Below are 72,089 nucleotides of genomic sequence, written 5' to 3'. Positions count from 1 at the left end.
TACGGAAAGCTCCCTCGATGTCGGAGATTCAACATGTACTTTTTAAAGGATCTCGTACCCCATTAAACATCGGGGGTTGAGCGTCCTTGAAATTCTTGTAGTGGAAGTCCCGCCTTCCTTCACCTCCTTCACCACGAGGATAAATGTTTCTAGCATCAAGGGCCTCTTCGATAGTGGCCTTCATTCGTTCATTTATCAAATCGGTCACTTGCCCATCGACCGAATCTTGGAAGACTTTTCGGACGTCCGTAAGAAAATCTGCTTTTAACTTTTTAAAGACGGCCTTAACCTTGGCCGAAAACTCGGCGTCCTCACTTGTACTTCCGTTATCATGATCGGGTCTGTTTCTCGTCTTCATTCTATAAAACGAAGTAGGTTAAGCGGCAAAACAAAAAGACATAACACGTATGTATATACATATACACCACACTACCCCATCTTGCTCAACAATCGTCGTACATTGCTTGTTCGACACGATTTGCGCCCGTAACAATGGTAGCTAATCATTGTTACGCGAGCACGTCGCATTAACTTGCTAGTACAACGTCCATCTCGCTCGATGCTCGCTAAACATACATACAAATAGCGCATGATTAGTTTACATAAACCTATGCACAAACCAATCCCGGTCCGACCCAAAGTCCTACAAGTCCCGCATAGCGCACACACAAAAAGTCTAAGTCTAGGCGCCTATCTCAAGTTACCTAAATCCCTTAGACCATGCTCTGATACCACTTGTAACAACCCAAACCAACCCTCGACCAAACCACGCGAAAATACAAAATAAAAAAAAATTTCCTGTGCAGCATACCCGCGCGGCGCGGCAGGTAGGGGCGCGGCGCGCCAAAGTGGACTGTCCGGAAAGTCTCAAAATGCAAAAAAGATTGACTAGTTCCCGACACTTTTAGACGAAACGCTTTTTACCATACATCCAAATATGTAAAACTAACTTGTTTCAAATATAAAATCAATGTTTTACATGCGGGGCCCACATCGGCCGTTTTACGAGTTTAATACAATTTACGAGTTTCGATCACCAAAAAGTTTAAGTTCCAAACTACACAATGAGCATGGCGTTTGGGATTAAACTACCCAACTATCGGTCAAACTCTAAGAGCTACTAAAGCCAAAAGCGTCCCCTAGCATCAAGCGGGATCTCTAGTCCAAAACGATGCCCTTACCCTTGTCCAAAACCGAACCTATAAAATGGTAAACAACGAGAGGGTAAGCAAAGCTTAGTGAATACAATAATTATTCGAATACATATATAATTATACCTACTTGCATACACTTACACAACCGCAAACATGCTAGCAAACAACATTAGCTTATCGTCGCAATAACAAGCTATAATTCACCAATACCCCCAAGCTAGCATAACATCCGCATATAAATATAACTCGAATAATATAATATGCTTACAACAAAAATAACCATGGTTAACCAATAGTACAAGGGAACGGCGCTCGCGAAAACGCCATCGGTGTTCATAACATCCGTTAGGGCACTTAACACCTCGCACCACTAACCCCTAGGGTGGCACCTTAACACCTCGGCACATCACCCCGAGTGGCATCTTAACACCTCGATGCATCACTCATTATTTTTACGGAGTGGTGTCTTAACACCTCGACACTACACTCCTAGGTGGCATCTTAACACCTCGATGCTACACCCGAGTGGCATCTTAACACCTCGATGCTACACTCTTCACGTGAAACGTGGTGTCTTAACACCTCGACACTACACCTTTCACGCTACAACAAATAGATACATTATATACATACGCATATAATTATTCCACTCACCTCAAAGTCTTGTGAAAAGATACCCGAGCTTGCGAAACCTCAAAGTAACGTACCTATCACATTATAAATATTATCAAACGCAAACTCAAGTCGGTCAACCAATTCTTTCACCATTCCTAAGTCATTTTGACCCAAAGTGCAATCCCGACCCATTTTGCACCATTAACCCTAATAATGGGTCAACTTCACCAAAAACCCTAACTCTAGTCAAATATGGTCTTATTACATTTTTAAATCACCAATTTAACTCATTTTCACACATGCAAGACCACTTAGGTCATTAAAGACCCATTTGACCCATTTCAAGGTCAACACACCCATTTGGGTCATCCATGCCCAATTAACACCCATTTACATATCATTGAAGTGTTCTAGTACTTTAACTAACTAATTAGGTTCATAAACATAAATTAACACTTTGAAAACCCTAATTAGTTACCTTTGAGTCTACATGACCCAAAATCACCCAAAACCCCCAAATTACTAGCAAGTGGCTTTTGTGTGCATCACTAACCCAAACCCTAACCCTTAATGCAATTAAAGTAAGAATCTAGGTTTTAGAACTTACCAACACAATCACTACGTAGCTAGCGACTAGACGAACGACTTTAGAACTCGCACTAAGACCCGATTCAACCTCCTTTACCCTTTAATGAAGCTTTCTCACTCAAGAAATGCGCTCTCTCACTAGAATTGAATTGGAGAGGATAAGGTGGTTGTGAATGGAGTTAATGAGCTCCCAAAACTGATCTAAGGCATTAAATTCGGACCCCAAGGTGATTTTACCAAAATTCCCTCAAAATATCTAATTAAAAAGAAAAGGGAAATCTGTCGCAGACAGATGGCGCGGCGCGCCACCTAGCCGCGCGGCGCGCGACTTCCCAGTTCAGCATCTTTTGTCTTTTTAATTATGTGCAACAAAAACCCCAAACTTGAGTAACTCATATACACATATGTACACTACGAATATTCGGGTCTTACATAACCGTACACATATCTCGTGCACAAAAACTAATACACATAACCTGTGTATAAAAATCATTCTCTCGATACATAACATTCATATTAATTAGTGGCAATTATCATGTCCACATAATTCAATGGTGGCAATTATCATGTCCACATAATTCAACGGTGGCAATTATCATGTCCACATAATTCAACGGTGGTAATTATCATGTCCACATAATTCAATAATAATCCGCAGAACTTCTGTCTGCATAATAATTCATTCGAGGAATGTTTTGCTTGTTTCTATCTCGTCAAACATTTATAAAAGCATTTCATGTATTCGCAGTTCAAAACATATTTCAAAAACATTTAATAAAGCAGTTGTAAAAATAGCGCATGTATTCTCAGTCCCAAAAATGTAAAGAGTAAAAGGGAACAAATGAAACTCACAATACTGTATTTTGTAGTAAAAATACATATGACGTCATTGAACAACTGAACAATGTACGGTTGGCCTCGGATTCACGAACCTATATTAATTATATATATTAAAGCACATAATAACAATTAACAAGTTTATATTAATATTATTAATATACTTTTTATATTCATATTTTATAGGTTATTTTGGTAAATAAATTAATAATTAATATTTTTATATAACAATTTCCTATTAAAGTATTTTAATTAAAATATAATATATGTTATTATATATAAATGCTTAAAATGTATTAGAATTAATATTTATAAATATGATTTAACTTAAAAATAAAATTATATATTATTTGTAACATAGTTATAATAACATTTTATTATAACAAAATAGTACCTAATATTAATATAGACGTAAAAATATATTTTTATATATAATTTTTTTTTTAGTTTGTAAAAATTATAATAATTATGATAATGATGTTAATAATAATACCAAAACCTATTTTAATAATAATAATAATAATAATAATAATAATAATAATAATAATAATAATAATAATAATAATAATAATAATAATAAATATCAAATTATACCTTAGAAAGATTAAAAAGAGATTAACCGCGTGGGACGGGACTCGAACCCGCGACCTCTCGCTCACCAACAACACTCCCTACCATTCCTCTAGTTTCTGTTTTTCTGATATAAACGGATTCCATTTATATATATCCCGTATCATTATATTTTTCTCCCCAATCACTTTGTTTAATGGATTCAAGTATCACGGCCCATTCATAGTAACATAGAAGCCCATAAATTAGTCCACTTAATCATGTTTTAATTTAGAAAGATAGTTGGGTTCTGTCGATTGAAACAAAAAAGATAGGAAAGGAAAGGGACACAAATAGCTGTCACTTCTTTTACGGCTCATCCCTTTATTCATTTTATAAACATCATCTTTCTTTATACTGTTCGAATCAGATAATAACGAGGCAACGGGAATTGAAATACACAAAAAAATAAATGAAACAGAAGGTGGTTTACGTTGGTGTTGGGCTGTTTGGTTCAGGAGAAAACAAAAAATAATTGTAGTAGCAGCAGTTAGCAAGAAGGAGTAGTCATGGTCATTTTAATTTGTGAGGATGGTGACGTCTGGAGATTGTACTATCAATAGAAGTATCAAATAACGATGGCACGGTGGTGGTACAATATTGGGGCTATGGTGGTACTTGGTGGTAGTCGAAAATAAAACAGAAAAACAAATAGCAACGACAAACAAGTGGGTTTGATGGTGGTGATTATGGGGTGTGATTGAAACAACAAAAAAGCATAAGCCGCAGAAAATAATGGTTACCCAGCTACAATCGTGTGTTCATCTTCCTTCATTTTCTCTTTTTAGAATTTCAATAGAATAGAAGAAGTTACAGGTGGTGGGTGTGTTTACAATTGTATTCGAACAGAAAGAAGACAGAAGATTGTAACAGTTTTGATGATGGTTGTTGAAAGATGGTTAATAGTGGTGGTGACTCCAGGGTGTTAAGGTGACCGGTGGTTTATGTTGTTTGTCCCAAAACAGAAACGAACACAGTGATGTTAATAAGTGGTGATAGTCAAGGGTGGAAGAAGTGAAGTGGTAGCCGTGGTGTTGGTAGTCGAGAAACAATAACATGTAAATGGGTGTGGTGATGGTTCTCGGTTTTGAAATGGATTACATGGAGTTCCAAGGTGGAGATTATGGTTTGGTAATGATGATTAAAGAAACAGAAATAGAAAATGAAAAGGAAAACGAACGAAAATAGTGTTTGTATATATGATTTAACAGTTACACAGGTCCTAATTGGTCATGAAAACGACTGGTAACAAGCATTAGACAATTTAGACACCCTTTTCTCTAATCAGACAAAAATAAGAAAAAGAATCAAGGAAAAATTGGGATTCGATTCTTGTTTGCTTTAGAAATATGATTTCGACTATTATACAGATTAGAGACATGAAACAAATTTTTGTACAACCTGATAGGTACTTGTAATTGAATCGTACAAAATTTGTTAAATTTTAAAGTTTTATAATAATATTTACTAATAATTAATAATTATATTATTATTAATAATAATTATATTAATAATAATAAATAATAAAGATATTAATAATCATAAATATTATATTATTACTGATAATAATAATAGTTTGTATTAATCTCTAATAATAATCACTATAATGACAATAATGATATTAATAATAATATTATTGATAAAGATAATAATAAATAATTATTAATAATAAATATGATATTAATTATGATAATAACATTAATGATAATAAATTACAGTATCTATAACAACCTTTATTAATTTCTGTAACGGTAGTAATGACATTAATAACATAATGATATTAATATGACAAAATTATGTATATCCAATTTATTTTAGTTATAATAATATTAATAATACCAATATTAATATTAACGTTAATAATAATAATGAAAGTAATATAATAACTATATATTAACTTGTGATTTATTATTATAATATTACATATTATTAATTATGTAATACATATATTATATAGTAACATGTTTGTATATTATATATATTACAACATACCTATTAATTGTGTGCAGAATAACATTTATTTATTTATATATATATATATATATATATTTAATTCAAATGATTTAATAGTATTAACTCAAATTAATATATACACCTTTAGTTATATTTACTTATATATATATATATATATATATATATATATATATATATATATATATATATATATATATATATATTATTTACATATTTATTTACACACAATCGCTCGTGAATCGTCGGGAATAGTCAAGGGTCAAATGTATACATGAACACAGTTCAATGTTTTTGAGACTTCACAGTACAGACTTTGCATATCGTGTCAAAAATATAATATCGTATCGAGAGTTTGGTTTAAAATTAGTCGAAAATTTCTGGGTCATTACAGGTATTCAGTTAACTAAACTGATAACAAGGGATAGGATTAGAGCTTAACTTACTAATAAACCTAGTACTTTACTTAGGATAACCTCCAAGGTATAGCTACCTTTCAATTATACAACCAAGTGACATACTTTTCACTGCTCAAAGAGAACTCTGAGAGTTTAGAGATAAGTAGGTCTGTGTAATTGGTTCATCCAACCAGATCTACATCATTCCAAACATAGCCTTAGACATAAGCATAAGTACTTTTCCCTAACCCAAAACTAATATCTTGGTCAACATTTCCCTGATCTGCATACTCCGGATATCCTTCCACTTTATTTACTTCTTCCGCACTTAGGACCATTAGCTTGAACCAAGTACTATCCTTTATCTAGGTAATTTAAATAAAAGACAATTATCCACTTGATTTTCAATTCGTTAATCTATTGAAAAAATACGACACTAGGTTAACTTACACCTTCTACACCTTAGAAAGTAAAAGTAAATTTAGGCCCCACACAATATAAATAAACAAAACCACTGTTTGCCACCTTGATCAACTGAATCTGACGTCCTGCGACCTAATGATACCGCACGAATAAAACCGTCTGTTTCGGTCATATCACTATACGCAGGTCTTTATGCTAGTATTCAGGTGCTCATGGATTATGTAACATTTTGCAACTTTGGGTTGTGCATATTGAAATCTCGTGGTCAAATGCAAATGAACTATTTCAGATACTATTTTTCGCTACTTAAAACCATGGTTTATAGACAAGAGGAATAAAACTTGACATGATATTGTCCAAAAACATTTGAAACCGGACACAGTGTTGTCTACAAACTTTAAACATGAAACCATTGTGGTCTTATAGTTGTAATTGGTCACTTAAACTTGTGTTTTGCAAACAGGAGAAACAAAATATTTTTGAATAACTGGACATTGATGTACACAAACAGACTAAAACTTGACAAATGTTGTCTACAAACTTTTAATATTAAACCTTGGTGGCCTTTCACCAATAAACGTTTTCTGAAAATAGTTTCTTAAATTTACTGTATTGTTTACCTAACACCTGTAGATTCACTCAACATTATTGTTGACCCGTTTTGTGTGTTATTTCTCAGGTATTAATTGCTTCTGCTGTAAAACATTGCTGAAGTCACGCCAAGCACTGGGACCAGAGTTAACATTTTGTTATTGGATTTTGACGGAGTGTTAAATCTAGAAATATCAACGAATCGACAATCTCAAGCCTTAAATATCTTCCTCTCTTAGGACGAATCTCACTTGCCAACTCCTTAGGTACATTTTAGTGCAGTCAGTGATTTCAGATTTTATATATTTAAAGGTTTATGTTGGTAAAACGACAACAACTTTTTGGCACCGCTGCAAGGGAGGCGGTAATTTGAGGTTACTTATTTTGATAGATAGACATTTCTTCTTTCTAATTTATTTATTATTTGAACAGTGTCTAGAAAAGTCTAACCTTGGGCTGGGTTGCTAGATTTTTCAATTTAAAGTATCCTGCCCCTCCACCAAACCGACCTGGATGTTTCATGGTCAATAAGTCAGGGAAGATTTAGTTTGTTTGTTGATTAGCGCCGAGGAGTGTTGAGTTATTTTTATTTCTCTTACGTAAAACGTGATCGTTTCCTTGGAATTTATTTCCCAGGAAGTTACTTTTCTTTTATTTTCTTTTCTTTCATTTTGTTTTATGTGTTGTGATCGCAACTAGGTTCCGACCATATTTATATAATGTCGAATTTTGACGATGAGTTTGAAGAGCTCATCTCAAGTCAGTATTCATTTCTTAAGGAGTCTAGTGGGTATAGAAACATGCTTGAAGTCATGAAATCCAAATTAAGACCAATGTGGGAACGAATGCAACAAGTAGAGGAAACTAATGACGAGTTAGTAGAAACCAATAATAATGTGGAGGAACTCAAGGACAAGTTAGAACCTACTGGGCTAAACTACCTATCTTTACTGGACTTATTAAAAGTCGGTGAGGAAACTCGACTATTTCTTTCTTGTTACGGAAAATAAACAAAAGCCGCCAAGCAAAGCTTAGCAACCACAACCCTTGCACTCTGCCGATTCGTCATAAGAACCAAAATATCCCTATATTCCTTCCATTCATTACTTCCCACGTGTATACAAATCGTATCTTATCTTTTGTCCAAACCTAAAATGAATAATTGCATTAAATGAAAAGATGAGCGTGTGAGTATATAGAATTTTTGCAAAACAAGCACTTCAACACTAGGTCATCTTTCAACTCCCAAGGCTTCAACCTATCTTGCGTCTTAAGGCGTTCGCCCATTAACAACCACATAACATATGCATGTTTCGGAACACAATGTGAAACCAAATTAATTGAAACTTAAGTGACCGTTATACCGTGAGGCCGAATCATATCCCATATTCTCGACAAGTAGAATTTATAGAGGATGTTGTTCGAATCCTTCCAATATAGAGTATATCCTGCATCTGATAACATTGGCAGCGAAATAGAGCTAAGAATGGGGTATTTATAAACCCATCCATTCGACCACAATACACCTGATCACACCTATTACTAACTGTAGCATGACCCAAATTTGCTGCATTAACATCTTCCTCGGAAACAATATTAGCCATTGGCCCTAAGAGGCACTATGCATTGTAGCATAATAAAGCCTTTTGACCATTACCAATTTGATATATAAAAATTGTCGAATCATTGGTCTAATATGCAATATTTTTCCCCAACTCGATGAAGACCCCGCAACAATTGGGACCATCCATATATTTTGTTCGACAACTTATATTCATGAATCCATACCCATAGAGACTGTTTAAACGTCATCAACCTCCATGGGTGTGAGGCCATAAGAGCAACATTTCAAGATTTAAGTTGTTTAATACCAAGGCCACCTTCACTCTTCGGCATACAAACATCATCCCACTGGACCTTCGCTTTGCCTCATTTTAACTCCCCGTGGCACCATAAAAAACCACGCAACAATTTCTCAAAGTCTTTTATTATTGCGTCAGGAATATAAAGACTAAACACCAATATACTTGCATAGCTGTAAGGATAAGAAAAATTAGCTAAACTCTTCCCACAAAGGACAAGAATTTATTTTTCCCATCATTTATTTTATTCCTCGCACAATCAACTAGAATCTGACAGTTCAAATATAAAAGGCGAGATGATACTAAGGGGACACTAAGATATCTAACCGGAAGTGTACCTTCTTTTAAGCGCAAAACAGATAAAATATTGTTTTTAACACTCGGCTTCATATTAGCGAAAAATGTTGTGCTTTTTAGCAAAATAAGAGTTAATCCAGAGCATCGCTTAAACTCCTCAATTGACTCTTTTTTTTATCTTAGCCGAATCAGATGTAACACCCTGTTTTTTAAATTACCGGGTGGTGTGCGACGCGCACTTTTATTCGCGGCGCGCATATGAAGCTGGCAGCAACAAGTCGTTATTTTAGTGTTTTAAAGAGGGTACTTTGGTTTTTTTGCTAGAATGGCGGCTTTGAGGCCACAAAACTGATCTAACTTTATCCTTATATCATTTCATCCTCTTTTCACTCAAATACATTTACTTAGAAAGAGAGAGAGAGAGAGAGAGAGAGAGAGAGAGAGAGAGAGAGAGAGAGAGAGAGAGAGAGAGAGAGAGAGAGAGAGAGAGAGAGAGAGAAACTCTAGAGAGATAAAGCTTAAATCAAAGAGGAAGAAGCTAAATCTAGTCATTTGGAGCTTGGATCTTGTTACATCCACTAGCAAACTACGTTTTGGTGTTGTGGTAAGTTCCAATTTCAAGTTCTAGTGTTTAAATTGGGTTATGGCTAAGGTTTTGTGCATGGGTTAGGTTTAAGACACATTTCCATGTTAATTTGGGGATTTTTGGTAAGATTTGTGTACTTAGACTAAAAGACTCATGAATTAGGGCTTGGTGTTGTAAAATGGGGTTTGTGAGTCTTGAATGGGTGCTAAATCACTAGTACACTTTTATGTTAGTGAAATGGGTGTCATTAGGGTTCATGGTTGACCCAAATGCAAGTATTGACTTTCAAATGGGTATAGTGTGACCCAACTAGCAAGATGAGAGTTTAATCACTCAAAACTTGTGTTAGTTAATGCGTTTGGACAATAATAACTAGTTATTGGTGATTTGTGACAGTTTTGGCCTAGTATGGGTGTTAGTAGTGCGAATGGGTCATAATTGCACTATGGGTCATTAATGCACTAGGAGTTATGAGTTGGTAAATAGTCCAACTCGTTTATGTGTTAATTGTATAATTAATGTGATATGTCAGATCATAGTGAGATTAGAAGATGTGATGAGTTAGAGTAAGACTCGGTAAGTGAAGAACAGATTCGGTATTAGAGAGAATCGGGAAAATTACATTCCACAGCTTCTTAAACTCAGTTACAATGCAATGGCTATCTAATTAGGACTACTTTGGTTCCTTATATAGCTCTCTGCTAAGGAACCTTCATTTAGGCATGTTTCACATTAACACTATACATACTTCGGGGTTCTAACAATCTCCCCTTAGTGTTAAATGTGAAAATTATAATGTAATCCTATTGAGTAATCTTTAGAGGTCCAAAAGTAGCTTTCCATCTTTTACCGGTGGAGTTAGAAAATTCAACTTGATTATCTGAAATCTTCTTTGAAGGTTTCCAGACTCCCCATACCTTTCTTGGATCTCCTTCATGTAATGGATATTCATCCATTTCTTTGAAATACTGTCTTTTTCTTTGACCACGAAGAATCTCAATTTGTCTAGTTCGGATCCAGAGTTTGAGATGATCTCTGATGTGTTTAATGAACTCTCCAAGACCCATTTTCATGTCAATGTCATCAAACTTGCTTTGACAGAAATTAAGATACTTTAATGCAGCTTTTAGTCTACCATCTAAATATTTGTGTAGCTCATCAATTCGAATGAACACCTTTTCTTTTTGTGAATTTACAAATACAAACCCTTCGGGTTCGAATTGCATTTAAAACATTTTCATATCCTCCAGTCCCTTTGTGAATTGATTCGGACATATGATTCGAATCTTTTTCCTTTTTGCTTCGAGACCAATCTGAAAGTCCTCACGTCTCATCAGTTCTATTGTCTCCATCATGTATCTCTTCACAGCTTTCAAAGCTTGAGATTTAGCATACGGTCGAATTACGAGAATACTAAGGTAGTTGTAGATGTAAATGATGTCAAGCATGTCTAGATTCTGAAAATCAGCCTCTGTGAACTTGTACTCTTTCTCATCTTCTCTTACAACATGGAACTGACTGATGACATCTTTTTTTACACTAATTTCAACTCCGACTCAAGTAATATCCAGTACTTCTGTCAACCGATACTTTCTCTGAAGCCACAAATCATCTTCATTTTGATTGATATGTTTCCTCCACATAAAATCATACCAGTTTTGTTCATTAGCTGGAAGCAATCGTGAACCAATATAGGTAAACCTTTTACTTCTTGGTGTATCGTTCATGCGGAAGATCTTATAAGCATTTTCTTCGATGAATGTGTTCCTTAACGTCATGAAATCATGTTCAAATCCCAGTTGCAGTTGATGTTCCTGATTTTTGAAAAATAAACCGTTGTTGTATTTAAACCAGGAATTCACAGTAGCACTTGATGTTGTTGCACCTGAAGTCGAACTCTCACTTTCATTCGTGATATTAGTTGTTTCATTTGTTGGAGCATTATCATCTTCAATATGATCAAAGATATCACCTACGTTTGGAGTTTCATATTGACCACCTCCATCTTCATCAGTAGAATCCTCTTCATCATCACTTTGTACTTCTGGTTCAGGATTGCCTTCATCAACTATCTCTACATTATCAGGAATAGCAGATAAAGAAGATAGTGTACTCAAGATAATAAATCCATCATCATCTGTCTCCTCAAGATAGAAATCATTTAAATCCAAATCCTCATCTACTTGTCCACCTTCAACCTCAGCTTGTGTTGATTGTAAGATTGGAATGATTACTTGCTCAGGTTCCATATTTTCAACATCATCATCATGAGAATAAACCATTTCAGATTCAGTATAAACCTATTGAGCTTGTGAAGTTGAAGCAGACCTCGTACCACCACCCCTTGTTGAAATATCCAACGTTAGAAATTATCCATCTACTCCTATCTCCCCCTCATGAATATTCTAAGGATCAGAATCGGCATGTTCATCATCATGGTGAGGACTTAGTGGAGAAGAGCAGGAAGTAAGTGGATGTCGTACTCTAGCACGAAACATAGCTTGGAGCGAAGTACGTCGAAGAATATCAAGATTAACACGCGAAAACATACGGCTAAAATATTCTTGCTCCAAAGTATCATAATAATTTGTTGAACGTTGGGGTGATGGTGGAAAAGTAACAATAGGAACAGCGTCAGCAGCAACTGTTAAAGGTGATGTCGGTGAAAGTGTTTGAGTTGCCGTGAGGGCAGGTAAGGATAATCGTGCGGTATTATTCTTATATGTAGTGTTGTACATACTACTAGTTAGATTCGTGATATCCCCTTCTGATGGAGGTTGGGCAAAAATCGGAGTTGTCACCGGCGAAGATTCTTTCGAATCACCCGCCTCCATGAATTTAGTCTCATTGGACTCTGACAAAGTAGCAGAACTACCCGTCGGTTTAGCTCTCACAGAGATATTACTATCTCCGACTCCTGAAGTCATTAATGTACCATGAGGTAGCACATCTCTTTCAGTTAATGACTCATCCCCCAGACCCTGAGATTCAGAATTTGGAAGAGAAGTGGTTTGAACCAATGGATGAATTTCTTGAACCAAAGGAACAGTCTGCTGGAAGTCTGATAATTATTTCGAAGGATTGTCATGTTGATTCGTTTCCATGGGACGTGGCAGATCTCCCTCATCAAGATAAGCCGAACCTCCATGCCCTATTTTACGTTGAGGTAATACGTCATCACGAGGATGAAGTACATCAAAAGGATTTCCAGCCGATACGCAGGGTGCCTTTTCAAGATTTTTCGGCTCCCCTTCAGCCGTTCTGGACTTCAATGATTGAGTTTCCTCAATCGATTAAGTCAACGCAGACTTTACTGCAGAGGAAGACTTTACTTCCTTAGATGCCAAAGCATCTTGCTGGGTAGGATTTATTGTTAAAACCTGCTTAAATTGGATGGGCTGATTGTTATTTTACCATCCATGCTTTCAGCTCTCTTGCCTACCGAAGCTTGCGCTTCATTTAATGTAGGGCTTACTGTTATTATTGGATGTGATACAGAGATGGGTGAAGGTGACCTAACAGGTTCTAGGTCTTGGTTGGTATCACCAATGGTTAGAGTAACTGTTTGGCGTATGATTGGAGTCGTAGTCCAAGGTCTAGATACGCGTTGAGTTGGCGGAGTCTGAATCATCTCATCTAGTATATAACGTGTCCTCTTCTTCGATAATTCGGGAGATGATTCAGTTGCTGATAAATCGGTGTCACTACTACCCTCAGGTGTAGTGGAAAGGGTTGGTTCAATCCTAGGTGAACTAGGTTCCCTGATTCTCACGGGAACGTAAAAATCAAACTCTATTGTTAAAGTCCGTTGGGATTCGCGTAGAAGCCCCTAACATACATGGGAACGCGAAGACTAAACGATACGGAAATACCCCCATCTCTTCTCAACTGCTGATGCAAACGAGAAATCTACTTAAAACTTCGGGACGAAGTTTCTAATAACGGGGAGGTATTATAACGACCCTCATTTTTTTCATTCTATATTTTTTAAATATTAAATGCCCAAACAATATAATTAAAACTTAATGATTAAACTTTAATCAACAATTGTTAAGTGTTAAGAGTTATAAAACATATTAATTAACTTTGTGCAATAATTGACAAGTTAATAAAAGATGAAAATAATAAACTGTTAGTCGACACTCACTGCTAATTAAAATTTATGCATTTATGTAATATTATAACTAATAACCTATAAGTAATAAATAAAAAGTGACATTTATATAAATAATAAAACAATTGGGAACTAAATAAAAAAATATATACAAGCCATGAATTAGTAAAAAGAAAATAATACTTATCATGTAGTAAATGTAATAATAATAATAATAATAATAATAATAATAATAATAATAATAATAATAATAATAATAATAATAATAATAATAATAATAATAATAATAATACTAATAATAATAATAATAATGAGACTAAAGAATCTTAAACAATTACATCCTTATGTTGACTAAAAAAATAAAATAATATATATATATATATATATATATATATATATATATATATATATATATATATATATATATATATATATATATATATATATATATATATATATATATATATATATATATATATATATATATATATATATATAAACTAGTACCACCTATTGTTGACTAAAATTTATAAAATAAAATAAAATCATTAATTAGAACATCCTTATGTTGACTAACACTCTAATACTTGCACTATATAAACACCCCTAGACTCCTAGTTTCTCATTCACAAATTACACCAAAATCCTCTCTCAAAAACAATCTCTCCCTCTCCCTCTCTTGTGGTATTCAGATCTTCAAGCTTGTTCTTCGTGTTCATCAAGATTTTCAAGCGTTTTCTTCATTATTTGGGTTATTTGATCTTCATCACCAAGTTTTCTTCTTGTTTCTTGTTAATCTTCATCATCATTAACAAGGTATGATCTAAAATCTTAAAACTTTTAAATCTTTCTTTCAATTCATGTTTATATTCATAATCATATTCGTGCATGATCTTAACATTCATATTATTTAGATCCTCAAACCCTAAACCCTAATCATTAAAATACTACTTTAATTAACTAACCCTAATTAATGAAACCATAATACTACCTATACTATTAATTAACATGTATACACTATTACTATTATTAACACCTATAACCTACTACTTATATTATAACACATAAAAACATTTTGGGATATGTATTAGAGATGTATAGATCTTCGAACTTTCTTGACGAATGGTTTCTACGAAACACTAGCCGGAAGGGTTTGGATTTCTGATTTAAAGGATCCTATAGCTCAAGCCCCTAGACCTGAAATGGCCATTCGAAGGGAAAGGGGTGATTGGAAGCTTATCTAATACGGCAAGTATCCTAAAATGGAAAACACTCTTAAAGTAGAAACTTTCTAGTTATAGAAACTTACTAAGATAAGAAATCTACTAAAAGTGAAAACTTTCTAAAAATAGAACTTACTAGGAAAGGAAACTTAGTAAAACAAACTATACTTACAACACTATCATACTTAAACATCTATTTAAACTTGGGCAAAAACACTTACTACTCTTAAATGTCAATAGGTTGACTTTTCTGCTCACTCATCCAACTTTCTATTTCGAGAAATAACTCTCTCTCTCTCTCTCTCTCTCTCTCTCTACTTACTAAGGTGAATTCATAGCCCCACTCTTTATTGCTAGCAAACTTACTTACTTTTATTGTGGTGAGACACGTGCTGTTTTTATATTTTACAACTTAGACACAAGTACCAAACTACTAAACTATGCTATACCCGACTATGTCCGACTAAGTCCCTACAGTGATATTTTTAATTGCTCCTTGAATGCATGCTTAATTATTGGGGGTAGGCCTATCGGGAGTAACGTCCCCGATACATTTGACTAAGTCATTGTATTACTTAATAATGAAATTAAATCGACAAGTATAAACTACAACTTGTCTTTGGGGCAAACTTGAACGTTTAGTCTAAATATCACGCATTGGCATAACTTTTTGATCCTGCGGGAGATCAACTTTACAAACTAAATCTTGTGGTATAAAAACAACGATAACTACTTTTGTTAAACCTATAATTTCACTCAACCTTTTTGGTTGACACTTTAGCATGTTTGTCTCAGGTGCTGATTGATTCAAGCTTACTTACTTACTGCTTATGTGATACTACTTGGACTTAGGAACAAGAGATATCGCATTTACTATTCTTGCATTTGAAACATTTACTTTATTGTAATTTCAATTCTTGTAACGACATTTCATTTTCCGCTGCGTACTCTCAATAAAGTTTGATTTTATCATGCAATATTGTTCTCGTATATTATAATATGTTGGTTTATATGATATTAGTGACGTTTCTTCCAGACCCTATCTGGAGGACGTTATAGAGTGGTATCAGAGCAAACCAGGCTGTTATAGAGAACCAGGATTGCATCTTTATGTGTGCCTTACTTGCTAGCTAGGGTGCCTTAGCAATCTAGGAAACTATAACCTTTCCTGCCTTAGACTTTAAAGCACTTAGGATTGCTTTATAATCTTAACAACCTTGCCTTGATAATCTTAGCTTAAAATACTAATCAAAGTCTCTTTCCTAATGATAGGATGTCAAGCATTAATAAAAACGACAAGACAATTCTTTTCAAACCATCTGAAGTAATGACTCACTTCAAACCTGCTATCGAAGAAGATACTGGATATCCTTCAACTGCAAGACCAGTCCAAAGTCCACCTTATGGCTTTGGTGGTCCTCCCTCACCAAACTATAGTCCGAATACTTTACCTAATTCTCCCGAATACTACCCAATTCCAAGAACAGAAAGTAAAGGGAAACGCCCTGCTGATTTTAAAGAAGATGGCCCGTCAAAGAAAAGATCCCGATCTCCTTCTTACGAAGAAGTTGATGCAAAGTACGAGATCATGAATCTGCGAAAAACTACCAATGACCTAATTCGCCATATTGCAAGGATCGATGTTCAAATAAAGGAAAAAGACCTAGCGATCAGGAAGCTCATGGAGGAAAACGCTGAGCTAAAGAATGAGATAAAGTTGGTGAAGTATGAAGGTGATAGAAATGCCCGATGGGGGAAGCAATCTCTTGCCTACCTAAGAGAAGATGTTAACTTTAAATTGAAGATGGAGGAAAACTGCCTCGATTTCCTGCATGAGAAATAAAAGGCCGAGAATGAGAAAGTTGAGAAGTTTATGAAGAAGGTTGAGGACGAGAAAAAGAAATATGAAGACTAGTGCAATCTTAATATTTCCTAGTTTATCCTATTCCAATTTCCCATCTATGTAAAGGCTATGCCTTAAACCATTTCTATTTCCGAATCGTGTATTAAAAAAAAGGCTTATTTAATGCCTCATTCTTAATAATATAAAGTGTTTCGTTTATATCATATTCATCTTTATCCCGCTTAAAAATTTTTAAACTTATGACCTATCAGATTTATCAAACTTCTATACACCCTTATGTAGTGAAAAATCATGGTTCGTCCAACTACACCAACTCTTACCACGATGTTTCATAATTTCCTCGTCTGACTACGTCTTCCACAACTTCCATAACTATCAAAGATATGAAGGTTAACCAAGTCTATAAAGACTGCAACTTAAAACTAGCCAATCATAAGTTAGTAACTGTTTTCACGGATGACATTTCGAACTTCCCCAAGAGTGAGAAAGGACGTGAGCAACATTTGCAAATTCATTCTTGAACTCTTAAGAAGAACAACTCTACGCAAACTTTTCCAAGTGCAAGTTTTGGCTTAAAACCGACATGTTGTCGATCCAGCTAAGATTACTGTTATCCTTAACATACTATATTGGAAATCATCATTGATCACATGTCCTGACCTTATGGAGTGACCTTGAAATGGAAATATGAATTAGTGAAATATAATGACGGTGGCCAACGTTATTATATTACAGTAATTCATAGGAATATTCCAATATCATGACATATGGAATAGAAGGTGAATCAAAGAAAACTCTCAAACCCAAATGCAAGGGCATGAAATGAGAAAAATGATCATCTTGATATTAGTAGATACGAAGAACTCATTCTAATCAAACTATATATCAATCTCATACTCATTTAACAAACTTTCATGTACCATAAAGGTTGTAAACAATCGAATCTTGAAGTTTTACATTCCTTTATCCTAAATGGATATCTCTTGAGCATTGATACTTAATCATCACTTGTTATATCCAAATTCTCTCTGTTATTACACTTTCGGTGTAAATTTTCATATGGTTTCATAAACCCATGTCATTTGAACCCTCAAACGTCACCATGTTCGCTATTACATTTTCTATGTCGAGATGATAAATATCTCATATGCATAATCTTTTGAAGAATGGAACCTCCATACGTGTATCGTTTTGACTATCTGATGTGAAGCGAGGTGTATATAAAATAGTTATTATTTTACTAGGAAATACTATTAAATACGATACAATTTTACACAAGATATTTATTTATTTATAGAATGGAGATACTTAAACCTTGCTACAACACTTATAGGCAGTGTACCTAATCGTACAGTAGTGTAGTTTTTAGTAAGTCCGGTTCGTTCCACAGGGAAATCTTTAAACAAAGCTCAACGCTATATTAGTTTACTTTTATAAAAATACAAATATATATATATATATAAGTAATATTATTATTATAAAGGAGGGTTTTTACCGTTTAATGACCGGTTTGTCGATTTTAAGATTTTAGTCGCAGTTAAAACCTAATGTAAAATATAAAATAAATACAAGACTTAAATTAAAGCGTAAAGTAAATAACGATAATGAAATTGCGAATAATAAAAGTGCGATAAAATAAAATTGCGATAATTAAAAAGTACGATAATTAAAAGTGCGAATAAATAAAAATAAATAAAAGTGCGATAATTAGAAGTGCAATTAAATATAAAATAAAGGAAATTAAATATGAAATAAAAGAATTATGCTTATTTAAACTTCCGTAATCATGATGTTTGACGTGTTGATTTTAGTTTTATGCCCATGGGTTAATTGTCCTTTGTCCTGGATTATTTAATATGTCCGTCTGGTTTTTGTCCATAACAGTCCATCAGTCATAAATATAAATTGCAAGTGTCCTTGTCAAATTATTATTATACCCGAAGATAAATATTCCAACTAATTGGGGATTCGAATTGTAACAAGGTTTTAATACTTTGTTTAATGAATACACCAGGTTATCGACTGCGTGTAAACCAAGGTTTTACTACTTTGTTAACAATTACACCAATTACCCTTGAATGTAATTTCACCCCTGTTTTAATTATTCTAGTGGCTATTAATCCATTCCCGTGTCCGGTTAAATGAACGATTATTCGTACATATAAATACCCCGCCCATCGTGTCCGATCGAGTGTATATGGTAATTTATAGGGACGCCCAATTGTAAATCTTTATATTAACATTAACAAACTTTCATTTAGTTAAACAAATATAAAGCCCATTAATAGCCCATAGTCTAATTTCCACAAGTGTCGTTCTTTTGTCCAAACCCCAATTATGGTACAAAGCCCAATTACCCAATTTTAGTAATTAGCCCAACATCATGATTACTTCGTTTTAAATAAGCATAATAATAACTTAGCTACGAGACATTAATATAAAAAGGTTGAACATAACTTACAATGATTAAATATAGCGTAGCGTTACACGGACAGAATTTCGACTTACACCCTTACAACATTCGCTAACATACCCTTATTATTAGAATTATAATTAAAATTAAAATTAAAATATAAATTATATATATATATTACGTATATATTGAGAGAGAGATGAAATAAGATATGAAATTTGATCAGAATTCGGTTGGCTTTATAGCCAGAGTTGAAAATTGGGGCTCCGCGACTCGCGGCAAAATGCCCTTAAAACTCCGCGAGTCGCGGAGATGTATTTACAGCTCACACCCTTGGAGTTTCTTGCTGCCGACGGTTTCTAATATATATATATAATATATATATAATTAATATAATTAATTATATATTATATTATATTTATATACATAGTTAACTTGTAATTTTTAGTCCGTTGCGTCGAGCGTTAAGAGTTGACTCTGGTCCCGGTTCCGGATTTTCGAACGTCCTCGCGTACAATTTAATATCTTGTACTTTGCGTTTTGAATCTTGTACTTTTGTAATTTCGAGACGTTTCTTATCAATAATTGGAACCTTTTTGATTGTCTTTTGTTCTTTTGAGCTTTTTGGTCGTTTGCGTCTTCAATTCGTCGAATCTGTCTTTTGTCTTCACCTTTTATTATTTAAACGAATATCACTTGTAAATAGAACAATTGCAACTAAAAGCTTGTCTTTCTTGAGGAATAATGCTATGAAATATATGTTCGTTTTTAGCATTATCAAATATTCCCACACTTGAGCGTTGCTTGTCCTCAAGCAATATTGTCTTGAAATACTAGAATCACTTCTTTATTCTTCACACTTTGTACATCAGTGATTTCTATACGGCGGTATAAACAATGGTAGTAACGATATGGTTTACAGTCCCACATGACTATAAAAATTTAGATCCATTAAGGAAATTGGATCTTTATGAAAACATTTGATCTTTTGAAAATTAAATCTAGTTTTTTTTTTTACCCTAGATAAGTTTTCCGGAATAACCCTTTACCGGTGTTTGCAAAAATATTTTTGTGGGTTTGGTGGGTTTCAGATTTGCTAACCTTGTATTTGGAAAGCAACACGTCCAGCTCAAAACTTGCGGTTTTGTGTCACCCACTTGCTAACCTTGTATTTGGAAAGCAACACGTCCAGTTTACTTGTTCCGTATATTACCTTTCGGCAAACTACCGTCCGGTTGTAAAGGAAAGCGTTGAACAAGCAACTGTTAAGGCAATGTCCCGTGACATGCTTTTGATTATGGTCTATAACGTGTCGGATGCAATTACTATCCTTGGTAGGAGCAATAGTAACGCTCACCCTTATAATTTTTCGGTCTGGCACAAGGTCCTGTCTTTGACCATGCTATGCAACCACCGTTCTTACGGTTGACACCCGATTTAGTTCAGGTGACCTAATGAATTCCAGGTGAATTCCTAGGATTTTACGTTCAATGGTAATGAACGTATTGAAAATAGGGTTTTCAGAAAACAAATTGGTTTGTAATTTTGATCAAAATATTTTCTCGTTTAAGCTCGAGTTTAGATATCATTGAATTCCATGAGTTTGAATTCTCAATCTTTAAGGTCAATCTCTAGGATTGAGTAATATCAGTCTTAAAAGCTGATTTTAAATCTTTAAGGAGATTATCCTTTCTGGGGATCTGATTCATTAGTCTTATCCAGCTAATTTGCATGGTGCCCCCCCATTGTACGAGATAAATCCTTCTCATGGTTAGGATAAATCTGACCACTTGGCGACCCTGTTTAATGCTGAGGTCCGTGGATTTCCAGCCGATTTTAGAGATGACTTTTCTAGATTTTTTGTCTTCCTACAGCTGGTCTGGACGACAACTTCATGACCTAAATCAAGAAGCGCGTGTCTTTTTCGGAAGACTTTACTTCCTTTTAATGATGGAATTGATTCATCGTGTAGATCCATCTCTTCTTTTCTTTCATCGGGTAAAACAGTTTAGTTTAGTTCAAAGCAAAAGTATTTTCAGTTATTTGTTACAGATATATGTGACATATGTTTAAAATAACTTGGTAAATTTTCCCACACTTGGCTTTTTATTTTTCTTTTTATCGTCCTCTATTCCATTTTAAATGAATTTTAACATTTTAATTTGTTTCTCAATTTATATCCTTTCCGAGGTAACAATAATTTCGGTGTTAAAACCTAGTTTTATCGTTCATAAATATGTATAAACATGATTTTGAATTCATTTAATTGAAAATTTTGAAAAATTTTACTAGAATTGGGTAGTCAGTATATAAGACTAGGGCTGTTCTTTTTTATCAGAGAGCACTAGATTCTAATACAACTACTGCTTTACTAGTATTTTTAATGGTAACCAAGTGTTTAATATAAAAATTTTAAAATCCGAAAGAATTTAATCCCTTCCCACACTTAAGATCTTGCAATACCCTCATTTGCAAGAAATCAGTAACAATTTAAATTATTGAGGGTGATTTGTGTGAAAATGATTAAATTTTTACCAAAGATTCCAAATATATTGGCGTTTGTTTGCTGAATGATAAATGGTGCACATCATTTGTTCATTCCGTCTTGTTGTTATTTCACATATATTTTGCATCTTGTCGTCAAAATTACTTGCTTTTGCTGAACTTAATGCCAGTCTTTGAAAATGCGTTGTTTTACCCTGTTGTGTACATAAGATAAACTGCAAACATATATACATATTTTTGAAGTTTGGTTTATTACCCCACATTCAAAAATTATTAAAATCTAAGAATAAAAGTTAGATAAATATAAAAATGATTACAATATTAACAAAAATATTAAATGTATCAATAATTACAAATTACAAAATAAAAAAAAAATAAGTAAACTAAGGATGATATTGGTACCAATAGGGGTTCCAGGCATAACCATAAGTGCTATAGAATGCTTCGGCAGGATCATACGTAGGATATGGTGGCTGCATCTCTATCGACCAAGGAGGGAAGACGGGTTTCGGTGTAGGAATATAGTTTCTACCTATATGTTGGCAATGCGCTATGATCTGGTTCTGATGAACTTGCCAATCTTCAAATGCTCTCTGTCTAGCATTTTCGTATTCCTGAGAAGCTATAAACCTATGCATTTCTTGCATCTCATTCCCCCCTCCTACATTACCTTGTTCCTGGTTTCTCTCTACCTGTGGATGTCTACCATTGTATCGTACTGCGGCGTTATTTCGCCGCTTCAAAACTTTCGCACCATGGTATACATTTAAACCTATAGTGTCGCAGGGTTCCGGCTCTTCTACTAATAATCCCCCCCGACTTATATCCACACCGAGATATTCACCAATCAAAGTAATAAAAATACCACCTCCTATTATGCTATGTGGTCGCATCCCCCGAACCATAGCTGATAAATAATAACCCACACAATATGGTATACTTACAGCGCTCTGTGGGTCTCGAATACACATATGGTAAAACAAATCTTGTTCATTTACCTTTTCTTTGTTTTTACCCCTTTGTGTAATCGAATTAGCTAAAAACCTATGTATTACTCTTAATTCGGCTCTATCTATATCCAAATAAGAGTAGTTTCCCCCTTTGAAACGGTGATGGCTTGTCATTTGACTCCACACACCGTGTGTATCAAAATTCTCATCTATCTTTCTACCGTTTAGTATCAATCCTCTACAATCGGCAGACGCTAACTCCTCAGGCGTATATATACGTAAAGCCTGAGCCATGTCCAGTAAAGACATGTGGCGCATCGAACCGCCTAATAAAAATCTAATAAAAGAACGATCGGTTAAACTAGCTACCCGATCATTCAACTCTATACTACATAACAACTCTTCACACCATACTTTATATACAGGTCTGCGTATGGTGAATAAACATATCCAGTCATTAAAAGAAGAATTACTATACCTCTGTACAAGTAATTCCCTAATTGGCCCGGCCAATTCTACAGCTTCTAAGGGTCCCCATTCTATGACCCTCGGTACCTCAACAACCTTAGAGTGAAGAGTATGCAAACCCCGTTGATATTTTGGATAATCTATCCAAAGTCTGTCAAATCTCAGGTTCGGGTGCAATTCTTCCAAATGCATATCGGAAAAGGTCATGACTGGATGAGGTACATCCTGCTTGTAGTAGTTATCTACCTCCTGTTGTTCTAAATTCTCAGCAGGAGCATGGCGGGCTTGGGATGAAGATTCACCCCTTTCATTCTGCAAAACACATCAAACACAAATTTTGTGCATCCAAATATGCATTAGTGTCAGCAAAATCATCAATCAAAATAATTACAATGACATTATCAATTTATATCAAACTTAAGCTTATTTTCACATTTTTATCAAATCTATACTTTTTCAAATAAGCATATACGAAAATGTTCGCCAAGTTCATAAGCATTCAACTCAAATAACATGTCAAAATAATCATTACTAGCAATTAAACAAGTCTCAAATGGCATTATCTTTCAAAAATCAAGTTCATGAATTTTGGACTTGAAAAAGTCCACTTTAATTCTCAAAATCATGTTTAGGCTCAAAGTTTGGATCATTTAACTACCTAGACATGTTACACTACTCAATTTAGCAACAATTCATGACAAAAATCGGCCATAACCTGTTTATATCAAAAAGCCCCAAATTGCTCAAGAACACAAACCCTAGATTATTCAAAATTTGAAGTTTAAGGCTTCTAATCATGTTAAACAGCATCAATCTAGGTTATACAAGCATAATACATAAACAATTTAAGTCTAATTACACTAAAAAGCATCAAAATCAAATTGGGGAAAAATAGCTCAAGAACACAAAATTTCGAATTAAATGGTGTTTAGGTGTAGAAATTTACCGTTTTTCTTGAGTAGTTCTTAGATATCATCCTTCTCAACATAATTTTAGCAAAAAATTTGGTGATTAACGGTTAAAAATTGGGATTTTTTGGGGTGTTTTTGGGTGGTTTTTCGGGGTTTTTTCGCAGCTATTTCGCTGTGTTTTTGTGTGTTTTTGTGTGGGTTGAGTGAACTGATCGTGCAGCTCTTTTATTTTTTTTTTTGTAATTTGGTCCCTCCGCGAGTCGCGGAGGTTTTGCACTGCAAACTCCGCGAGACGCGGAGTTTACTCTTTTTTTTTTTTTTTTTTTTTTTTTTTTTATAATCATTAACTTTTAAAAACAATTAAGAAATTAATTTTAAAATTTTGTTTCCCTTGTTATCTAGGACGAGGTCGTTTCGGATCGATGTCCTAGTCCGTCCTTCGACAAAATTTTAAAATTTGTCTTTTTGTAGCGATTGTTTTAAAAGCTAAGATTTTTTTGGGTTTTTTCAATGTTTTTGGCATACTTTAATTCAATAAGATTAAAAATAATGATAATAAAAGTTCTCGTCCCTCCCTCGGGTAAAGCAATTTCGGTGCAAAGACCTAGTCTTCAACTTACGACGAATTTTTAAAAATCATATTTTTAACTTAATGAGATAAAGTAAATTTTTTTTTTTTTTTTTTTTAAATTCACACAACTTAAATATAAAATTCAAAATTAAAAATTAAAAATTAAAAATTCACACCAAACTTAAAATTTGAATTGCATAAAATTAAAATTTCATATTTTAAAAATTCATATTATAAATTCATACCAAACTTATATTAATTTTTCAAATATTTACAATTTTAAATATATTGTTTTTACAAAGTTTACAATATTAATTTAAGATTTAAATATTAATTTTAAAAACATGGTAAAAATAAAATTAAAAATCTTTTTGTCTTTTTATCCCACTTTAATCAATCAAATATTATCAAAAATATGCGCCCCTCTTTTCGGTAAAGTAATTTCGGTTCCAAGACCTAATTTAACTCATGACGAATTTTTGAAATATTTTGGGTTGATTGATTAAAGATATTTATACCTTAAGAATAAACGTTAAATTTCGCAGTGATGTAATAAATTTTTGAATGATATCAATAATTTCGGTCGCCAAACCTAATTTTATTCAATACCAATTTAATACTTTTTAGCGAACAAATTAGCGTTTATTATCAAAAGGTTAAAAATAAAAATAAAAATAAAAACTGTACAGACATACCTGTGAAATAGATTTCTTAGTTATATGATCTATTATATTCATAAGATAGTCGGTTTAATTGGTTTTCCATGGCTGCATAGGCGTAACCTCGAGCATTCATTGTCTTTTCTTCTAAACATATGAACGGTCCGTCTCTGCATAAAGTAACAAATTCGGTATTTGAATAGGTTTGATTATTTGAACATTTACCTCCATGTGACCATTTTCCACATTTGTGACATCGTTCTAGGTGTCGTGCTCTTCTTTTCGCTGCGGATTTTGATTTTCCTTTACCAAATTGTAACTTATTATCTTCGCATCTGGATCCTTTTCTAACTCCGTCCATTCTTTCTCTGATTACTGATACTAATTCACTCGGTAGTATGTCATTATTTCTTTTAGTGATCAAAGCGTGTAGCATTAGACCATGGTTTAGTTCACAGGCAGTCTTCATTTCGTAAAAACCTAAAAAAAATAAAAATTCAGAATGGGGGGAGAAGACTAGTTCTTTAGGGTCTGCTAGGGAAAGACCATACGTGTTCCATTTTCGAGAACTACACGAAAACAGACAATCTAACTCTAACAGAAATATATATTATCCTTTAAAGACTTGATTCTCCCCACACTTAGTTAGCTGTGGTATTGAAATTGTGATTAACTTCGTTGTCGACTTCCATCGGACCATGTATGTAATGTTTAACTCTGTGACCATTAACTTTAAATTCAATCCCATTTGAATTTATCAATTCTATCGTTCCGTATGGGAAAACTCTTTTGACTATGAATGGTCCAGACCATCTTGATTTCAATTTTCCAGGAAATAGCTTGAATCGTGAATTGAAAAGAAGAACTCTGTCTCCTTCTTTAAATTCTTTTGAACTTCTGATTCTTTTATCATGCCATTTCTTCGTTCTTTCTTTATAGATTAACGAATTTTCGTATGCTTCATGTCTTAATTCTTCTAATTCGTTTAGTTGACTTAATCGTAGACGTCCGGCTTCATGTAAATCAAGATTACATGTCTTCAAAGCCCAAAATGCTTTGTGTTCAATTTCTACTGGAAGATGACATGCTTTTCCATACACAAGTCTAAAAGGTGTGGTTCCAATTGGAGTTTTGTAGGCTGTTCTAAAAGCCCAGAGTGCATCCTCCAATTTAATGGACCATTCCTTCGGATTTGATCCTACGGTTTTCTCTAGAATACGTTTTAAAGCTCGGTTTGTATTTTCAACTTGTCCACTTGTTTGTGGATGATATGCGGTGGAGATTTTATGAGTTACTCCATATCTTTTAAGAACTTTCTCAAGTTGATTATTACAGAAATGAGTTCCCCGATCACTTATTAAAGCTTTCGGTGTTCCAAACCTTGCAAAAAGACATTTTAAAAAGTTGACTACAACTCGTGCATCATTAGTTGGGAGAGCTTGTGCTTCCGCCCATTTAGATACATAATCAATGGCTACGAGTATATATAGATTATTATGAGATTTTGGAAATGGACCCATAAAGTCAATACCCCAAATGTCAAATACTTCACATACTTGGATGACATTTTGTGGCATTTCATCACGTTGACTTATTTTTCCGGCCCTTTGACATGCATCACAGGATTTGCAAAGAAGGTGTGCGTCTTTGTAAATTGTAGGCCAATAGAATCCAGCTTCATAAATTTTTCTTGCTGTTAGTTGAGGCCCATAATGCCCTCCTGTTGGTCCTGTGTGACAATGGTTTAAAATTTTACTAGCTTCATCTCCAAATACACATCGGCGTATTATTCCATCGGGACAACTTTTAAACAGATGTGGATCTTCCCAGAAATAGTGTTTTATATCACTGAAGAATTTCTTTCGTCTTTGGTACGATAATCCTTTTTCAAGGAATCCACAAACTAAGTAGTTTGCATAGTCTGCAAACCATGGGATTTCTTTATAATCTATCTTCAATAGATATTCATCAGGAAAGTTGTCTTTTATGGCCGATTCATTCAGAACTTCTAATTCGGGATTTTCAAGACGAGAAAGATGATCAGCGGCGAGATTTTCTGCTCCTCTTTTATCTCGGATTTCAATATCAAACTCTTGTAAGAGTAAGATCCAACGGATTAATCTTGGTTTAGCATCTTGTTTTGAAAATAGGTATCTAAGAGCAGAATGGTCGGTATAGACCACCGTTTTTGCTAGAACGAGATATGATCAAAATTTGTCAAAAGCAAAGACAATAGCAAGGAGTTCTTTTTCAGTAGTTGTATAGTTCGTTTGTGCTCCTTGTAATGTCTTACTAGCATAATATATAGGTTGAAATCGTTTTTCAATCCTTTGTCCTAAAACGGCTCCCATTGCAAAATCACTTGCATCGCACATTAGTTCAAATGGTAGACTCCAATTTGGTGTTATCATGATTGGTGCATTAGTGAGTTTTTCTTTAAGAATATTAAAAGATTTGATACACTCATCTGAAAAGATGAATGGCGCATCCTTTTCTAGGAGTTTATTCATAGGAGTGGCAATTTTAGAAAAATCTTTTATGAAACGTCGGTAAAAACCGGCATGCCCTAGAAAACTCCTAATTCCTCTAACATTTGTGGGATGTAGAAGTTTAGCAATTACATCTACTTTAGCTCTATCCACTTCAATTCCTTCTTTTGAAATTTTATGTCCAAGAACGATGCCTTCTTTAACCATGAAATGGCATTTCTCCCAATTAAGTACTAGATTTGATTTTTCGCATCTAATTAGCATTCGTTCCAGATTAACTAGACATGATTTAAATGTATCACCGAAGACTGAAAAGTCATCCATGAATACTTCCATGCATTCTTCTATCATGTCATGAAAAATCGCCATCATACACCTTTGAAAGGTTGCAGGGGCGTTACAAAGTCCAAATGGCATGCGTTTGTAAGAAAAAGTACCATAAGGGCACGTGAATGTGGTTTTCTCTTGATCTTCGGGTGCTATTGGAATTTGAAAATATCCGGAAAATCCATCTAGAAAACAATAGTAACTATTTCCGGCTAATCTTTCCAACATTTGATCTATGAAAGGTAAGGGAAAGTGATCTTTTCTGGTGGCGTCATTTAATTTTCTATAATCAATACATACACGCCATCCTGTTACAGTCCTAGTAGGAATAAGCTCATTTTTCTCATTTGTAATGACAGTCATGCCACCCTTCTTAGGTACGCATTGAACTGGGCTTACCCATGGACTATCAGAAATTGGATAAATTAAACCTGCATCTAGCAGTTTAATAATCTCTTTCTTAACTACATCTTGCATATTAGGATTTAGTCTTCGTTGGCGTTGCACATACGTTTTATGACCTTCTTCCATAAGGATTTTATGTGTGCAATACGAAGGACTTATTCCTTTAATATCATGAATCTTCCATGCAATGGCTGGTTTATGAGCTTTCAACACAGAAATGAGTTGTGATTTCTCATTTTCAGTAAGAGAAGACGATATTATTACAGGTAATTCAGATTCACCATGTAAATAAGCGTATTCCAAATGGTTTGGAAGTGGCTTTAACTCTAATTTCGGAGGTTCTTCTATCGATGATTTATATCGATATCTGTCTTCTTCTTTTAGCATTTGAATTTCTTCTGTTGTTGGTTCATATCCATTAGCTATAAGTGTAGCTAACATTTCAGCTTCATCAATTGGTTCATTACCTTCTCCTAAAGAACATTCTCCTGTTCCTTGTAATTCTGGAAATTCTTCTAATAATTCTGCATGTGCATCTATAGTTTGAATATAATAACATGTATCATCTGCAGATTGTGGTTGTTGCATTGCTCTATCAACTGAAAAGGTAACACTCTCATCCTCTATACTTAGGGTCAGTTTCTTACCGAACACGTCTATCATTGCTTTAGCCGTGTTTAAGAATGGTCTTCCTAATATGAGAGGAACTTGAGAATCTTCTTCCATGTCCAAAACAACAAAATCTACTGGAAATACTAAAGTACCAACTTTAACTAGCATATTCTCCATTATCCCTCTAGGATATTTTATTGATCTATCGGCTAGTTGTATGCTTATTCTTGTTGGTTTTAATTCTCCAAGGTCTAGTTTAGCGTATAGTGAATACGGCATTAGATTTATACTAGCACCTAAGTCTGCCAATGCTTATATTGAACTAAGACTACCCAGAAAACATGGAATTGTGAAACTTCCTGGATCAGATAGTTTTTCTGGTATCTTATTCAACAGCACTGCTGAACAATTAGCATTCATAGTAACAGCCGAGAGTTCTTCCATTTTCTTTCTATTCGTGATTAGATCTTTCAAGAATTTAGCATATCTTGGCATTCCTGAAATCACATCAATGAAAGGAAGATTTACATTTATCTGTTTAAACATATCCAAGAATTTGGATTGCTCGGCTTCAAGTTTTTCTTTCTTCATTTTACTCGGATAAGGAAGTGGTGGTTGGTATGGTTTAACATAAGGTTTATCCTTAACTGTGTTATCTTCATTAACCTTTTCAACTACCGGTTCTTTTTCCTTTTCTTTATCAGGTTGTGGTTCTTGTGGAGTAGGAATAGTTTCATCAGAAGTTACAGGTATTTCAGGTGATTTAAGTGTTGTACCACTTCTTGTGGTAATAGCTTTAGCTGTTTCATTCCGGGGGTTAGCATTTGTATCGCTTGGTAAACTTCCCGGTTTTCTTTCACCTATTAACCTTGCTAGGTTACTTACTTCTTGTTCCAGATTTTGAATAGAAGCTTGTTGATTTCTAAATGCTTGAGCATTTTGTTCATTGGTTTGTTTTTGAGATGTGAAAAACTGCGTTTGAGTTTCAACTAGCTTCGTCATCATATCTTCTAAATTCGGCTTTTTATCATCGGTTTGTTGTGGTGGTTTGTTTTGAAAATTAGGTCTTTGCTGATTGTAAGTATTATTGGATACTTGTTGATTGCTAGGACCTTGTTGGTTATTGTATGGAATATTTCGGTTATAATTCTGGTTTTGATTGTAAATCGGTCTTGGCGGTTGATAATTATTCTGATAATTATTTCCAGGCCTTTGGTTTATGTATGAAATATTCTCTCTTTGTTCCATTGTTAATTCAATACTGAGACAATCTTTTGTCAAATGTGGTCCTCCACACTGCTCACAACTAATTCGTATTGAGTGAATATCTTTAGTCATCTTTTCCATTCGTCTCTCCACAGCATCTATCTTTGCGGAAATGGAATCTAAGTCATGGCTAGAATCGGCTCTAGCTGCTTTAGATGATCTAATGATATCTTTTTCTTGGTGCCACTCATGTGAGTGGGAAGCAGTGTTATCAATAATTTTGTAAGCATCAGTTTCGGTTTTCTTCATAATAGAACCACCAGCTGCTATATCTATGTCTTTTCTTGTAGTGATGTCGCATCCTTGGTAGAATATTTGTACTATTTGACAGGTGTCTAAACCATGTTGCGGACATCCTCTTAACAACTTTCCATATCTTGTCCACGCCTCATATAGAGTTTCATTTGGCTTTTGTGTGAACGTAACAATTTCTGCTTGAAGTCTTACGGCTTTAGATGCAGGAAAAAATTGTTTAAGAAATTTGTCAATTAAAACATCCCATGTATCGATCGCCCCTTCAGGCAACGATTCCAACCAATCTTTGGCTTCTCCCTTTAAAGTCCAGGGAAATAACATGAGATATATCTGTTCATCCTCCACTTCTCGGATTTTAAATAGTGTGCAGATCCTATTAAAGGTACGTAGATGTTCATTTGGATCTTCCTTCGGCGCACCACTAAATTGGCATTGATTAGTCACCATGTGTAAAATTTGTCCTTTGATTTCATAATCTGGCGCATTAATGTCTGGATGAGTAATTGCGTGACCTTGGCCAGTGCGTTTAGCTCTCATTCGGTCTTCCATACTTAAAGGTTCCAGATTCTCCATAATTGAATTTGTTGACTCGGTATCACTAGATGATTCTGATTTAATAGTTCGTTCCTCAACAATCTCTGTTTGAATGATTGGTGGTTCCGGAGGAAAGTTTAGTGGTTCAGGATCTACGAACCGTTCCTGAATATTCCCCGGATTCTCAATTGTGAGGTTGGGTTCAAAAAATGGATTATCGGAAATTTGAACTGAAGTACTTGGTCGACTGGATGACGATTCTAAAGAAAAATCAACGGCGGTTATATTTGTTAAACGATGTCTTGATCGAGTTACAGGTGGTGAACGTACAAAAGGTGGTGAACGTCTTGCTCGGTGCATTCACTGAATATCCTATTAGTTTTAAAAAAGAAAGAAAAATTATAATAAGTTATCCAATCAATAGACTTTTCTGATTTTGCCCACGTTTCGAATAGCCAAAAGATGCAGCAGAGGGGCAGGATTCGTTTGGTCTCAATATAATTGAGGACTGTTTGGCTCCAATAACCCGGTCCACGTACAAATCCAACTATTACTACGAACCAGAAAATTTTGATGTCTATTAATTTAACCACTTAAAATAAATTTTCGTAATTTTAAGAAATTTAGATAAGAAGTAGAAAAAAAAATCTATGTCCTAAAACTAGAATGGCGAGAAATAAGAGAGAAAAAGAGTTCGTCGCAAAAGGTCGAAAAAGAAAAATGGTTGAAAAATAAAAGGTGACGGAAAAATAAAAGAAACTTATAAAAACTTAAAAATACTTAACTAATTTAACCTTATTACTACAACTAACTTAAAATTATAATCGCAAATTGAAATTACTAATTGGAATGATAATTGGTACATAGTAAAAGGTCTAAAAATATTAAAGCTTACAGGAAAAACTAAATCCCAAATGGAAATAACTTAAAAAGAAACTAAAACTTAAAAAGGCGTCGCAAAATTCTAAAGCACCTAAATCTTAGTCTAAAGAAAAAGCACTTAAGGAATTCTACGGCAAAGCCTAAAAATCTAGGAGTAAAAATAACTATAGCAAAAACTAAGTTTAAAATTAAATATGAGCTAAAAATACAAATATTACGCTACAATGATTAAAAAGGGACAAAATATAAAAATATACAAAAAGTTGTAAAAATTACAATTTTTATAAAAATATTATTTTTATATTATTTATTTAATAAAACTACTAATTTTACAATTTTATTAAACTTATTTATACTAAATACATTAAATTAAATAAAAAGTAAAATTAAAATTAAAACTAATAATAATAATAATACAAATTAGGTAATAATAATAATTAATTAATAATATCCGTAATTAATGCTCGATTAGGGCTTCCTTGTCGCCTGTCAGAAACCCTCCGCGAGTCGCGGCAATTAAAGAAGAAAACCCCGCGAGTCGCGGGGTTCAGAAATTCTGTTGACAGCTGATAATTTTTACGCGTTTTCTTTATTTTTATTTTTTTTTTATTTTTTTATTTTCTGTTTTTAATTTAAATAAACGATTTTAAAATAAAACTTATATTTTTATAAACTAAAATAGAAATAAAGAAACTTATAAAACTTAAATATTTACAAAATCTTAAAAATACATATATTTTTGTTTTTCTTTTTATATTTTTGAATAATTAAAACGTATTTCTACAAAAGCGAATTTTTAATAAAAGTAACTAAAAAACCTTTTTTTTTTTTTTTTATATTAGCGTTACGCTTCCGGCGTTTAAGATAGATTCCCCGGCAGCGGCGCCAAAAATAACTTGATGTGAAGCGAGGTGTATATAAAATAGTTATTATTTTACTAGGAAATACTATTAAATACGATACAATTTTACACAAGATATTTATTTATTTATAGAATGGAGATACTTAAACCTTGCTACAACACTTATAGGCAGTGTACCTAATCGTACAGTAGTGTAGTTTTTAGTAAGTCCGGTTCGTTCCACAGGGAAATCTTTAAACAAAGCTCAACGCTATATTAGTTTACTTTTATAAAAATACAAATATATATATATAAGTAATATTATTATTATAAAGGGGGGTTTTTACCGTTTAATGACCGGTTTGTCGATTTTAAGATTTTAGTCGCAGTTAAAACCTAATGTAAAATATAAAATAAATACAAGACTTAAATTAAAGCGTAAAGTAAATAACGATAATGAAATTGCGAATAATAAAAGTGCGATAAAATAAAATTGCGATAATTAAAAAATACGATAATTAAAAGTGCGAATAAATAAAAATAAATAAAAGTGCGATAATTAGAAGTGCAATTAAATATAAAATAAAGGAAATTAAATATGAAATAAAAGAATTATGCTTATTTAAACTTCCGTAATCATGATGTTTGACGTGTTGATTTTAGTTTTATGCCCATGGGTTAATTGTCCTTTGTCCTGAATTATTTAATATGTCCGTCTGGTTTTTGTCCATAACAGTCCATCAGTCATAAATATAAATTGCAAGTGTCCTTGTCAAATTATTATTATACCCGAAGATAAATATTCCAACTAATTGGGGATTCGAATTGTAACAAGGTTTTAATACTTTGTTTAATGAATACACCAGGTTATCGACTGCGTGTAAACCAAGGTTTTACTACTTTGTTAACAATTACACCAATTACCCTTGAATGTAATTTCACCCCTGTTTTAATTATTCTAGTGGCTATTAATCCATTCCCGTGTCTGGTTAAATGAACGATTATTCGTACATATAAATACCCCGCCCATCGTGTCCGATCGAGTGTATATGGTAATTTATAGGGACGCCCAATTGTAAATCTTTATATTAACATTAACAAACTTTCATTTAGTTAAACAAATATAAAGCCCATTAATAGCCCATAGTCTAATTTCCACAAGTGTCGTTCTTTTGTCCAAACCCCAATTATGGTACAAAGCCCAATTACCCAATTTTAGTAATTAGCCCAACATCATGATTACTTCGTTTTAAATAAGCATAATAATAACTTAGCTACGAGACATTAATATAAAAAGGTTGAACATAACTTACAATGATTAAAAATAGCGTAGCGTTACACGGACAGAATTTCGACTTACACCCTTACAACATTCGCTAACATACCCTTATTATTAGAATTATAATTAAAATTAAAATTAAAATATAAATTATATATATATATTACGTATATATTGAGAGAGAGATGAAATAAGATATGAAATTTGATCAGAATTCGGTTGGCTTTATAGCCAGAGTTGAAAATTGGGGCTCCGCGACTCGCGGCAAAATGCCCTTAAAACTCCGCGAGTCGCGGAGATGTATTTACAGCTCACACCCTTGGAGTTTCTTGCTGCCGACGGTTTCTAATATATATATATAATATATATATAATTAATATAATTAATTATATATTATATTATATTTATATACATAGTTAACTTGTAATTTTTAGTCCGTTGCGTCGAGCGTTAAGAGTTGACTCTGGTCCCGGTTCCGGATTTTCGAACGTCCTCGCGTACAATTTAATATCTTGTACTTTGCGTTTTGAATCTTGTACTTTTGTAATTTCGAGACGTTTCTTATCAATAATTGGAACCTTTTTGATTGTCTTTTGTTCTTTTGAGCTTTTTGGTCGTTTGCGTCTTCAATTCGTCGAATCTGTCTTTTGTCTTCACCTTTTATTATTTAAACGAATATCACTTGTAAATAGAACAATTGCAACTAAAAGCTTGTCTTTCTTGAGGAATAATGCTATGAAATATATGTTCGTTTTTAGCATTATCACTATCACAGTCAAGAAACTTCTGTACTCGTACATCTACTTATAATGGACTACTTGGCACCATGATGGTGTCATACTCAAACAATAATCGATCATTGTCAACTCGAAAATCAAAGGTGAAATACGCTATCTCAAGTTGTGGCTTGAGCTAAACTCATCACATGCTGTAACAAATGAAATGATTTCATCATACTTTAACGTATCCTCCTCTCAGGCCAACTAAGGCTGAATTGAAACGATCATTACATAGTTGAAAGTCACTACTTTAGCATTTATTTTTACTTGTCTATGCTGCTGCCAGATTATTCATGCTGAGTTCTCGAACTCTCACTATCATTCGAACGATTCAAAGTTGCAAATCTTATTTGAAGTTCTTTCATACATAACTCTAAATCCGAGGGATTTACTCATTTGATGATAATCACATTATCTTCCTTCTTACTTTAATGTTAACATTTTGAGTCTAAGAACTCATGCCCTGATAAAAGTCAATTCATTAGTTTTCACTATCTTGAAACAATTATTACACAATTATCCTCCAGAATTTTTAAAATATTCAATCAATTTTTCTCAAACAAATAAACTCTTAAATACAAGTATCCTGTTTTCTAAAGATTTCTTACACGAGTCTTTATTTTCAAACTATCTAGGAATTTAAAAAAAAATGATTTTTCACTTATGTGATTTATAAAACCTTATAAATAAACTTAACTTTATGTACTTTGACTAGTACATATCAAATTATACTTTCACTTCTACAAATTTCCACTTTGATTAAATCGAAATTACTTTACAAAATTTTACGTAACCCTAGTTGTACTATGAACATCATTTCGTCACCTCCTCTAAATTACTTTCACTAATTATATAAACACTTTCGCATTTTTAGCAATTTACCTTTGTTTCATTAAATTAAACATTCTTTTAATCAACTCTTTTTCGTATTGTTCAAATTATTTCACATAAAATAGTACGTGTTGTACATAACTCAAGTTTTACCAATAGCTCCGCTTCGTTTATATTGTTATAACAAATGTCGCAACTTTTCAAAAATTACTTTGGTTTATTATTAAAAGTTTTGTATTGCTCTCCAATATGTTTGGATCACCTTTATTCCCATTCTCCGTGCAAGAACGAGACTTACCTCTTTACGTACATCATCTCTTCTGAAAGGACCCGTCCTAATCCATCCGGACAAAGTCCACATCGATTATAAATGATTCACAACAGTTGATTACATCGCGAGGTACTTGACCTCTATATGATACATTTTACAAATATTGCATTCGTTTTTGAAAAGACAATCTTTCATTATATCAAAAGTTGACGGCAGGCATACCATTTCATAATATATCTAACTATAATTGACTTAACAATAATATTGATGAATTCAACGACTCGAATGCAACATCTTTTGAAATATGTCATGAATGACTCCAAATAATATCTTTAAAATGAGCAATTGCACAGCGGAAGATTTCTGTCGTACCTGAGAATAAACATGCTTTAAAGTGTCAACCAAAAGGTTGGTGAGTTCATTAGTTTAACATAAATAATCATTTCATAATTTTAATAGACCACAAGATTTCATATTTCCATTTCTCATAAACATACGTCCCATACATAGAGACAAAAATCATTCATATGGATTGAACACCTGGTAACCGACATTCACAATATGTATATAAGAATATCCCCATCATTCCGGGATCCTCCTTCGGACATGATATAAATTTCGAAGTACTAAAGCATCCAGTACTTTGGATGGGGCTTGTTGGGCCCGATAGATCTATCTTTAGAGTTCACGTCAATTAGGGTGTATGTTCCCTAATTCTTAGATTACCAGACTTAATAAAAAGGGGCATATCCGATTTTGATCATTCAACCATATAATGTAGTTTCAATTACTTGTGTCTATTTCGTAAAACAGTTATAAAAACAGCGCATGTATTCTCAGTCTCAAAAATATATATATATTGCAAAAGCATTTAAAAAGGGATTAATGAAACTCAAGCATATAATTATTGTAAAACAGTTAATAAAACATTTGCATATATTCTCAGCCCCAAAAATGTAAAGAGTAAAAGGGGAGCAAATGAAACTCACGCATATAAATATTGTAAAACAGTTAATAAAGCATTTGCATGTATTCTCAGCCCAAAAATGTAAGGAGTAAAAAGGGCAAATGAAACTCACGCATATAAATATTGTGAAACAGTTATTAAAGCAGCGCATGTATTCTCAGCCCAAAAATATAAAGAGTAAAAGGGAATCAAATGAACTCACCGTATTGTATTTTGTAATAAAAATACATATAACGACATTGAACAACTAAACAATGCAAGGTTGGCCTCGAATTCACGAACATATATCATTTGTATACTTATTAATATACATAATTGTAATCGAATAAGTTTATATATGTCTAATTTTATTTGTTATATCCTTTTATATATCTTGTAGTTATTTAGGATTTATTCTTCTAAATTTCATTAAAAACATATTCTTTAATTATGTAAATCATATCTTAACTTATATGTTATATATATTTATTTTATATTTATAACATTACAATAATTAATAACTATACTGTTAGTTATCTTGATGTATATATATATATATAAATATATATGTATATTTATATACACATGTGTTTGGTATTTAAAAATCGATATTGTGTAAGTATTTTAAATGTTAGTCTATTTGATATATAGTTATATGGGATATTATCTTAATTGTAGTAAATGTAATAAGTATATTCTTATGTACGAAATATTTATCTGCTTAAAAAGGTAGTTTTTGAGTTTAACAAAGGTAATATTAAAAACCATATTATTTAATAATAATACCTATTTTGATAATAATATTAATAATAACAATATTGATAATACTAATTATAATAATACTTATAATAATAACGATAATGATAATACCCATAATGTGATTAATGATAATAATAGTTTTAATATATTAGAGGTAATATCAATCATCCAAATAACAATATCTAATAATAATAATAATAATAATAATGACATTAATAATAATAATAATAATAATAATAATAATAATAATAATAATAGTAATAATGAAATAATAATAATAAAAATATTAATAATTATAGAAACTACCTTAAAAGAAGCCTTTAAAAAGAAAACTTCCACGAACGGGACTCGAACTCGTGACCTCTTGCTTAAACCCAACACCTCTAACCAGCTGAACTACTATTGCTTTTCTGATTATAACTCGCGTTTTTAATTATTTAACCCTTAAGAAACGATTTATCATCTTCATCATATTTCATTATTAATCCTAAATCTTCATTATCACTTAATCATAACATCCTAATCATCCTGATCATGATCTTCACATAACATCATCAATATCATGTATCATCATATCATTATATTTTCATGATCATTATCATCATTTATCACTACAACATCATCAATCTATATTGAGTATTAACTCTAAACTAACCGAAAACCCATCGGCAATATAGGCCCATTGAATAAGTGATCAAATCCAACTATTAAAGCCCACTAATAAAAATAATTTTTGGAGCCCGTAAATTTCAAGTTGGGTTTTAAATTTCTGTTTTTCTCGATCAGGTTCATCACAGCAGGAAAAGAAAATGAATCGTCCATGCTTAGCTAACCCTACTTCTACCCTACCTTTAACATTATTAAATTCCATACTCAGCATCATCATATAAAAAATACGCGTGCTGTAAATGACCCATCTTGGGTCGGCCATTTATCAAACACATTCATACCTTTTTCTTGGTGATTGATAAAGCATAGTATTTTAAACTTATCCAATCTGTAAAGTGTGACCAGGTTTTCCCATTTATATAATGTTAAATCCTTCGAACTATAACAGGAATACATCTAGCAGCAGGTGGTAATGAATGGCGTGTTTTTTTTTCTTTTTGAAAGTGGTGATGTGTGATTCGTGTTGAACCAGGAAACACGAAGGTATAGTGCAACTGCAGTAATTGATTTTGTAGTAAGGTGATTTGTTATGTCGTTTAACAGTAACACGAAATAATTATAGTAGTATTTAGTGTGTTTGAGCTCGATGGTTTGTGTGATGTTTGATTGTGCTTGTTCTCGATCAGGAAAAGGATACAGTGGGCAGCAGAAGTATATGAAAGAATATCTATATAGGCTCTTGATTGTTAGTTCTTGGTTAATGAAAGGTGGTTCTCGGTTTTATGGTTTGCAAGTGGTGGTGATTCAAAGGTGACGGGTTTTGGTGGATCAAATAGAACAGAAAAATATAACAGCAACAATGGTTAGTTATGGTGGTTGTTTATATGATAAGAGTGATGGTCGTGGTTATGGTGACTGAGAGATGTGAGTTGATGATGAAGATTGTTTCATGGTGAGTAATGAAGATAATGATCAAAGGTGATAGTTAAAGTAATCTATATCTCTATTTATCTTTTGTTTTATTTACAATTTTTAGATATATATGTATAATGGGAATGAATACATGGTTTAACAGATATTTTTGATCATCATTGATTCAAATTGGTTCGTGAAGTTGACATGTAACAGCACGCACAAGGTTCTTTAAAACAAGAAGAAGAAAACAAGAAGAAAATAAGTCAGATGGTGATGGCTAACAGAATCGTTTGCATTGTACTGAGATTAGAGAAAGGAATCAATCCGTATCAGAGAAGAAACAAAAAAAATGAAAAGCAGATAGAGACCTGTAACAAATTTAGAAAAAAAGATATTCGATCGTACATATAAAAATAAATAAGACTGATATCGATTGTCAATCAATTTTGTATATATCTGTGATTGATTCTTTATTGGTACGATTGATTATGATAGATAACAAACTGGAGACCAAAAACAAAATGGATTAAAGTTGATTGCTACATAAAAGAGCTGCAGATTCCAAATCTTTATATATATATATATATATATATATATATATATATATATATATATATATATATATATATATATATATATATATATATATATATATATATATATATATATATATATGATTTTATATATGATATTATTAATTAATAATTATAATTATATTATTAATAATCAAAAATACTAACAATATTAATAATAAGAGTAATATTAATAATAAGTCATAATAGTAATTTTAGTGTAATTGATAATACTGATATTATTACGAGTAATTATAATAACAATATTTATAATAATTATTTTTATAGTACTTATAATATTATTATGTAATAATAATGATATTTATTATAAAAACTGATAATAATAATAATAATAATTTTATTCATAATAATACTATTTTTATTATTTATGATAATAATGATAATATTCATTATACTAATTAAGGTTTTATTATTATTTATATCAATAAATATGATATTAATAATGTTAATAATAATAGTATTGGTAATAAATACAACACACCTCATGTATCAAGTTTTATATCTATATATTTTATATTTAGTGGTATTAGTAATACTGATATTGATATTAATATTAAATATTTACTTTAGTAATGAAAGTAATAAATTACTTAACAACTATATTTCACCTTGCAATCAAATTTAATATCTTATTTTTATTTTATTAATTTTTAATAACAATAACATATAATACTTCAAATTATATTTTGAATTATTATTTATATATACATACACACATATCTATTTACAATTAATTATTCGTGAATCGTCAAGAGCAGTCAAAGGTCAATTGAACAGTTCTAACTTTTTGAGACTCAACCTAACATATTTTGCTTATCGTGTCGGAATAATATAAAGATTAAAGTTTAAATTTGGTCAGAAATTCCCGGGTCATCACAGTACCTACCCGTTAAAGAAAATTCGTCCCGAAATTTGAGTGAGGTCGCCATAGCTAACATTAAAAATGTTTTCATGAAGAATATGAGTTGATAAATAGAGTTTTATCATTATTGAGTAATATGGATAAAAAAAATTGATTATTCGAAGAGCACAAATGAAGTTATCACAAAAGATTGAAATAGGAAAAGTAAAGATTCAACTTTAACTTTCGACAGAGTCAGAGTTGAATTCCGGAATCCAAGGGATATAAAGAAAATCTTGAAAATCTATAAGATCTGGTTCTTCGGGATTTATGGGGAATAAGATCTCTATAATTAAATGCGATCACCTGTCTCGATTGCTCTTGTCTGGTATTTTCACTATAAATGAACTTCTTCCTTTTCATTATTTTCCATCATTTCCAATTTCCATATTTTAATTCATTCTTCCAAATCATCAATCAATATGCTTAATCCAGTTTTAATTTTGGATATATTCCTGACTTTCATATTGATCAATCTCCTTTTTCATCTATCACCGGAGGAATCTGTCTACTTCTACTATGCTCTTGGGTTGATACTATTCTTAATTATACCGTGCCTTTATATTGCTATTCGTATTAATATCCACAGTTTGTAACTTCTGAGTTGTTGTTGGGTTTTATATCTTCCTTTCTATTTCGATGTCTCTGCTTCTGTCCTTCTGTAATTATTGACATCCACAGTTAATACTCTCTCCAATTTATTGTGATTTGTACTCTCATTTATTTCAGATCTTCATTCTTTTGTTTTCTCTTCCCGACTTTAAATCAAACGAATAATGATCCAGAATTCCTAAATGTGGAGTTTTGAATGAATTTAATGTTCTAAACAAAAACAAAAATGTAATCGTACGATTTGATTTGTCAAATTACCCGAACCGCTGAGAATGGAACTATCAAGAATATATTTTCTTGATATGTTCAGAAGTTAAGCAGAATGAAAGAGTTTTGTAACATGGGCCATGATGACGTTATGATCTGTGAATCATCACGTTCCATTAGAAACTTAGCATGACTTACTGTAATATAATCACGTTGATCAAGTGTCATTATATTATACTAACTCATGCATCAGTCCCCAACATTACTTCAATAACATTTATATTTTAAGCTCGAAAGTTTACCGAATACAGAAACTAACAGTTTCTATATGATGTAACACTGATATCATGAAGAGATTAATAATTTCAGATAAGATTAGTTATGAAAATATATTCAGAAATATCGAGGATGTTTATCATGAAAAATACGATAATATCTCGGAATATCTAAGATCAGAAGATGATAGAAACTATTGTCCGCAAGGGTTTAGAGTAAAGAGCAAGATATTCGCTAAAGACTTTAGCAGGCTTTGAATCATTTGGATTCTTTGAGGTCAAACTTATTCTTTGTGATTTGTCCACGGCTTTCTTCATAGTTTCGCATAATCTGCTGTTCGGTACTAAATTTTCTATTGAATGTTTCCAATATATGATACACAGGAAGTACGAAGAGGTATATAATTTCGGACGAGAATATTTATGAAAATATCCTCAGAAATATCGAAGATATTGATGATGATATTTTGGAATTTCTAAGTTCGATGGTTGATGGAGAAAGATTTTTCACAAGATTTTAACATGACTTCGGAGCAAGATATTCTCTAAAGATTTCAACGGATCCAGAATTACCTGAATCCTTTGAATATATGGTTTGGTCCTTGTTTTTGTCCTTGGTCTCCTTCATGGTTAGCTCAATCCGTTTTTCAGTACCAAATTTTTCTATCGAGCGTTCCCAACACTCCATTATTTTGTTATCAAGCTCGTCCATCTACGATTTTACTGTTTCCTCTGCATTTAATGCTATCATATCTAAATCGTCGATTATCTATCTGAGGTGTTTTCAGAGAATTGTGTTTTTAGATGATTAAACGCTGATGGTAATATGGTGGAATATAAAAAGTTCTCCGGTAACGATGACGAAAGGTAACTTATATATCAAGGTTATAATAAGGCTTATTCGAATGAAAAATTGAAGTTGATTTGCTGGAGCTGTGACAAAATTGGCTAATTTGAAAAGGAATCGCAAAGTTATTTTTGCTAATAAATGCCAAAAGATTTAACGCGGATACGTGTTAAACTATGACTCTGATTTCGAGAGTTTTTCAGGTACATAATTATATGCATCAATCTTTTCTTCCGTAGATAAAGTTGTGGTTGGTTCATCCTCCCGATTGAGGTGTTTTCAAGAATCATGAAAGGTTTGAACGCAGATTGTAATCGTCAAGATATAAATGAGGTTTAAGATGAAATCAAGTGGCAAACTTGAAGAATTGTTTAGTTTCATATATTATAATCAATATTTTAATTCATTTTAATTGTCCAATGCTATTAGTCTACAGTTGATAGTCCACAGTTGATAGTACAATAATTCATTTTCATATATAATTTAATATATAATATTTGAATTAATTAATACGTATCGTGACCCGTGTACATGTCTCAGACTCGATCACAACTCAAAGTATATATATTATTATAGAATCAACCTCAACCTTGTATAGAGAACTCGATCATTACTGCATATAGAGTGTCTATGGTTATTCTAAATAATATATATAGATGCATCGATATGATATGTCAAAACCTTGTATACGTGTCCCGATATTTAAAGTGTGTGAAATAAATACAGAACCTAAATGACGATAAATAAAATGCATAAAGTAAATAACAGAAATTAAATAACGATAAATAAAATTGCGAGAATGTAAATTGCGATAATTAAATTGTGATAAATAAAGTGTAATCAATTAGTTGGGAACAATTAGCTAGGAACAGTTAGCGTGGATTCTTAACAAAATTTCTCATAGTTAATTTGTTTGTTTCTAACAAATTTTATTATGTCAAAGGTTTTCTTCATTATGCCACTTGTTAGATTATTATAGATCAAAATCCAAATATGAAGTTAAATGAAAATGGTTATTCTGTGGTGAACGGATTCTTATATCGGTGGATGTAAGTAGGATAGTAAATGATCGTTGAATCAGATTCGAAGAATGTACAGTGTAACTTATTAATGTAGAATCTAAATATTCCTCGGGTGTTACCTACCCGTTAAAATATTTTTACCATTAACAGTTTGTACAATAAAAATTTTAATTACAATCTCTATGAAAACATATATCCATATATATTTTCTTCAGATGTAATCAAGGATTTAATGAGTCAATGGGATATTAAACTCATCAGATTTACGGCTAGAATTATACTACATAATCTCTAAAACATTAGAGATTACATAATTGTCATGAAGGACGAAGATAGTTTATGTAGAACGATTCGTAGAACGATGATTATGCTTGAGATATAGATTGCGAGGTTGAGACATGTGAGGATGTTGTTGTCGTTGGTACTGGTTATGTTGCTGGTGCTGCTGATGGTGGTACTGTTGTTATGGGTGCTACAAGTGTTGTTGGTGCTAAGGTTGGTGATGATGTTGATGTAGTAAGTATAGCTTGTAAATCACGCACCATTCTTTTCAGGTTTTCTATCCTACCCTCTATCATTTCTATCCATCCACTCATCTGATTCGATAGATCTTGATTATCAATTCCAAGTTCCCTAACTTCTTCTAATATTCCCCTTCGATTGGTATTCGAAAGTAGAGGTTGAATATTTTCTGAGATTGCAGTAACACGACATTCGAGGTGAAAAACTTTAGCAATAAGGGTGAATACAGTGTTGCACATAGGTTCACCGGTGAGTACATCGTTTTCTCCGATGTTAGGAGGTAAGTTTGGTTCGCGGTAGGGCTCGCCTTCTTCATTTCTCCATTGAGTGCGTAAGTCTCGGACCCACCCCCATCTCCTCCAGAAATAAAAATAACTAAATGGTTGAGGCACTTCTGGTTCATTGACTTCGGAGTCTGCTTCAATATACATCTCGAAATCGCTTCCGGAACTAATGGAATCCAAACTAGGTGTAGGATCCATCTCTCACGATCCGTTAAAGGGTTTTGATATGAAATGATTTCGAATATCGAATGATATTCTAACTATTCATAGAATATCTAATATAGTACAGAAGATCCCATAATTTACGGAGGGAATTATGGAAACGTGTCAGATAAAGTCTACAGTAACAGATACGCTAAGATATGAATTTTTGTCTATACACTATTCATGCAATCATTGCAGTAAGATGTGTCTAGACTAAAAATAATGAGCAAGTAATTTCCTAAGGATGATAAGCAGATGATTTCCGACAAAAATGATAAGCAAAACTTTTGACATGCAGACACGGTCGAAGTCCAGACTTACTAATGCATCTTAACGACTATCAGTTAGACACACTAATGCAAGACCTGGTTCACTAAGACTACCGCTCTGATACCAACTGAAAAGACCCGTCCTAATCCATCCGGACAAAGTCCACATCGATTAAAAACGATTCACAACAGTTGATTACATCACGAGGTACTTGACCTCTATATGATACATTTTACAAACATTGCATTCGTTTTTGAAAAGACAATCTTTCATTATATCAAAAGTTGATGGCAGGCATACCATTTCATAATATATCTAACTATAATTGACTTAACAATAATCTTGATGAATTCAACGACTCGAATGCAACATCTTTTGAAATATGTCATGAATGACTCCAAATAATATCTTTAAAATAACCAATTGCACAGCGGAAGATTTCTGTCGTACCTGAGAATAAACATGATTTAAAGTGTTAACCAAAAGGTTGGTGAGTTCATTAGTTTAACATAAATAATCATTTCATAATTTTAATAGACCACAAGATTTCGTATTTCCATTTCTCATAAACATACGTCCCATACATAGAGACAAAAATCATTCATATGGATTGAACACCTGGTAACCGACATTCACAATATGTATATAAGAATATCCCCATCATTCCGGGATCCTCCTTCGGACTTGATATAAATTTCGAAGTACTAAAGCATCCAGTACTTTGGATGGGGCTTGTTGGGCCCGATAGATCTATCTTTAGAGTTCGCGTCAATTAGGGTGTCTATTCCCTAATTCTTAGATTACCAGACTTAATAAAAAAGGGCATATCCGATTTCGATCATTCAACCATATAATGTAGTTTCAATTACTTGTGTCTATTTCGTAAAACAGTTATAAAAACAGCGCATGTATTCTCAGTCCCAAAAATATATATATATATTGCAAAAGCATCTAAAAAGGGATTAATGAAACTCACGCATATAATTATTGTAAAACAGTTAATAAAACATTTGCATATATTCTCAGCCCCAAAAATGTAAAGAGTAAAAGGGGAGCAAATGAAACTCACGCATATAAATATTGTAAAACAGTTAATAAAGTATTTGCATGTATTCTCAGCCCAAATATGTAAAGAGTAAAAAGGGCAAATGAAACTCACGCATATAAGTATTGTGAAACAGTTATTAAAGCAGCGCATGTATTCTCAGCCCAAAAATGTAAAGAGTAAAAGGGAATCAAATGAACTCACCGTATTGTATTTTGTAGTAAAAATACATATAACGACATTGAACAACTAAACAATGCAAGGTTGGCCTCGGATTCACGAACCTATATCATTTGTATACTTATTAATATACATAATTGTAATCGAATAAGTTTATATATGTCTAATTTTATTTTTTATATCCTTTTATATATCTTGTAGTTATTTAGGATTTATTCTTCTAAATTTCAGTAAAAACATATTCTTTAATTATGTAAATCATATCTTAACTTATATGTTATATATATTTATTGTATATTTATAACATTACAATAATTAATAACTATACTGTTAGTTATCTTGATGTATATATGTATATATATATATATATATATATATATACATATACATATATATATATATATATATATATATATATATATATATATATATATATATATATATATATATATATATATATATATATATATATATATATGTGTATATTTATATACACATGTGTTTGGTATTTAAAAATCGATATTGTGTAAGTATTTTAAATGTTAGTCTATTTGATATATAGTTATATGGGATATTATCTTAATTGTAGTAAATGTAATAAGTATATTCTTATGTACGAAATATTTATCTGCTTAAAAAGGTAGTTTTTGAGTTTAACAAAGGTAATATTAAAAACCATATTATTTAATAATAATACCTATTTTGATAATAATATTAATAATAACAATATTGATAATACTAATTATAATAATACTTATAATACTAATAACGATAATGATAATACCCTTAATGTGATTAATGATAATAATACTTTTAATATATTAGAGGTAATATCAATCATCCTAATAACAATATCTAATAATAATAATAATAATGACATTAATAATAATAATAATAATAATAATAATAATAATAATAATAATAATAATAATAATAGTAATAATGAAATAATAATAATAAAAATATTAATAATTATAGAAACTACCTTAAAAGAAGCCTTTAAAAAGAAAACTTCCACGAACGGGACTCGAACTCGTGACCTCTTGCTTAAACCCAACACCTCTAACCAGCTGAACTACTATTGCTTTTCTGATTATAACTCGCGTTTTTAATTATTTAACCCTTAAGAAACGATTTATCATCTTCATCACATTTCATTATTAATCCTAAATCTTCATCATCACTTAATCATAACATCCTAATCATCCTAAACATGATCTTCACAGAACATCATCAATATCATGTATCATCATATCATTATATTTTCATGATCATCATCATCATTTATCACTACAACATCATCAATCTATATTGAGTATTAACTGTAAACTAACCGAAAACCCATCGGCAATATAGGCCCATTGACTAAGTGATCAAATCCAACTATTAAAGCCCACTAATAAAAATAATTTTTGGAGCCCGTAAATTTCAAGTTGGGTTTCAAATTTCTGTTTTTCTCGATCAGGTTCATCACAGTAGGAAAAGAAAATGAATCGTCCATGCTTAGCTAACCCTACTTCTACCCTACCATTAACATTATTAAATTCCATACTCAACATCATTATAAAAAAAATACGCATGCTGTAAATGACCCATCTTGGGTCGGCCATTTATCAAACACATTCATACCTTTTTCTTGGTGATTGATAAAGCTTAGTATTTTAAACTTATCCAATCTGTAAAGTGTGACCAGGTTTTCCCATTTATATAATGTTAAATCCTTCGAACTATAACAGGAATACATCTAGCAGCAGGTGGTAATGAATGGCGTGTTTTTTTTTGTTTTTGAAAGTCGTGATGTGTGATTCGTGTTGAACCAGGAAACACGAAGGTATAGTGCAGCTGCAGTAATTGATTTTGTAGTAAGGTGATTTATTGTGTCGTTTAACAGTAACACGAAATAATTATAGTAGTATTTAGGGTGTTTGAGCTCGATGGTTTGTGTGATGTTTGATTGTGCTTGTTCTCGATCAGGAAAAGGATACAGTGGGTAGCAGAAGTATATGAAAGAATATCTATATAGGCTCTTGATTGTTAGTTCTTGGTTAATGAAAGGTGGTTCTCGGTTTTATGGTTTGCAAGTGGTGGTGATTCAAAGGTGACGGGTTTTGGTGGATCAAATAGAACAGAAAAATATAACAGCAACAATGGTTAGTTATGGTGGTTGTTTATATGATAAGAGTGATGGTCGTGGTTATGGTGACTGAGAGATGTGAGTTGATGATGAAGATTGTTTCATGGTGAGTAATGAAGATAATGATCAAAGGTGATAGTTAAAGTAATCTATATCTCTATTTATCTTTTGTTTTATTTACAATTTTTAGATATATATGTATAATGGGAATGAATACATGGTTTAACAGATATTTTTGATCATCATTGATTCAAATTGGTTCGTGAAGTTGACATGTAACAGCACGCACAAGGTTCTTTAAAACAAGAAGAAGAAAACAAGAAGAAAATAAGTCAGATGGTGATGGCTAACAGAATCGTTTGCATTGTACTGAGATTAGAGAAAGGAATCAATCCGTATCAGAGAAGAAACAAAAAAAATGAAAAGCAGATAGAGACCTGTAACAAATTTAGAAAAAAAGATATTCGATCGTACATATAAAAATAAATAAGACTGATATCGATTGTCAATCAATTTTGTATATATCTGTGATTGATTCTTTATTGGTACGATTGATTATGATAGATAACAAACTGGAGACCAAAAACAAAATGGATTAAAGTTGATTGCTACATAAAAGAGCTGCAGATTCCAAATCTTTATATATATATATGATTTTATATATGATATTATTAATTAATAATTATAATTATATTATTAATAATCAAAAATACTAACAATATTAATAATAAGAGTAATATTAATAATAAGTCATAATAGTAATTTTAGTGTAATTGATAATACTGATATTATTACGGGTAATTATAATAACAATATTTATAATAATTATTTTTATAGTACTTATAATATTATTATGTAATAATAATGATATTTATTATAAAAACTGATAATAATAAAAATAATTTTATTCATAATAATACTATTTTTATTATTTATGATAATAATGATAATATTCTTTATACTAATTAAGGTTTTATTATTATTTATATCAATAAATATGATATTAATAATGTTAATAATAATAGTATTGGTAATAAATACAACACACCTCATGTATCAAGTTTTATATTTATATATTTTATATTTAGTGGTATTAGTAATACTGATATTGATATTAATATTAAATATTTACTTTAGTAATGAAAGTAATAAATTACTTAACAACTATATTTCACCTTGCAATCAAATTTAATATCTTATTTTTATTTTATTAATTTTTAATAACAATAACATATAATACTTCAAATTATATTTCGAATTATTATTTATATATACATGCACACATATCTATTTACAATTAATTGTTCGTGAATCATCAAGAGCAGTCAAAGGTCAATTGAACAGTTCAAACTTTTTGAGACTCAACCTAACATATTTTGCTTATCGTGTCGGAATAATATAAAGATTAAAGTTTAAATTTGGTCAGAAATTCCCGGGTCATCACATCTTCCTTGCTATGTTATTCGTTAAGAAGTTTCTACTTCCGGTATTTCACGGCCAAACCACGACGCTCTCGTAAATATCAATACTACGATCTTTTGAACAAGGAAGCAAAGGTTCCTTCATGGTAGAAACAATACCTTAAAATCAATGATTCACATTTATTCTCATCCACATTTAAACTCATAAGTAAATAATAGACCGACTCGCCATTTGTGCAAAAACACTTTTCTTACTCTGAAGGATTTACCTTAGACATTTATGAAGATACTCTAAACATTTCTTCCTTTTTGGTTAGCAACTAGATGTTATTCTAGTCAAGTTTTAATCTATGATTCGACATGAAACTGAAATCATAAATCTTAAAGCTACATTCTGAAACTATTTCTAAAGACAAGTTCTCATGTATACTGAACGATGTCTTAAATTTAATCGCTCGTATTATCCTGAGATCAACGAACTCTCAACTAACATCTCATTTGTCTATTAGACATCTCTTGAAAACTAAAGGTATTATGGTTACCTTTCGAAACTTGAAGTTGGTACTATCTCTAACAAACACCAGCCATACATCAAATTACATAACTGAAATCTTTATGTACTCTACTCTATTTTATCTGCCCTACTATTGCGGCATAAACACTCAAGATCTTAACGAGCTCAATCATACATTTCATGCTGTTATAACATCATCTTTCCTTTTAAAGAAAAACTAGTCAAATGACACTCTTGTTATTCCTTGGAAAATTCTCCGCATTTAATGCACTTGTAAGCGACCTATTAAGGTTAAGGATCATGAGATCAAACATGTAAACAAAACAATATACTTATTGTTAACACTCATTGGCCCCGACCGTACCCGGGAACGTAAAAATCAAACTCTACTGTTAAAGTCCGTTGGGATTCGCGTAGAAGCCCCTAACATACATGGGAACGCGAAGACTAAACAATTCGGAAATACCCCCCATCTCTTCTCAACTGCTGATGCAAACGAGAAATCTACTTAAAACTTCAGGACGAAGTTTCTAATAACGGGGAGGTACTATAACGACCCTCATTTTTCCATTCTATATTTTTCCAATATTAAATGCCCAAACAAAATAATTAAAACTTAATGATTAAACTTTAATCAACAATTGTTAAGTGTTAAGAGTTATAAAACATATTAATTAACTTTGTGCAATAATTGACAAGTTAATAAAAGATGAAAATAATAAACTGTTAATCGACACTCTCTGCTAATTAAAATTTATGCATTTATGTAATATTATAACTAATAACCTATAAGTAATAAATAAAAAGTGACATTTATATAAATAATAAAACAATTGAGAACTAAATAAAAAATATATATATATATACAAGTCATGAATTAGTAAAAAGAAAATAATACTTATCATGTAGTAAATGTAATAATAATAATAATAATAATAATAATAATAATAATAATAATAATAATAATAATAATAATAATAATAATAATAATAATAATAATAATAATAATAATAATGAGACTAAATAATCTTAAACAATTACATCCATATGTTGACTAAAAAAAATAAAATAATATATATATATATATATATATATATATATATATATATATATATATATATATATATATATACACACACACACTAGTACCACCTATTGTTGACTAAAAATTATAAAATAAAATAAAATTATTAATTAGAACATCCTTATGTTGACTAACACTCTAATACTTGCACTATATAAACACCCCTAGACTCCTAGTTTCTCATTCAAAAATCACACCAAAATCCTCTCTCAAAAACAATCTCTCCCTCTCCCTCTCTTGTAATATTCGGATCTTCAAGCTTGTTCTTCGTGTTCATCAAGATTTTCAAGCGTGTTCATCATTATTTGGGTTATTTGATCTTCATCACCAAGTTTTCTTCTTGTTTCTTGTTAATCTTCATCATCATTAACAAGGTATGATCCAAAATCTTAAAACTTTTAAATCTTTCTTTCAATTCATGTTTATATTCATAATCATATTCGTGCATGATCTTAACATTCATATTATTTAGATCCTCAAAACCCTAAACCCTAATCATTAAAATACTACTTTAATTAACTAACCCTAATTAATGAAACCCTAATACTACTTATACTATTAATTAACATGTATACACTATTACTATTACTAACACCTATAACCTACTACTTATATTATAACACATAAAAACATTTTGGGATATCTATTAGAGATGTATAGATCTTCGAACTTTCTTGACGAATGGTTTCTACGAAACTCTAGGGGGAAGGGTTTGGATTTCCGATTTAAAGGATCCGATAGCTCAAGCCCCTAGACCTGAAATGGCCATTCGAAGGGAAATGGGTGATTGGAAGCTTATCTAATACGGCAAGTATTCTAAAATGGAAAACACTCTTAAAGTAGAAACTTTCTAGTTATAGAAACTTACTAAGATAAGAAATCTACTAAAAGTGGAAATTTTCTAAAAATAGAAACTTACTAGGAAAGGAAACTTAGTAAAACGAACTATACTTACAACACTATCATACTTAAACATCTACTTAAACTTGGACAAAAACACTTACTACTCTTAAATGTCAATAGGTTGACTTTTCTGCTCACTCATCCAACTTTCTATTCCGAGAAATAACTCTCTCTCTCTACTTACTAAGGTGAATTCATAGCCCCACTCTTTATTGCTACCAAACTTACTTACTTTTATTGGGGTGAGACACATGCTGTTTTTACATTTTACAACTTAGACACAAGTACCAAACTACTAAACTATGCTATACCCGGCTATGTCCGACTAAGTCCCTACAATGATATTTTTAATTGCTCGTTGAATGCATGCTTAATTATTGGGGGTAGGCCTATCAGGAGTAACATCCCCGATACATTTCACTAAGTCATTGTATTACTTAATAATGAAATTAAACCGACAAGTATAAACTACGACTTGTCTTTGGGGCAAACTTGAACGTTTAGTCTAAATATCACGCATTGGCATAACTTTTTGATCCTGCGGGAGATCAACTTTACAAACTAAATCTTGTGGTCTAAAAACAACGATAACTACTTTTGTTAAACCTATGATTTCACTCAACCTTTTTGGTTGACACTTTAGCATGTTTGTCTCAGGTGCTGATTGATTCAAGCTTACTTACTTACTGCTTATGTGATGCTACTTGGACTTAGGAACAAGAGATATCGCATTTACTATTCTTGCATTTGAAACATTTACTTTATTGTAATTTCAATTCTTGTAACGACATTTCATTTTCCGCTATGTACTCTCAATAAAGTTTGATTTTATCATGTAGTATTGTTCTCGTATATTATAATATGTTGGTTTATTTGATATTAGTGACGTTTCTTCTAGACCCTATCTGGAGGACATTACAATCATGAATAAAAATACTAAAAAACCTTTCACAAGGAATGTAGGAACTCCTTGTTTTACCCACTTGAGTTTGAAGCAGATCCCACAAGAGTTCTGCATAATCTGGGTTTTCCACTCTTGTGAACGAGTAGAAAAGCTTGAGCATTGGCACTGTCAGGCTGTCGGATCCACTCCTTGTCATCAGCAAACATCTATTGAAGATCGGGAAGATCACATACCACCGGGAATGCAAGTACTTCTTTTGAAACTTAGCCGAAGGAACATTATTAGCTCCACTATAACCATGCTAAAATACTGAACTCATCATCTGCTGAGTAGATGGAAAAGCAGGAGCATTCTGTACAAGAGGAAGCTGAAAGATTCTCCTAAAATCAGCTTTTGTAATTCTCCTAAATCCCTGTACCCCTCTCAGCTCGAATTCAAATCTAGTAGGTTCTCCCTATGGATTGGCAGCTGTAGGTTGTGTAGCCTCAACAAACTTGATAGTTCTGTACAGAATTTCCAAGTCTGTAACTGGCACACTAACAGTTGAGCTTAGTACAGGCCATAAAGTATGCCTCTCCGGAATTGCAATCTAGTAGTTGCATGTAATGTTTGTTTCAGAATTGATAAAGTTATTGTTCGCCATTTAGCTGTATAAATAATAAATAGAAGACCACAAGATGTTATCATAAAGCACATATCTCTATCCTTATTTCCTTTGAAATCCTTTGAATTTTTCAGATTTTAAGATTTTTATGGATTTTCTAAGTTGTAAATACCTTTTATTCCAATTATGTACAAACTTTTGACTAACATGATATTCAAATGAGGTTCAACACATTACAAAATCATCATGCATAATAAAATATGTAACATAGAGAATCAGAACAACACTTAGTCAATTTTTCAAAACATGTCAAGCAGATTCGGTATTCATGAAATACTTCAGATTCGATAACCAAGTTTGCTTGTACTTTCATTTTAATGAACTAGAATAAGCATGCAAGTTTTTCTAATTCAAAATCAAATTATTTCAAAGTACCAAACACCAGACTCGGTATTAAGCCAAGAACAGATTCGGTAGCTTCAAAATTCATAGATAATTACTTAAACATGCATATTCAGTCTCATAACATTCAAACTCGTAACCAGAATCAATTAACAACTCAACTTAATCAGAAAAGCATGTTAGTTGTTTGAACAGACTCGGTACTGTAGCATTTACACATTCGGTATATACAGAATCCATCAAACCATCAATTAATCTTGCAATCAGGCTCGGTCAATTGATAGATCAATCAATTTAACACAGATTAGACAATATTTCATGTCAGTCAACCAAATTAATTGAGTTTAATCAAGGATTAAAGATTTCAGACTCAGATTCGGTATAATAAACATCATTTCAAAATTAAGTGTCAAAATCCTGTTGTGTTTGATCTTTTCTGGTTTATAATCATTCAGTTATCTCATATCTACAACATGTGTATCTTAAACTTGATTAAAACAAAGAAATACCAAAGATTTGAAGAAAGAGAAGGACAGACTCGGTAGATTAAGACAGATTCGGTAAGGATTATCAGACTCGGTATGCAATTAACACAATGTGAGAGAAAGTTTGACTTTGACCCTCCTATTTATAGATACCAAAGATATGTAAAACAAGGGCCTTACTGAATGGGCTTATTTTACCGAAAGCAGTTCATTTTCAAATTTTAATCAATTTGACTTCAAATTTTGACAAACCTTTATCAAAAATTTTACAAGTTTATCATATTTTCAATGAAAAATATTTCTGAGAAATTCTTGAAAGTTTTGAACTTACCGAATCTACACTGTTGGTTGTCAGATTCGGTATAATGCTAAAAATAGCATTTATTTAGTGAAATTCAATTCTTTTATTTTTTTGGATTTTATAATTTCCAATTTTTAAGAATTTTCTAAAATCAAGATTTGTACTTAGAAAAATTTGAAATATGTAAAAAGTACAAATCTTCAATGATACCAATTTTAAAACGGGTTGCATAATGAGATGCATACAAGCCAAAGTGAATATTTTCAATGTAAAACATGAGTTTTATGAATTCATTTTTTGAAAATTAATTTTCTTTTCCTTTTCTCCCTTTCTCCCTCTCAAAATGTGATATACAATGAAGGTAATCAGCATTTTGATCTTCCCAAGAAAATTTAATAACTCCTCCTTGAAATATGATATCAATCAGTTACCTCCCCCTTCCATAACTATTAAAAAATAAATCCAAGAAGTTATCAGAAATATAAAAGCTTCCCCTTGAAAGATAGTATCTAAAGCATAAGTTATTAGTTGCTCCCCCTAGAAAAGTATTACTCCCCCTAAACACAAGATCCCAAGTATAAGTCCTAATATAGCTAAGGAATGTTAAGCACTATACTCTACCATGCCAATTTCTTTTATCAAGAACTTTAGCCTAAGTTCATCTAAGGGTTTAGTGAACATGTCAGCTAATTGCACTTTGATAGACACAAAGTATAACTCTACATCTCCTTTTTCAACATGGTCCTTAATGAAATGATAACGAATATCTATGTGTTTAGTCTTAGAATACTGGAATGGGTTGCTAGTAATGGCAATAGCACTCTGTGAATCACAGTATATCGGGGTCTTAGTGATCTTAAAGCCATAATCTAGGAGTTGAGTTTGCATCCAAAAAACTTGTGAACAACAATGAGCTGCAGCAATATACTCAGACTCAGTGGTTAATAAAGAAAAACAGTTTTGTTTCTTAGATGACCAACCAACTAACCTATTCCCCAACATCTGAATTGATCCAGATGTGCTTTTTCTATCAACATGGTAACCGCCATGATCCGCATCAGTATAAGCAGTGAGATTGAAATCAGATCCATGTGGATACCAGATTCCAAGATTAGGAGTACCTTTTAGGTACTGGAAAATCCTAGCCACCACTTTGGAGTGGGATTTCTTAGGGTTTGACTGAAAACGGGCACATACAGTTACATCAAGTGTAATGTCTGGTCGACTTGCAGTCAGATACATTAAAGAGCCAACCATGCTTCGATAAAGTGTAATGTCAAAGGGTTCCCCATTAGCATCAGCATCCAGTAAAGTCCTCATTGGGGTTGTCATTGGTTTTAAAATAGTCATTTTAAAACATTTTAGCATATCATTGATATACTTTGTTTGACTGATAAAAATCCCGTTTGGTAATTGTTTTACCTGTAACCCCGAGAAGAAATTGAGCTGGTCAAGCATGCTCATTTCGAATTTGTTGGCCATAAGGTCACCAAATTCTTTGCATAAGGCCGGGGACGTGGAACCAAAAATAATATCATCAACGTAAATTTGAACCAAGAGAATGTGACCGTGGTTTTTACGGATGAAGAGCGTTGTATCAATCGTTCCACGAGAGAAGCCATTATCCAATAAGTACTTTGTCAAGGTCTCGTACGATGCACGCGGTGCTTGCTTTAGAACGTACAAAGCTTTCTCCAAGTAGTATACGTGGTTTGGATGAATGAGATCGATAAAGCCTTCAGGTTGATCAACATACATTTCCTCTTGAAGATGACCATTCAGAAAAGCAGTTTTAACATCCATTTGAAACACCGTAAACTTCATATGAGAAGCAAATGCAAGGAATAGATGAAGATCCTCAATCCTAGAAACCGAAGCAAACGTCTCATCATAATCAATGCCCTCTTGTTGTCGATATCCCTTGGCCATAAGACGTTCCTTATTTCTAACCACAATTCCATCAGAATCCTTCTTGTTCTTGAAAATCCACTTAACCCCTATTGGTCGTTGACCCGCTGGTCTTGGAACTAATCTCCATACTTTCAAACGTTCAATTTGATTGATCTCCTCTTGCATTGCTACCACCCAGTTCAGATCATGTAAAGCTTGAGCAACCGATGTTGGTTCAATCTTACTAAGAAAGGCAGTGTATAAACACATACTCCGAGTAGTCCTTCGAGTTGAAACTGGAGCAGATGCATTACCAATGATAAGATCAATTGGATGACTTTTAGTCCATTGGTTGTTATGTGGAAAAGGTTGTACATCAGTGGTATCCATTGAAACATCAACCGTTGTTGACGTCAAGCCATTATCCTTTTGTGCTGATGTAACATTGTCTAATGGATTCGTTTGAGTATCTGGAGAAATAACTGGAGTTGTATCAACAGATGTATCTTGAATTGGTTTAAGATGATCATCAGGAGGTGGGAGGGAGGATAAAGAAGCAACAGGTGAATTAGTTGGTGTTGTATCTTCATCATAGAGACTTGGTTGTGTCTCCACAGTAGTTGACTGTGATGGTGTAACCAGTACGGCTTGAACATCTAAATTCTGTTGAGGAGCATAAAGACTATCAAATAAGATATTCAGTTCCTCTATTGTAACCGTTGTAACACCCTTCTTCAAGAAAATTGAATTTTGCGTGGAAGAAGTAGTAGCCAGGTTAGGATCGGGTTTTGAACCGAGTTGTTCAAAATCCATACCGATAACTCATCGAACTTGACATTGATGCTTTCCTTGATTGTTTTTGTCCTTTTATGATAGACAAAATAAGCAACTTTGTTCGAAGAATAACTGAGAAATATGGCTTGATCGCCATGAGGATCAAACTTTCCGAGGCTTTCAAAATCGTTAAGCACATAGCATATACAACTAAAAACACAGAAATATTTGATATTCGCCCGTCTACCATAAAGTAACTCATAAGGAGTTTTGTCAAAATGTTTATTAATGATATATTGATTTTGGGTAAAAACATGCAGTTGAAATGGCCTCCCCCCACATTTTTGGAGGTAGTTTGGAGTAGGTAAGCATCATTCGAGTTGCCTCGCACAATGTACGATTACGTCATTTGACTACTACATTCTGTTGAGGGGTTCATGCAGTAGAGAACTGATGTTCAATGCCTTGGTCTTTCAAATAACTATCAACCAGGTCATTCTTAAATTCCATCCCATTATCAGATCGGATGCTCTTAGCATGTTTGTTAAAAGAGCGTTGAGTCTTTTTGATGAACTCGATGATAATGGTGGGGGTTTCAGATTTAGTTCTCAAGAGAAAAATCCATGTAAATCGTGTATAGTCATCTACAATGACAAGCACATGTTTCCAGCCACCGAGGCTAGAAACTCTCATGGGTCCACATAAGTCCATATGCAATAATTGTAAAGACGATGAAGGACTGAGGTTTTGCTTAAGCAGATGATTAGTTCGTTTCAGCTTACCCATCGCACATAATGGACACACATGATGCTTATCATATTGAAAGCTGGGAACACTATCAACTAAGTCTTTAGAGACTAGTCGATTAATACCCTTGTAATTCAAGTGTAACATCCGGTGATGCCATAACCACGAATTTTCTTTTGTGGAACGGGTGACCAAACACATGGTTCCATGTGATGGTGCATCATTGAGGTCAATAGTATATAGTGAAGCACAACGTTTACCAATAAGGAGATCATTTCCATTGGTGGATTGCACCGAGCATTGACGACGTTCAAACAGAACTTTGAGATCTCCGTCGCAAAATTGGCTGACACTAAACAAACTGCACCCCAAACCCTCAACATATGAGACCCGTTTGATCGTTATGCCATTTTTCAGATAATCTCCATAACCCGTTATCGCTGCAATCTCGTCATTTTCAAAAGTAACCGTTCCTAGGAATTTGTAAACAAAATTTACAATCTAGGATTTATCGCCCGTCATGTGTCAAGAGCAACTGGAGTCAATGTACCACACATAGATGTCGAAACCCTGTCAATGTTAATTTTCCTAGAGTTTAGATACCCAAAGTTTCTTGGGTCCTCTATGGTTAGTACCAACAAAAAACTTTGGATCACAAATTAATGTATCACGTAAAGCAGCATGCAATTTAGACATTAAAGCATCATCTAAAGCCACATTACATGAAGCATCATAAGCGATATCAAGTTTTACATCATCATCTGAAGTCTTTACACACAATTTATTCCAAGTAGATGTTTTGTTAACACAAGAGAATTGAAAAATATACGATGACTTCCTAGGTCGACTAGCAGATTTCTTGGTTTGGTTTACTACTTTCTTAGTCGTGGACTTAGGAAACGATACAGACTTGTAATTCAAGTTAGGATTATAACCCGTGACACGAAAAACACCTTTGTTAGTGAGACGTCCAAACTTTTCAGTTGACATTTGAGTATTTTGATTTTGCAAAATTTCTATTTTTATTTTACGTTCCTTTGCATCATACTCACTCAAATCAGGTTTTGGACTCGTGTTTTGTATTGAAGACTTCTTTGGTTTTGTTGAAAGACATTCCTTTGTATATTTTGTCATTAACATCAGAGAAAGTTTTTCACTCGAACAAGAACCATCTGGATGATGTACCTTCTTCACAATGAATTATGGTGAAGGTGTAACCTTTGAAACTCTTTCTCAAATTATGAACGTAAAGGATTTTTAAGAATGGTAATGAGTGTTGAAGCTTTAGTAGCATTTGATTGTGATTTACCCTTAACCATCTTATCAATCCCGCCAGCACACTCAGAAATAGTATTCATACACTTAGTAAGCATTTGTGATGTGTGTGCTTGCATAGCAATCTGTTGTGTTGTTGCCTATTTTAGTTGAACTATCTTTCAATTCAAGCTTAAAATTTCAAGACATAAATCATCAGCAGACATTAAAACTTCACCTTCCTTAAAATCATAAGTACGTTCTTTCTTAGGAAGTTTAGGCAATTGTTCACACAGTTCAAGCATTTATTTCAAATGTTTGCATCTAAGTTGCAATTCTATGTTCTCTTTTTCAAGTTTGTCAACTAGATGAAACAAATCTATTTCTTTAGGCTTTTCCACTTTAGGTTCTACCTTAGGTTCAACTTTTGGTTCTACCTTAGTATCAGAAGTTGTTTGACCTAGTGATACTGACTCAAACAAGATAGTAAGTTCATGTGCTAGGTCTTCACAGATAAAATCATCAGAAACAGAACATGCAAGTAAGGCTGGTAGCATTACTTTTACATTAAAACTTGGTTCATCAAACATGTAAGTAACTAGAGGGGGGTAAATAGTTACTTAATACGTTTTTAACACTTTTTCGATTGATCACCAAATTCGATTTAACTTTGATCAACCAACTCAACTCAAACTTGATCTGTGTAATGTATATGTTCAAAATGATAAATGAAGTAATGTAAAGAACATAAACACAAGGATTTATAGTGGTTCGGGTGGAAGTTAACTAATCCACCTTAATCCACTCCTCGATTACACTAATCGGGATTTGTTGCTTCACTAAGCACTTTTCTCCAAACCCGGTGGAGATCCGATTTACAAATCTTCAACTTCTTTGGTAGACAACAAACCTAATCTTTCTTTCCCTTTGAAAGATCAACTCCAACCTAGATCTACTTGTCCTCACCTTGGACAAGTATTAATCTCCAAATAAGATTAATTAACTTCCTAAGTCCCTTTAGGGAAGTAGATCACTAAGCTAGCCTATGCTTCTACTAATTGAAGTTACAAGACTTATACACTTTGCAATGATGATCCTAACACAATACTAGGACATACATTACATTAAGTAAACTCACAAGATAAATGATTTTGATTAGTAAGTTTACAACAACCCAATTCTATATCTATAAGATCATAGAATCTTCTCTTGCTTGATCACATTTGAGTAGTAATTGATGCACTTGTGATCACTGGAGATAAGCCCTTGAAATATGCAAGAGGGTCAGCTTCAAATGCTCTTAAATGTTTGCCTTTTATAATTAGATTCAAAAAATAGCCATTGACACACGGTTGCCTGCACGATCGACCATGGTGCAACCGTGCGTGCTCCAGTCCAAATTAGGTATCCGTTGTATAACCGTTTGACTCAAATTTGAACACCACATTTTGGCACCTTTACTCCTTCTAGCACCTGTAAAAGAAACCAAACATCATATACAAATACTATATGCATTAAGTGTGTGAGATTTGGTCTTAATGCATGAAAGTGACTAATCATTCCAAAAGTGGTAAACCCAACATTCTTGGAGAAGTGTCTTGATTGATATTTAGGGAAATTTTAGTTTGGTCAAGACTTAGTTAGTCACATTAATGTCTTTAGTTCAATTCTAAAGACTAGTCAATATGTCATTAACTTCCTAATTTCAATTAATCACAAGTCATGATCTTTTTTAAGTTTAGTTAGAGATTAATTGAACAATGTCTCTATAAGATAATCATGAAGCATGTAGAGACATTAAAGTTAAGTCATAAGCAACCACCCTTAGTTACTTAGACTAGATGAAATAGACAATTGACTATACTTTCATTGTGAACCATTTTACACTTAATCTATTGGAGTAGGTTAGTTACTTAAATCCTAACTAATGAGCACATAGCAAACATATTAATCAAGTTGACAAGTTTATGGGTATTAAGCATATTGGCAAGTAGCAAGTAATACTTACATAGCAAGAGATAGTTATTCTAGGATCAATCATATAGATACTTGCACAGCTTATAATTCAAGCATTTAATAAGTTTAATGTGCAATATAACTCATTACATGATTAATGTGTAAGCACACATTAATGTCCAACACATGCACAAGGGAAGAGCAATCTCTAGTTGGGACTTGGTGACCATCCTAAATGTATCTAAGTGTGTTTTAGGATTACAAGTCATTACTAGTTAACCTTGAGAGCATTGTTCCTTATTTAGCCTTAATTAATCACTAAGTTATTTCTAATAGCAATCATTGTTCTAGTGACATTGGCTGAAGTGTGTTGGTACTTGATGATCATACTAAGGATATCTAGATAAGAATTAAGATCACAAGTTGTTAATTAACACTTATGTGTTATGTCTAATCTTGTTTAATTTGTCATTAAGATATCATTACGCGTAATTAATCACAATTAGTGTTTTTATGACCAAAACTCGGTTGAGTATGAAGAAGGCATATATTCTAAGCATGTTGATAAAGGTTTCATGAATTATAGATGTCGGGAACTAGTCAAACTTTATTTGGTCGAAAATGGTAACAGAGAGAACTGCGATCGCACTGCGGTTGACTGTGGTGACGACCGTGCAACTTGTTTTCACAAAACTGCGTTGCAATTCATTTTGGGTTTTCACGGTTGACTATGCGTTCGACCGAACCTCGACCGTGTGTTTAGCTGAAGTTTTAATTTCATTCTTTAACCTATGTTTGACTTGGTCGTTTGCAAGATAAAGTATGGATTAGTGACCTTGCGTGTTTTATGTTAAGATGTCAGTCATCACTTATGCATATGTATGTGTCATCATCAAAACATATTCTTTGGTTAATCACACTTTGGTTAATCATACTTAAGTTTATCATTTAGTTCATTAACCCACATTCAACCAACATTCTCCCTCTTTTTGATGATGACAAACATACAAGTGATGAGGGACATTTTGCTATAAATATGCAAGTGTTAACAATCACTTGTATCCATCTTTCTCCCCCTTTTGTCAAAGCAAAAAGGTTAGCTCCCCCTAGAACTAAGATCGCCCTTAGAACAAAACTCCCCCTTAAATTGTGCACATTGGAAAAGCATATATATTAAAACACAACAAGCACATAGTTTATTCAAAGCACGTACTAATCACAGATAATTCATACATAGATAATACATGATAGTCAAAAGAAGCTCAATTTTCATGATGAGAGGAGTGACCCTTGTCCTTGTCCTCAAGTCGTGATAATCTTCGACCAAGTTTTAGAATGTTTCCATGAATTACATTGTTTTGTCCCTGTGTCAAAAGAGAACAAAAGTTGGCAGGATTTTCAAGAGGAGGTTCTTGGATATGCTTGGTAGAAGCTTTGCATATTGGATATGAAGAGACTTGAATGGAATGATCAAACGGAGATGTCATTCCAACATATGCAAAAAGCTTGGTTAGATGGAGACCATACGGAAGTGACATGTGGGAATATTGACTTGCATGTTGCATTCTTGATGCCATGAAGTGTGCAAAATTTACTTTCGTGGAGTTCAGAAGACACCATATGAAGGTGACTTCATTTGCATCCAGTCGATCCAGTAGTTCCCCCTTTCCATAAATATTTGCAGTGATGATATGTTGCCAGAGATCATATGTCGATGCAAGATGTTGACAAAGGAATCCATCCTTTTTGATGAATTCGGATCTAAGAGTTCCATTGCACATAATATCTATTGCATTGTCTTTCTTTACCCATTCAGAAAATTCATTGAACGAATTTAGTTCTAGAAAGAATGTTCGACCTTCATTCGGAACATCCATAATATTTCTAAATTCTTTAAGTGTTAATGAATAACTTCTTCCACAAAGAGAAAATGAGATTTTCTCATTATTTTGTGAGAATTGAAAATTCTCATAGAATTCATTGATGTGAAGCGGATAGAGTGAACCTCTTAGATTAAGAAAGGCATCCCACTTGATGTTTGAGAAGCTTTCAAGAGAGTATGTAGTAAGATGATGTGTAAGAACTTCTCTCCCTTCAACAATAGATCTCATTGTGAAAAAAAAAACTTTTGCTTTGAAAGAGATGTTTGGAGTAGTTGAAGTGAATTTGTTGAATGTATTTGCTTTAATAGATAAATGATGAATGTTGTCTAGTAAACTTTAATGGGGTAGGCAGCTAGATTGAGAGTACTTTGACAGAGATATCAATTTATCCTCTTGCAATCTATTGATCATTGAATTTGTGTCAGGTGTTAGGACAAATCAATTTTGTCAGGTGTTCTGCGGTCGAATCACGGTCGACCGTGGGAGAAGCCGTACAGTGACGGATTTATATATTTGTAAGCAAAACCAACTTAAGCACATAATAAACATTACAATACCAGTTATCTTACACATAATTGTTTTAGTGCCAACATTTAAGCACTTCACATAGTACACAACTAAAGATTATTATCCCAAACACACAAGTTATGACCTATTACAAGAAATAATTTTGACAAATCCTTTCAACGATTTCTTGAACCTAGAGTGATTTTCACTAATCTCTTCCTCTCGCTTCAGAATCCTGTCGATCTTGGTTTCGAAATTCGAATTCACAAATTCTTGGTGTTCCCGTAAGTTTGCTTCTTCATCTTCTATTTCCTCTTCATCCGATTCTTCCTCTGGTTGATAGTTCTCAATCTCATCGAGATCCTCTTGAAGATTCGATCTTCTTCCACTAGAGGATTCTGCTCGATGACCACTTCGAATGATAGTTGACTTATCCAGTGGCTCAAAAGAAGGTTGTTAAACAATAGCGTGTGTTACTTTAAGGTAGCTGAACAGACTGTTTAGATGCATTCCATATGGAAGAGATCTAGTTGATTCAGTCATCAGATTGCTCATTCGTGATGCCATCAAAAATGTCACATTAATCCCCATATTTAATTCAATTGCTCACATGACAAAAATTTGGGTGACATGAATGTGAGAGTGGTTTCCTAGTCGACAATAGATGTTGTGGTCAATGATTTTGTTCAGAATATCTAGATCTAATCGGAGATCCTTTTCGGTTAGTCCCTTGGATAGGATTTCTGAGTGATTGGCGTTAGGTTTGCAAAGCAGGGTTAATACATCGGTAGCTTGAATAAACCCAGGAAGATGCTCTAGTTTGTGTCGTCTACTGTAGAACTCCATTCCTTCAGTAGGGACACCCAGAATTTCACCAAAAGTGCTGAGAGGAAATTCCCACCACTTTTTGTTAAGATGAAATCTTACCATCTTAGTTTCTGTGTTGAAGCTATAGTTGGCATAGAATTCTCTTATTAACTCAGGATATATAGGTCCACTGATTAGAACAAACGAACCTAGATCCCTCTGGAACAGCTTGTCAATTACTTCAGGATATGCTTCAAGACTTATGATTCTTCCTTCTGCTATTGTTCTTGTTTTGAGCCATTTCTTGTTGTAAAGTGTATGTTGTCTTGTATCAGCTGGAGGATCATACCTTTTCTCACCACCTCTTGACTGAGCATCCCTTGTTCTTGCCATTATCTACACGATGATACTCCAAATTAATTTAAGGTGTATAATTCAATTGTAGGCAACAAGTTTTGCAAACTTTAATTATCATCAATACTTAGGTGTTTTGATGTTAATATTCTTCACATTTTCACTCTTCATTAGTGTCAATGAGTTTTCAACTAGATTAAGATTTTCACAAAGTTCATATGTGTTCTAGACTTTTGAAATCATCATCAACACATGTTTTGACATTCAACATTATTACACTCAATTTGCAATAATGTCATTCATATCATATGAACAATGCTTCTATGAAAATCTAAGCTAGATGTATAATGAACCCTAGAATTATCCAAAGTTAAATCAATGCATAGATATAAAATAATCATTACTACAATCGTTTCTAAAATTTTTCTTCAAGAACAATTTCAATTGTTTGCATCAATTTAGATTTTGATTCATTCTAGTTAGGGTTTCTTCATAACCCTAATTCATCATACAAACACAATTGAATGTTAGGAAAACAAGGATTAATCATACCGAAAGTAGGAATTGAAATTGAAGGAATGAGCGTTCTTCTCCGTGCGGTCGATGTCCTCAGTCGTGTGTAGGTGTGTGTGTGTTGAAGTGGGATGAAAAGAAATAAAAGTGAGGGTTTAGTTTAATTTAAAATAGAATTAGACCACGCACGGTCGAAGCACGGTTGACCATGGTGTTAGCCGTGCAGATATTTTTCCACGTACAGGACAGGAGTCTGCGGTCGAGTATACGGTCAGCCGTGGTGCTGCCGTGGATCCTTCTGATCACTTATTTCTTCACTTCTTCTTTCTTCAAACGCGTTTTGACGATTCTTAGGTTCTATAGTATACTTGAGGACAAGTTTTCTTTTCATAACGTTAAATGATTACATCCTCCCGATGTTTAATCATCAATGACACGTAATATACTATATCTATATGTATATATATATATATATATATATATATATATATATATATATATATATATATATATATATATATATATATATATATATATATATATATATATATATATATATATATATATATATATATATATATATATAACGTATCAATCTAGTATTTAGCATGCAATACATATTTTCACATAAACACACAATCCTAAGGCAAGTAAGTTTCCTACACTTGATTTTTTAAAATCATTTTCCAAAAACAATTTTGCATTTGTAAGAAAAAACTTTCATTTATACAAATTCTTTTGAGAAAGTTATTCTCATTAGCATTTTGATCATTGATTTTGATTGATTTTAAGATTACCCAATCCTTGACTGATCCCTACCATGGAATTGCTAGCTTGGTCCTTTTTTCCCATATTTTCAATTTTCCTAACAATGGACAATGGACTTTGATTACAAGATTTGTGTTTGCCAGAGTCGTGACATATATTCATTTCATGTTTATCTCTTGATGAATCACAAATAGTTATCCTTTCAAGTTTTCTTTTCAAGATGTTATTTTCATCAATTAAAACTTTGTTAAGTTGTCTAACTTTGTGTAGTTCTTTCTCCAAAAGTTTTACTTTGTCACGACTACTATCATACACAAATTTAATGGTCTTGTAATCATCTAAAAATTCTTCATAATTAGATGGATAGAATACATGTACCTTATTGCAATCCATGCTTGAGACGTCATCTTCTTTGAATGGAGATTCAACCTCTTCTTCACTTTGACCATCTTGATCCAAATCATTCAAAGAACTCATGATGCAAAAGTCTTCATTTCCATTCAATCCTTTTGCTTGAAAATCACCAACCTTTTCCAAACCCTTCTCTATTCCTTTACCCTTTAAACTCATAGAGTTTAAATCTTCTTGAGAACATAGTGAGCGCCAACATTCTTTTGCACTTTCACATGAGATTATCTTTAATCTTTTTTCACTAGGAAGAATTCCATGAAGTAGTGAAATTACATCAAATTGTTTTAAAACATCATTGTTTTGAAATGTTGACTTCACTAGTCTTAAACTAGCTTGTGGTACAAAGTCTCTTACTTTGATTATTCTTCACAAGTAGTAATCCTTGGATTTGAGATAAGACTCAAATCTTGATTTCCACACATCAATATTCATCTTATCAAATATTGGTGCTTCTTTCAACAATTCTTCCAAATATCCCATAGTTTGAGTTGATCCGAGAATCGTTGACTCAAGTTTTTGCACAAAACAAATTTTGACGCTTCCGCAATCGTTTATAGCGCAATGATTTGAGCAACCGCTCTGATACCAATTGTAAGTAACTAGAGGGGGTGAATAGTTACGTAATACGTTTTTAACACTTTTTCAATTAATCACCAAATTCGATTTAACTTTGATCAACCAACTCAACTCAAACTTGATATGTGTAGTGTATATGTTCAAAATGATAAATAAAGTAATGTAAAGAACATAGACACAAGGATTTATAGTGGTTCGGGTGGATGTTAACTAATCCACCTTAATCCACTCCCCGATTACACTAATCGGGATTTGTTGCTTCACTAAGCAGTTTTCTCCAATCCCGGTGGAGATCCGATTTACAAGTCTTCAACTTCTTTGGTAGACAACAAACCTAATCTTTCTTTCCCTTTGAAATATCAACTCCAACCTAGATCAACTTTTCTTCACCTTGGACAAGTATTAATCTCCGAATAAGATTAATCAACTTCCTAAGTCCCTTTAAGGAAGTAGATCACTAAGCTAGCATATGCTTTTCCTAATTGAAGTTACAAGACTTATACACTTTGCAATGGTGATCCTAACACAATACTAGGACATACATTACATTAAGTAAACTTATAAGATAAATGATTTTGATTAGTAAGTTTACAACAACCCAATTCTATATCTATAAGATCATAAAATCTTCTCTTACTTGATCACATTTGAGTAGTAATTGATGCACTTGTGATCACTGGAGATAAGCCCTTGAAATATGCAAGAGGGTCAGCTTCAAATTCTCTTAAATGTTTGCCTTTTATAGTTAGATTCAAAAAATAGCCGTTGACACACGGTTGCCTGCACGGTCGACCGTGGTTTGAGCGTGCGTGCTCCAGTCCAAATTTGGTATCCGTTGTATAGCCGTTTGACTCAAATTTGAACACCACATTTTGGCACCTTTACTCCTTCTAGCACCTGCAAAAGAAACCAAACATCCTATACAAGTACTATATGCATTAAGTGTGTGAGATTTGGTCTTAATGCATGAAAGTGACTAATCATTCCAAAAGTGGGAAACCCAACATTATTGGAGAAGTGTCTTGATTGATATTTAGGGAAATTTCAGTTTGGTCAAGACTTAGTTAGTCACATTAATATCTTTGGTTCAATTCTAAAGACTAGTCACTATGTCATTAACTTCCTAGTTTCAATTAATCACAAGTCATGATCTTTTTTAAGTTTAGTTAGAGATTAATTGAACAATGTCTCTATAAGATAATCATGAAGCATGTAGAGACATCAAAGTTAAGTCATAAGCAATCACCCTTGGTTACTTAGACTAGATCAAATAGACAATTGCCTATACTTTCATTGTGAACCATATTACACTTAATCTATTGGAGTAGGTTAGTTACTTGAATCCTAACTAATGAGCACATAGCAAACATATTAATCAAGTTGACAAGTTTATGAGTATTAAGCATATTGGCAAGTAGCAAGTAATACTCACATAGCAAGAGATAGTTATTCTAGGATCAATCATATAGATACTTGCACAACTTATAATTCAAACTCTTAATAAGTTTAATGTGCAATATAACACATTACATGATTAATGTGTAAGCACACATTAATGTCCAACACATGCACAAGGGAGGATCAATCTCTAGTTGGGACTTGGTGACCATCCTAAATGTATATAAGTGTATTTTAGGATTACAAGTCATTACTAGTTAACCTTGAGAGCATTGTTCCTTATTTAGCCTTAATTAATCACTAAGTTATTTCTAATAGCAATCATTGTTCTAGTGACATTGGCTTAAGTGTGTTGGTACTTGATGATCATACTAAGGATATCTAGATAAGAATTAATATCACAAGTTGTTGATTAACACTTATGTGTTATGCCTAATCTTGGTTAATTTGTCATTAAGATGTCATTAGGCGTAATTAATCACAATTAGTGTTTTTATGATCAAAACTTGGTTGAGTATGAAGAAGGCATCTATTCTAAGCATGTTGAGAAGGGTTTCATGAATTATAGATGTCGGGAACTAGTCAAACTTTATTTGGTCAAAAATGGTAACAGAGAGAACTGCGGTCGCACTGCGGTTGACCGTGGTGATGACCGTGCAACTTGTTTTTACAAAACTGTGTTGCAAATCAGTTTGGGTTTTCATGGTTGACTATACGGTCGACCGTACCTCAACCGTGTGTTTAGCTGAAGTTTTAATTTCATTCTTTAACATATTTTTGACTTGGTCGTTTGCAAGATAAAGTATGGATTAGTGACCTTGCGTGTTTTATGTTAAGATGTCAGTCATCACTTATGCATATGTATGTGTCATCATCAAAACATATTCTTTGGTTAATCACACTTTGGTTAATCATACTTTAGTTTATCGTTTAGTGCATTAACCCACATTCAACCAACAAAACACCTCATCTATGGTAATAATGCTAGAACTAGGTTTGTTAAACATTTCATTCTCAAGCATTAAAATGTATTTCTCTAGCATGAGTGTAGGAATATAAACCAGTCTACGTTTAGGCACATAGTTAGCATGTTGCATATTCTTTTCAGATTCAACAAGTTCCTTCAAGAAATCAGGATTTGATTTACCCATTTTAGCATTAACTTTCTCATACATTAAGCTAATTTGATGGTATCTTCTAGATTTGCGATTAACAATAATATCATCAAAATCAGCATCAGATGCATGCACAAAATGAGATGGTAAACCAGCTTGGAAATAATCAGAATTATATAATCCTGGAATCTTTTTGAAAGCATCGTCTAAGATCTTAGGATCTTCATAACCCAACCCTCACTTATCACCATGAATCGTTTTTGATCTATTCATGAAAATTGTTTGTTTTGAAAGTTCCATATCAATGATAGCTTTTGATTGCTCTGTTCGATAGAGTTTTTCCTCATATCGAGCAGGTTGAGCTTTCATTTGAAGAGACTCTTTTGTTAATAAAGAAATTTCAGTGTTCTTCTCAATTATGGTGTTTTCCAAATGAATAATTTTCTTGTTTAGCTTTGAAAGTGTGGGTTCATGTTGGTTTTTTAAATCAGAAAGATCTTTTTCTAAGAATTGAACTTTCTCCACAAGACGTTCTGATTTTAGATGACAATCAGTCCTTTCGACTTTAATCGGATGAATTGACTTTTTAAGTTCTTCCAACTCAGTTTCCGTAGAACTGAGTTGAACTTTCAATCTATTCATCTTCGATTGTGATTTAGACGATGAAGGTTTGGTCTCATTAAGTTTAATTTTATCTTTTAAAACCTTGTTTTCAGATTTTAAACCTTTGACTTCTTTTGACATTGAAACCAAATTCTTCATCAATTTGACATTGAAACCAAATTCTTCATCAAATCAGGTGGAATTTCAGTTGATTGTACCTCATCATCATCATCAGATGCTGAGTCAGAATTCTCCATTGCTTCCTTTGCTTTGATGAGCTTAGTCACCTTACAAATATTTGCATGTTCCACCTCTGAATCTATGTCATCAGCCCAGTTAAATCAAGTATCATCAACTGGTTTCAGCTCTCCTCCAGTTTCCACAATCTTCGCCATCAACATTTTCTTCTTGTAGTAAGATGCGTCCTTTTCTTAGGCATCTTGCACTCATGAGAGTAATGACCAGCTTTGCCACAATTGAAACAGATTGAGTCATCCTTCTTGGAATCATCAGCACGTTGATGTTTTGATTGATCAGGTTTCTTGTAATAGGAGGAAGAAGATGAGTTCTTGTGTTGATTGCTTGATTTGCCTTTGAACTTGTGCTTGTTCAAGGCTTTGGTGAACATGGCTGCCATCTTGACTAATTCAAGGTGAGAATCATCAACGTCAGAAAGATGCAACTCTTCAGAATCGGTTGATTCTTCAACAAGCACTTTCTTGGATAAGCTTTTGGAAGTAGTATATGATTTGCTCTTCTTTTTGGCAATTAGGGCAAGTGGATCACCCGGAGAAGACTCTTTCCTTTCCTCTTGAAGTTTAGACACCGCTAGTTGATGATGCATAAGAACTCCAACAAGCTCATGAATAGTCAACTTGTCAATCTCTTTGGTAGATCAAATGATGGTTCCATAAGGAAGCCAATCTGTATTGAGCTTTTTAAGAAACTTCATGTTGATTTCAGCATTTACTTTTGTAATCTTGCACCTTTTCAACTCATTGAGAACACCATTGAAATGACGGTATGTTTCTTGAAGTTATTCTTCTGGTTCCTGCTTGAAATCCTCATAAGATCCAAGAGCCTTATTCAGTTAGGAACATCGAACATGTCATAACCTTCTTGTTGTCGTTTGATCTCATCCCATATGTCTTTTGTTATGGTGTTGCTATCAACATTTTCAAACAACTCATACGGGATGGCTTGCATAACA

Source organism: Rutidosis leptorrhynchoides, chromosome 7, assembly GCF_046630445.1.
Source record: "Rutidosis leptorrhynchoides isolate AG116_Rl617_1_P2 chromosome 7, CSIRO_AGI_Rlap_v1, whole genome shotgun sequence".
NCBI lineage: Eukaryota > Viridiplantae > Streptophyta > Magnoliopsida > Asterales > Asteraceae > Rutidosis > Rutidosis leptorrhynchoides.
Note: the sequence above shows the minus strand (reverse complement) of the source record.